This window comes from Muntiacus reevesi, chromosome 3 (assembly GCF_963930625.1).
Source record: "Muntiacus reevesi chromosome 3, mMunRee1.1, whole genome shotgun sequence".
NCBI classification, from domain to species: domain Eukaryota; kingdom Metazoa; phylum Chordata; class Mammalia; order Artiodactyla; family Cervidae; genus Muntiacus; species Muntiacus reevesi.
The window spans coordinates 68,099,893-68,171,981 of NC_089251.1; the positions used below are offsets into that span (position 1 = coordinate 68,099,893).

The 72,089-nt window shown below is 37.0% G+C and overlaps 1 long non-coding RNA gene across 1 annotated transcript; it reads right to left on the reverse strand.

Moving 5' to 3' along the window:
• Nucleotides 1–13,099: 13,099 nt before the first annotated feature.
• LOC136162920 (uncharacterized) lies at nt 13,100–46,003 on the reverse strand. The gene is made up of 5 exons (XR_010662175.1): nt 45,857–46,003; nt 44,053–44,155; nt 40,796–40,883; nt 39,124–39,206; nt 13,100–13,227 (listed from the first exon to the last, which is right to left on the reverse strand). It is a non-coding gene; the product is annotated as an uncharacterized lncRNA (long non-coding RNA).
• Between the last annotated feature and the right edge of the window lie 26,086 nt (nt 46,004–72,089).

Sequence of the window (72,089 nt, forward strand, 5' to 3'; positions counted from 1 at the left end):
CGGTGACATTACTTTGTCAACAAAGGTCCATCTGGTCAAGGCTATGGTTTTTCCAGTGGGCATGTATGGATGTGAGAGTTGGACTATAAAGAAAGCTGAGTGCCGAAGAATTGATGCTCTTGAACTGTGGTGTTGGAGAAGACTCTTGAGAGTCCCTTGGACTGCAAGGAGATCCAACCAGTCCATCCTAAAGGAAATCAGTCCTGAATATTCATTGGAAGGACTGGCCATGTTGAAGCTGAAATGCCAATAATTTGGCCACCTGATGAGAAGAGCTGACTCATTTGAAAAGACCCTGATGCTGGGAAAGATTGAAGGCAGGAGGAGAAGGGGATGACAGAGGATGAGATGGTTGGATGGCATCACCGACTCAATAGATATGGGTTTGGGTGAACTCCAGGAGTTGGTGATGGACAGGGAGGCCTGGCATGCTGTGGTTCATAGGGTTGCAAAGAATTAGACATGACTGAGCAACTAAACTGAACTGAACTACATGTGAACGAGTTCCATTCCAAGAGCATGTTTCTTAAGTCCAACTTATTCATAAGTCCAACAAAGTTAGCTTAAGTACCCAACTTATACAATCAGATTTATAGTACTGTACTGTGATAGGTTTATAAAACTTACCAAACAAACAATACATAAACAAACACACAAAAAATAAAGGAAACATTTAAAACCTTACAGTATAGTACCATGAAAATTATAGTAGTAAAGTACACCAGCTGGCACACAGGGACTGGCATCTAGTGAACAGGCAAGAAGAGTTACTGGAGCGGGGGAGGAGGTGGGAGATGGTAGAGTGGAAGAACTGTCAGCAATGGGAGACAGAGGGCAAGCTGCAATTTCACTCATGTCTGATGTTGATGGTATAAATTCTGGTTACTTGCTGGATTCAATTCTATCTAACCTCTTGAGAAAATGCTCCAGAGATGTCTGGAGAGCAGTTCCTTTTTTTCCATCACAGATGAAACGGTAGCACTGGATTGCATTCTGAATGATTGCTGCAAACTTCATGTTATATTGTTGCTGTTTAGTCACTAAATTGTGTCTGACTCTTTGCAGCTCCCTGGGCTACAGCACGCTTCCCTGTATGCCAACATCTCCTGGAGTTTGTCAAATTCGTGTCCACTGAGTTGGTGATGCTGTATAACTATCTGATCCTCTGTGTCTCAAAAACTAAGAGTGCCTGACCAAGTAAGGAAAATTCCCTTATCATTTCCTGTGTTATGAATCTCTTTGGTTCTTCAGTTATTTCTTCCTTTTGTCTCTCTTCATCCTTTCTCTGGGCCTCTAATTCCATCAGGTCTTCACTAGTAAGCTTCTCATGTGGCACACAGCAAGGAGTTCAATGAAGTTGTCCTCTTGCAGATGTAGCTTTAACTTCGCACTGAGGGTCACTAAGTTGCTGAAAACCTCTTTGGATTCCTCAACCACCTTCTCAAATTCACAAAAATTGTGAACAAACTGCAGGCAAAAGTTCTGGCTTTTTTACGGTGATGGCCCAACCTCATACAGTGCAAAGACACTGGTTTGATCTCTGGGTCAGGAAGATCCCCTGGAAGAGGGCATGTCAACCCACTCCAGTATTCTTGCCTGGAGAATCCCATGAACAGAGGTGCCTGGTGGGGTACAGACCATAGGGTCACAAACCGTCAGACACTACTGAAATGACTTAGCAGAGCACAGCGCAGGTGTTACAGTCCTTCCAAAATTCTTACAACGTTGTTTCTGATTTGTCACTCATCTTTACTGGCCTGACAAAAAATGTGATGTAAATAATATTTCTTGAAAGCCTCTATAACTCCCTGATCTCTAAGTTGGATGAGAAATTTAGTATTCAGTGCAGATGCTCTGCTTTGACATTGGGAGGTTTCAGGTTCATATAACTAGAAGCACTGCCACCAAACAACAGAGTTAGTCTATTCTTTGCTGCTTTATAGCCTGGCACCAACTTGTCCTCCTTTTTGATGTAACTTCGCCCTGGCATCCTCTTCCAGTTCAATCCTGTCTCACCCACATTAAAAACCTGCTTGTGTAAATATGCTCCTTCATCAATAATTTTTCAATTGTTTCAGGAAATTCTCAGGCAGCTATTGTATCTATACTTTCTCCCTTGTCATTTACTTTACACTGTGAAGGTTGACCCTAGTCTTGAACAGATGAACCCAGACATGGCTGGTATTAAAAGATGTGCCCTCTGATTCTTTGCTGTGTTTCTTCCTCAAGTCATCATAAAGGCTTTTAATTTTTTTCTTGAGTCAGTCTTAAACTGAATGGGTCTCAACACAGATGTTGTTGCTGCATCCACACTCTGAAGTTTCTCCATCCTCTCCATCACTCTTCCATGCTTCTTTGACAATATTGTCAATATCACTGGCACAACTGAGTTCACGTGTTCCATAATCTTATCCTTGTTCTTTAGAATTGTGCTAAGGGTTAAACAATTCACATTATAAGAATGAGAGATATCTACCATCTTTTTCTCTGCTCCATGCTCTCAATTTTGATTTTTCTTCTCTTGTTATCCCTTGATGCTTCATAGCAGTACCAACTACATTGCTACTGCTTTTACACTTGCTTCTGGACAGCCTGGGCTTAAAATAAAGGTATTATACTATTGTAATCTACATAGCATCACACAGAAAAGCACGACCACTTGTAGAAGATGCACCCATGTAACAATATACACCAGACATGTGAACTAACTTAATGTGACTGCAAACATGAATGCATGTTCATATCTTTAAAAGTTCATAACTTAAAGGTGAGTATGTAGGGGACTTACTGTAAATTGATTCATGTAACATGTGTTCTTTTTGTAAGTGAATCCTTTTACTTAGCAAAGTGTTTTGAAAATTCATCTACGTTATAGTACATATCTGTACTTTATACTTTTGTATGGATGAATAAAGAAACTAGTCCCTGAGAAGACTTTAAAATATAAACCATAGATTTGTGGATCCCAATTAATTCTCCACATTTCTTCATACCATCAAAACCATCTAAACATATTGAATTAAAGAAAGCAATCTATTAAAAAGCATTTGACTCAAAACATCAATAAAAACCACTTATATTTCTAATAACAAGCTCTTAATATTAAAAATTCTGGTTATTTTTGGAATTTTTTAAAAAGATAAAAAATAAGTTACTGGTAATCATTGGAAGGACTGATGCTGAAACTGAAACTCCAATACTTTGGCCACCTCATTCGAAAAGTTGACTCATTGGAAAAGACCCTGATGCTGGGAGGGATTGGGGGCAGGAGGAGAAGGTGGTAACACAGGATGAGATGGCTGGATGGCATAACTGATTCGACGGGCATGAGTTTGAGTAAACTCTGGGAGTTGGTGATGGACAGGGAGGCCTGGCATGCTGCGATTCATGGGGTCACAAAGAGTCGGACACGACTGAGCGACTGAACTGAACTGAACTGAATCGTGCTTGTTAGAATGACTATGATCAAATAACAGATAATGATTGTTGGCAAGGATGTGAAGAAATTGGAACTTTATATTCTAAAGTCTTCTCAGGGACTAATTTCTTCATCTGAGAGGCATCTTTCCTCTCTGGCTTAGTGGTATATTTGAGTAAAGTTAGCAGTGTTTCTTTTTCCAGGACAAAGTCAGAGTATAAGTACATGGGCTGAGGCGCCGAGAAGAACCTTTACAGAGCACACTTCTCGGCCTCGTGTACTTAGTCGCTCGGTCGTGTCTGACTCTGTGACCCCATGGACTGTAGTCCGCCAGGCTCCTCAGTCCATGGGATTCTCCAGGCAAGAATACTGGAGTGGGTTGCCAGGCCTTCCTTCAGGGAATCTTCCCAACCCAGGGATCAAACCCAGGTCTCTCACATTGCAGGCAGATTCTTTAACATCTGAGCCACCAGGGAAGCCCTTAGTTCGCCCTTAGCTCTTAATCTAAATGCTATATGAAAATATATGCTGTGATCCTGAGATACTGATACTCTTTGACTGACCTAAACTGGTTGATTGGTTACTTGGTTGCACAGTTCTTCTTACCTCCTAAAGGAAATCAGTCCTGAATATTCATTGGAAGGACTGACACTGAAGCTGAAGCTGCAATACTTTGGCCACCCGGTGTGAAGAACTGACTCATTGGAAAAGATCCTGATGCTAGGAAAGAATGAGGGCAGGAAGAGAAGGGGACAACAGAGGATGAGATGATTATATGGCATCACCGACTCAATGGACATGAGTATGAGCAAGTTCTGGGAGTTGGTGATGAACAGGGAAGCCTGACTTGTTGCAGTCCATGGGGTCAGAGAGTTGGGCATGACTCAGAGACTGAACTAAACTGAACTCACATCTATAGAATACACATTTCTAACAGAGTTGTTAATTGATTTATATTTTTACATGTGAATGGTGTCGGATTCATGATCTCCAATGAAGATTTAGCTTCAGGGCCAGAGACCAGGTTTGATCACTCAAGAGCATTTGTGTAGTAAAATTTTATTAAAGTATGAAAAGGGACATAGAAAGCTTCTGACATAGACCTCAGAAGCTGGATGGACAGTACCCCACTCACTAGTCTTAGCAAGGCCTAAATACTTTTACCAGACCCACTCCCACAACATATATCTTAAATTAACAAGATTAGAACTGACAACAGAAAGGTCTTACCAGACCCACTCCCATAATACATATTTTAAGATGACAGGATTAGTCAGAAGGTTCTCAAGAAGGAGAAACATGTCATCAAGTAGGATACACTGTTGTTATATAATCCTTAGTACACAGTTTAAACTGAGTTGTTTGTTGTGCAATCGTCAGTTCTGGGCTTCAGGGGAAAAAAAAAGTTTTATGTGACTAAGACTAAGGAATGTAGAGAAAAAAAAAATGTTCGTCCTTTCCTCCTCCTTGAGAATTCCAGACCCCTATCTCCACCTTGAGAACCCCAGATCCCTCTCTCTCCTTCTCAGGGACCCCTGACTTCTTAACAACTGCCTAGGAATTGACTCTCTCAATATTATCAATGTCATTAGTTTTAATTTGATTAATGCCCATGAATATGCATTAATTTGATAGCCTAGCTTTGTAATCTTGCTTCTCTTTTAATTACATGTGGATTTAACAATATTTATCAGGTATAGGTCTGGAGAAGGTAATAGCAACCCACTCCAGTATTCTTGCCTGGAAAATCCCATGGACTGAGGATTCTGGTGGGCTACAGTCCATGGGGTCGCAAAGAGTCGGACACGACTGAGTGACTTCACTTTCACTATCAGGTATAGGTAAGTCATGGGAAAGATATTAAAGTAACAACTAGGCATGGGAGCAAGAAAGCAAGAATTAATTACTGTTTAAAATAACTTTTTCTTAGTTTCTATAAACATTCTAAATAGTCCAATGGAAAGCAGATTCCATCCATTAAAAGCAATCAGTTTAAGGTACAATGAATCAATAGTATTATTTAAAAACTTGTCCCATGATCCATTTTAGGGCCACAACTTTTCAAGATCAGACAGAAGTGGGCATGAAATATTGCATTGTTTTATTCATCCTATTGGAATGTCATGGCAAAATAAGATAAAATTATGGAACTTTCCAGTTTTGACCTAAGAATAATATGCTTTCACAAAATCTGTTTTTCATTTTTGTCCTGTAACTGTTACACACCTTGCAGGAGAAACTGACATATTATCCTTGACAACAGAAAGCTGTCTGTAGTTATAGACCAAGCTCAGTTTTAGCATCACCTTTACATGCAAAGCAGGTATAGTGAAAGAGTGAAACTTTTATAAATAGGGCCAGAGCAGGGACTGAAAGCATCACCAACATTTATCAGCAGGAGACACCTCTCTTTGGTAATGACTTTTAAATCAAGTTCCCGGGCCCTAGAATCAGTCAGTTGTTTTTGAAGCCCAATATGAGAATGAACAATGCGTGAAGATCAAGGCTTCCCATTCCTGCTCAGATTATTTTGGGTTTCCATATAAGAAAAAGGCACATGGTTTAATATTATCAGAATATTCTTAAATAATATTTCTGTGATATACATTTAGGTTCATCAAAATAAGCCAAAGTCTTTCTCTTGCATTTAACTATGTCATAGTCAAGACAATCCACATCATGCAATCAAGAAGAAAGATTCAACTGGACACAACATTGAGATATAAACATGTAACATGTATATATTTATATAAGGAAAATACCAGAGCAATATAAACCAAAAATATTGTTTGCACCTGAAAGTGGTGATTATCACCAACTTGTTTTATTTCTCAAAATAATTTTAAATCTCTAGGTCAGAAATAAGTGGGTGAGTGCTAAGTAACTTCAGTCATGTCCAACTCTTTGTGACCCCATGGCCTGTAATCTGAGAGGCTCCTCTATCTGTGAGATTCTTCTGGCAAGAATACTGGAGTGGGTTACCATGCCCTCTTCCAGGGGATCTTCCCGGACCAGGGATCGAACCCATGTCTGTTACATCTTCTGCAGGGTGCTTTACCACTATTGTCACCTGGGAAGTCCAAGTTGAATATTGGGCTAGATATAAATATTGGGTCAGATATAATATTTCTCTGATATTATAACTTACTATGAGAGAAATATTATTATTGGAAGACAAACTTCTATGTTAGCCATAAAGATTAAGAAGGTTGAGGTACTAATTCTGGACCTTAACTAACAATTTGCAATCTTGATCAAGTCAAGTCACTAAATATCTGATTTTTAGATTCTTCATATTAAAAAAATAGAAGACTGAGCTAACAAGAGTAAGCAATTTGAAAGGTGCCCTCTGAATCTAAAATTCTGGAAACTATCATATTAGGAAAAGCATCTGAATATTTTTAGTTTCTTAGAGATGAGAAAGCCTCCCTCAGTGATCAATGCAAAGAAATAGAGGAAACCAATACAATGGGAAAGACTGGAGATCTCCTCAAGAAACGTAGAGATATCAAGGGAACATTTCATGCAAACATGGGCACAATAAAGAACATAAATAGTCCTAACAGAAGCAGACGATATTAAGAGGTGGCAAGAATACACAAGAGCTATACAAAGAAGATCTTCATGATCCAGATAATCATGATGGTGTGATCACTCACCTAGAGATAGACATCCTGGAATGCAAAGTCAAGTGGGCCTTAAGAAGCATTACTATGAACAAAGTGGAGGTGATGGAATTCCGGTAGAGCCATTTCAAATCCTAAAACATGATACTGTGAAAGTGCTGTACTCAATATGCCAGCAAATTTGGAAAAACTCAGCAGTGGCCACTGACATGGAAAATGTCAGCTTTCATTCCAATCCCAAAGAAAGGCAATGCCAAAGAATGCTCCAACTACTACATGACTGTACTCATCTCACACGCTCGCAAAGTAATGCTCAAAATTCTCCAAGCCAGGCTTCAATGGGACGTGAACCATGAAATTTCAGATGTTCAAGATAGATTTAGAAAAGGCAAGGAAACCAGAGATCAAATTACCAACATCTGTTGGATTATAGAAAAAATAAGAGTTCCAGAAAAACATCTACTTCTGCTTTATTGATTATACCAAAGCTGTTACTGTGTAGAACACAACAAACTGTGGAAAATTCTTAGAGATGAGAATGTCAGATGACCTGACTTGCCTCCTGAGAAATCTGAATGCAGGTCAGGAAGTGACAGGTAGAACTGGACATGAAACAACAGACTGATTCCAAATTGAGAAAGGAGTATGGCAAGGCTATATATTGTCTCCATGCTTATTTAACTTATAAGAAGAGTACATCATGCGAAATGCCAGATTGGATGAACCTCAAGCTGGAATCTAGATTGCTGGGAGAAATATCGATAATCTCCGATATGTAGATGACACCACCTTTATGGCAGAAAGCAAAGAGGAACTGAAGAGCCTCTTGAAAAAGGTAAAGAGGAGAGTGAAAAAGATAAGCTAAAGCTCAACCTTCAAAAACCTAAGATTATGGCATTTGGTTCCATCATTTCATGGCAAATGGATGAAGAAACAATGGAAACAGTGACAGACTTTATTTTCTTGGGTGCCAAAATCACAGCAGATGGTGACTGCAGCCATGAAATTAAAAGAGGCTTGCTCCTTGGAAGAAAAGCTATGACCAACCTAGACAGCATATTAAAAAGCAGAGACATTACTTTGCTGAAAAGGCCCTTCTAGTCTAAGCTATGGTTTTTCCAGTAGTCATGTATGGATGTGTGAGTTGGACTACAAATAAAGCTGAGTGCCAAAGAATTGATGCTTTTAAAATGTGGTGTTGGAGAAGACTCTAGAGAGTCCCTTGGACAGCAAGGAGATCCAATCAGTCAATCCTAAAGGAAATCAGTCCTGAATACTCATAGGAAGGACTGATGCTGAAGCTGAAACTCCAATACTTTGGGCACCTGATGCGAAGAACTAACTCGTTTGAAAAGACCCTGATGTTGGGAAAGATTGACGGCAGGTGGAGAAGGGAATGACAGAGGATGAGGTGGTTGGATGGCATCAGTGACTTGATGGACATGAATTTGAGTAAACTCTGGGAGTTGGTGATGGACAGGGAAGCGTGGCATGCTGCACTCCATGGGGTCACAAAGAGCTTGACGTGACTGAGTGACTGAACTGAACTGAAGATTTTTCATATTTAAAAAAGAGAAGACTGAGCTATCAACAGTAAGCAATTTTTAAAGTGCCCTCTGGAACTAAAATCCTGAAAACTGTCATATTAGGAAAAGCATCTGTATATTTTTAGTTTCAATTGCATTCAATATTTTGTTCTTCACATTCAGTTCAGTTCAGTCGCTCAGTCATGTCCAACTCTTTGCGACGCCGTGAAAACAGCACGCCAGGCCTCCCTGACCATCACCAAATCCCGAGTTCATCCAAACTCATGTTCACTGAGTCAGTGATGCCATCCAATCATCTCATCCTCTGTCGTCCCCTTCTCCTGCCCTCAACCTTTCCCAGCATCAGGGTCTTCTCAGATGAGTCAGCACTTCGCATCAGGTGGCCAAAATATTGGAGTTTCAGCCTCAACACCCGTCCTTCCAATGAACACCCAGGGCTGTTCTCCTTTAGGATGACGGACTGGTTGGCTCACATTAGAATGAGAGAAATATCAGCTCACTGAAAAGCAGACAAGTTGTGGATCGCTTACTTTCAGGGTTTTGAACACTTATCACGTAATCAACCTATGCCTTTTTTAATAGACCTTTTATGGGCTCAGTTAATAAATGCCCTGTATATGTGCTGGTACAACAGAATTGTAAACTGAATTCATGGTAAAGAGTCAGTAATAAATTTGGATAGAAGTCATACCATCCCATCAATGAGGAACTATTCATGAAATAATAGAATTTAAAACGGCATTTTGTGTTATGAGAGAGATGAGGGAATAGGATAAACATTCAAGATTATTACAATCAGTAGATGGAACAGGGAGCTAGAAACATATGCTGGTATGCTCAAGAGCAGATGCCCACTGAGCCTTAGTAGTAAATTATGAAGATGAGGACAAATGTTGATGTTTGTTTTGCCTATTATAAATCTTGGAGGGCTGAGGGCTATAGAACTAGAGCTTCCAAGAATCTACCAGAGATCTGCCTTCTTTTAAGAAAGTTGAGAGTAGAGAATTCTGTCAGAGAAGGGAAAACACATAGAACAACAACAACAACAAAAAAAAAACACCTCAAAGTTAATATTTTCTTTAAATATTTCTCTTTCTCTTATGGCTTCTTTTTTGGCCTTATTAAGTTTTCCCTTGCTTGCTTTCCTCATAAACATGGCTTAGTCTTTCAAAACTCTGCAGAATGATTTGGCTTGCCTGCTGTATTTCCTCAAGTTTGAACCACAATTGAAGCAGGAATGTCAATCTCACCTTATTCATTGAGGTTTTTCGGTGTTATCCTTGTAGAAAACTGTATTAAAAGAATATACAAGCTGAAATTAAGAATGCATCAAGGATATTTCATATACTGTATGCCCTGCCACATTGTTTATAATGATGAGGGATGAATTCAGAAAGTGTCTATTGGAGTCTACTGTAGCAATTCAGTAGTCTGTGTTTGGCTAGAGTAATAAACTGGCTTATGCTTCATTACGTGACTGACTTCATTATAGCAAAAGCATGCAGACAGTTTCTGTCAATTAAATCCTCATTTACTTTCTCAGGCACTAATTAAGAAGTCCTTATCATTCAGGTAAGGATAAATAATAGAAACAATTACTGTCAGAAACAGACATATTTAATAAGCTTGGACAAGCCACCTGTCTAATTTTGGTGACAACCTTTTACTTTCAGCTTCAGAGTTAGAGGCTCAAGCCTTCATGTGAGTGAAGACTGGCATTAGGAGTTAGGAGAACTGCTGCTTTCTGTCAAACTCTTCCTTACCTAAGCAACTTTGTTCTCCCCATTCTTCTGTGTCTTGGAGAGGACTGTGTGGAAACTATCAGACATGTCATAGGGTAAGTGAAATTTCTCACATGTACAGGTATGTAAACTGGCAAAACAAAAACAAAAAACCACTGGATCTAAACATTTTGATTGCAATTCATGTGTAATTTGTTAAGGTTTCCTCAGAGATGTGTCAAGCAACTAGATCAGACAGCTTGGCTGCTGGTGAATTAGCTCTACTTTTTAAATTGAGTTGACCATATTGTCTACACATGGTTCCCTGTGGTCCTTCAGATTCATCTTCACATTCAGGTAGACCTATGTTTTCTTTTGACCTCACCTAGATTCTTTTTCTGACTGCTAAATGACAAAATTGCTGCCTTTCTTTCAACCTTCAAGAATTCTCTTTCTTGGCTCTATAGTTCAGTAGTTTGAAAGAAAGTAAATTAGACCAATCCATTCATTGTGAATTAGGACTGGACACAGTGAGTGTGTAGTAGGAGAATTATCTCTGTGGTAAGACTATTTTCTATAATCCTATGCCATTTCCCTTCATTTAAAACTATTTTTGGCCTTAGGACATACCATTAAACTAGAAACAATGTTCCACCAAAAAGTAAGGCTGAATAGAAAAATATACTGATTTCTAAGAAATTTGACCCAAATGAGAGCTTAGAATATACAGAGAAAATTCAGTAAATAAACTTACCAAGACTTATATTAAATTGCTTGGCAGATTGTTGTTTCTGTTGTTTTAAAAAAATAGCAATGCCACACCTGCACTTTCCCAGCCATAAATAATGCTTTTTGAACATACCTGAGATTCTTCTCAAATTGGTGGAAGATGGGAGGGCTAAGGATTTTTGTTTTAAGAATGGAAACTTTTTGCAAGTGTCTGAATATCAGTTTAGATATAAGTTTAACAACAGTCTTAAAATGAGAAATTCTTAAAACGTGTTTGTGAATATTTGATTATATACAGATACTAAGAAAGGATTTTTTTTTCCAGAAAGGACAAAATGTTTATTAAATATTATGCAAAGAAGATTTCTACAATGTAAACCAGTAGGCATTCATGGAACATTTTATGAAAAAAATAAGATAAAGGCAGGGATCTTATTTTTCTCTTCCCCTTTCTTTCGATTTGTAGAGTTCTATCTTAGTAAATACCCCTTCTGGGAACAAAAAGGAAGGTTGGAACCAAAGCACAACAGTTAGCTAGATCGGGCCTCAAATCCCATGTCTTCCATTTGCCAACTGTGAGCACTTCCTGAGAAACATATTTAACTTTTCTGAGTCTCAGTTCCTGCATCTATAACATCAACACAAATTCAATATCTACCTTACTGGGTTGTAGTAAAGAATGCTAGTTAATTATCATTAGGCATGCATTATGTGCTGGACTGTTTTCTAATCTTGTAACATGTAATCCATTGAATTTTCACAATAATCCTATGAAGTGAGAGTTGGTTTAACTCCTACATTTTAGATGAGAAAAGTGAGGATCAAAGAGGTTATATAATATTTCCAAATTATTGAACATGTGATATATGAGATTTGAACCCAGCTTTTCTGTTCCTAGAGTCTGAGTGCTTAGCCATTAAGCTGAATATTGAGTATTCAGTTTGGTATCCAGAACATAGTGAATGGCCTATGAATATTATTTGTGGATGCTGTCACTGATAAGTTTATCAATGCCTGTAAATAATATCCTTGTTCCTTTACTTAGGCCAGAATCAATTAAAAGGTAAGCACAGGATCAGAAGGTAAAGGATCTGCTTGCAATGTGGGGGGCCTGGGTTCGATCCCTGGGTTGGAAAGATCTGCTGGAGGAGGGCAGGGCATCTCCAATATTCTTGCCTGGAGAATCCCCACAGACAGAGAAGCCTGGTGAGATATAGTCCATTGGATTGCAAAGAGTCGGACAAGACTGAGTGATTAAGCACACAAACAGGCTCAGATGGATATCTAAATATTACTGATAAACTGATTGGAAAACGTGCCTTTAGAGCCACAGCTAAGAAAGTATGATGATATTTTGTTTCTGAATTATTTGTATTCCCTTTTGGAATTCTGAACAACCAACCAAAGGCTCCCCAAAAAGGGCAGTCTCCTCCCACACAGCAGGGGGGGAACCAGACTGTATTCATTTCCTGACTAGGTTGGCTGTAGCCCAGGTTGGATGCATGAGACAAGTGCTCAGGGCTGGGGCACTGGGAAGACCCAGATGGATGGGATGGGGAGGGAGGTGGGAAGGGGGATCAGGATGGGGAACACATGTAAATCCATGGCTGATTCATGTCAATGTATGGCAAAAACCATTACAATATTGTAAAGTAATTAGCCTCCAACTAATAAAAATAAATGAAAAAACAAAACAAAACAAAACAGAGGTAGAGCCCACATGTTTTCCAGTCATATCTACTCAGCTCCTTTTTCTGAATTCTCCATTCAGACAAGACTATCTTGTTTTCCTAGGAAGTGAATGTGAGTTGGGAAGAAAGACCTGCAGTACCATCTAATGTTCCGTGGAAATGGAAGGCCAGCATTGCTCCTGTCCCAAACCCACGATTGATATTTCTGCTACTATCACTGTTATTATTGCTACTATCACTGTAATTGCTTCCCAACAAATGACAGACATAGTGACTTAAGAGTATCTCCTGCTCCTCAGAGTGGACCAAGAACTGCCAAAAAGGAGACAACATTGGTCTTGTCTCAAGTCTGGACTCACTCTGGATTTGCTGAGATGCTTGTCCAGCTGAAGGAAAGACTATGCTCCATAGCATGGATGACCTCGGTTGCCTCTGGCAAGGTAGGAGCCCTCCCTTTACAGGTCTGCAGATGTCACTGTGGAAGTCTTGCCCCACCTGGAGAGAAAGGAGGAAGAACAGCACTGATTATCTTTCTAGATGCCATCGTTAGACTTATATATTTTAACTCAAGTAAAGATATATCTATCAAAATGCGTTCTGAGAAGTCATCCTCTTCATTTAACAGAAGAATTGCTCTGTTGGTGATGTTAGCACAACTGTCATTGGAAATGCCATAAGCACAGAGTGAGATGTCTTTTCCTCAGAGATGATTCTTATGTGTTTCCTTAAAAGCCACTTATACAAGAATCTCGAGATGAATATATTCATAACTGCTGCACTACCAAAAGAAATGCAATTTTTAACAGAAATTCCTACAGTGAAAACAGAGAGAGAAAAACCCAGGAAATTAGCCATGGTGGGGCTAGATGATTCCATTGTAAAGAGGGTATAAACCAACAGGTGATCTGATCCCTGTGTTTACAGTTGTTGAAATAATAAGCCACTTAGAAAGAGAGCATATCAGTGGAAGACCTGAATACTACATGCACTTTCAAAGCCTAACTGATAGCTTTACAAACCCCACATTTAATGATGTTCTATCTATTGAAAGCCTTGCCCTATAGTTGTCAAAACAATTGGTCATCCTTTAAAACAATTATTTGCAGATGCATTTAGTTACAGGCATCTGAGATGGAACTAATAGTGCATTAAACCCTTGGAAAAAATCATTGCAATGTCACTAATGTGTTGCTTCAGACTCATGAAAGCAAAAGAATTTAGGCTGGTGAGTCCTCAAGGAAAGAACACAGTGTGGACTGTGGACTCTTAAAAGCCAGAGGCTAAAAGTCTAGCCAACTCACCCCTACCTCTCAACCCCATCCTTAGAGGAAGTCTCAAAGCAGCAAACTTGCTTGATTCCATTCCAGAGAAGTACAACAGCCCCTGAAAGGATGCAGTTACTTGTTTGAAACGATAAACTCTTTCAGGGTGCTAGAGGCTTGAGCTTCCCATTTAGTCTGAGGGCCCGAAATGTTTTCCCAATAAGTAACATCTTTAAATTAGGCAAAAAGAAAATAACAAAAGCACTGGGAGCTGTAGTATTTTTTTTCTCTCTGTCCTTTTCATGAATGGCAGAACAATATTCATCTTCCTTATTTCCTCTGACAGGACTTCGGGAAGTCCCTGTGTCCTTCTGTGGAATGGGAAGAATGTGAGGCAGGAGGACGACCAGCCCTTCCTCATTCCAACTGAGGTCACCCCAGAGCCACATGGCTATCTTAAGCAACGAGACACTTCAAATACACAGGAAGTCCTTTACATGGGGGTATGCTTCTTGAGAAAAAAGAAAAATAATAATTTATATATCTTACCAAGTAATTTTTACTCTTCCTCTTTCACCCATCATCAACTAAAAGGCCTGCACACTTTCTGAAATCCAGTTGGGCAAACCTGTGGATACAGTAAAAGGCTCAGTGGTTTTGGAGGGGTATCCATAGGTTTGCCTTTTCCAAAATGTTACTATTGTTAGAATAATACTGTTATAATAATAATATATTGTTCTATATAATTATTCTGTATATTATATAATAATATAATATTCTAATAATATTGTTAGAATAATAATAGTGCTCAATTTTCATTACATTTCTGTTTTGCCTGTGGGCTTTTTAACTCATCACCTCTCTTCACGTGCTATTTCCAACGAACTTCTCCGCTGACAACACTCAAGTGAAAGCATACCCTGTCCATGTACGTAGGTCTGTCTTGTCTACTCCTGTCTCCCCTGAACACTCCCTGCTTGTAATTCCTTCTGGTTTTATGTTACACATCAGAGTTTATTTGCCATCATTTAGTACACTTCAATAACTTTATAATACCATTTTTGACTCCCCAGCTAAACTATTAGGCTACTCAAAGGTGGCAGCTGGTATCTCACAATTCTCTCTCTCATTTTTTAAACTTTTTATTTTATATTGGGGTATAGCCAATTGACAATGTTGTGATAGCTTCAGGAGAACAGTGAAGGGACTCAGCAAAGCATATACATATATCCATTCTCTCCCAAACACCCTCCCATCCAGGCTGACACGTAACACTGAGCTGAGTCCCCTGAGCTGAGTTCCACACTTTAGGCCCTTGTTGGTTACCCATTTTAAATATAGCAGTGTGTACATGTCCATCCCCAACTCCCTGACGATCCCTTTGCCCCATTTTTCCCCTGGCCACCATAAGTCCATTCTCTTAAGTCTTCTCATAGTTCTCTCTTGCTTTTAGCATTATCTGTCTCAGCAGTAGGTACATAAACAATATTCTAGAAATAATTATTGGTTGACTGGACCTCTCCCTGAATAATATAGAAGAGCTTACCAATGAGAACTGAAATTATTTATGCTATCTGAAAAACATGCTGTAGATAAAAGAAGATGAAAATACTCATACTCTAAGCACCAAGAACTTGCTTTCTCTTTAATTATTATAAATGACAGTCTGAATATTTAAACTATTCAAGATTTCATTTTTTCCCCTAACTTCCTCCAGCATGAAATCCAATCAAGCATTTGCTTGCTGCTGCTTTCTATATACACCTCCAAGCATCTATTGTAGCATATGTGCTAATTGTGATTATTTTTAACCAATTCTTCTCGTTGTTTTTAATACAAAGTTGTATTAAAAACTATACAACTTGCTTCAGTACAAGTTATCTTTAATACAAAGCTCTAGATCAGCATGGCATATCCCATTATTTATAATTGCATTCATTATTCTGCTACCAGCTTCCAAAAATTTAAACACATTTTTCTTGATAGGTAGTCAAGACAGCATTAACTTATTCCAGCAATCAACAGAGAATAGGGGCTTCCCTGCTAGGTCAGTGGTAAAGAAACTGCCTGCCTCTGTAGGAGATGCAGGTTCGACTTCTGGTTCGGGAAGATCCTCTGGAGAAGGAAATGGTAACCTACTCTAGTATCTGTGCCTGCAAAATCACATGGACAGAGGAACTTGGAGGGCTACTGTCCATGGGGTCACAAAAGGATTGGTCACAAAGACTAAACCACAATAACAACAGAGAATGGTTGGTTCTCTCTAACCTTGCTCTGAATTCAGCTGGCCCCTTCCTTAACAAGTGGGAAACACAAAACTCTTTGTGATGTTTTAACCTCTTGTCTTCTACTGAAATGTGTGCTCCATGCTCCCCTTTCTTCACAGCTCTCTCATCTCAGCATTAGGCAGTGAGATCACATACAGGTATGTGTCAGGGGTGTGAAACCTGACTATAGGATTAATTCATTTCATCTGGTGTGACATCTTAATTCTGGTGCTGTCTGGGCCACCTATTTTCAATTTCTTTCCCAAACTAATCAATTTCCAGTTTATCAAGCGTTCCCTCAAAATACATATTTTTAATGGCGTTAGCCTTTGAGTCTAGGATGAGCTTTACATTTCCTCTGATACATTGTCCCTCTAGCTACGAATTTCTTGTCTGAAAGGCTTTCTGAAGGGTTGAAATCATCTGCCATTAACTCAGACACTTTGCCTATGACCTCTATTTTTTCTCAGTTAACCTCATATGCTGAACAATATCACTTGCTCCTGGCTATTGCTTATTTCCCAGGTCAATCCACATTTTTATTAAAACTCAGGATTTGAGAATTCTTTTTTGGACTGTAATTATTTCTACACAATTGTTTCTCTATTCCCAGTGTAGGTCACTTTTTGCCCTGTACTGGAGTTATCCAAATAAAATATATTTTGCTATTTAGGCCTTTGAATGGAAGTTGCCTTTCCTTACCAATTTCTAAATGTAGCATTATTATTAAGAAGGAAATTCAAAGTTACTTAATGTAGAGGTTAGATTTCTGGCAACTTAAAACTTCTGAACAGAGCTATGAGCCAAAATGTTGGGCAAAATAACCTACAGAATTCAGCTATCATAGTGACAATTCTCTTAGAATGTGCAATAGACATGCTCTCGAGTGACCAAGAAAATTGTTTTATTCAGTATATTTGGCTTAATAAGACAATAAAGTTTTTAATATATTTTAAAATGTTTCCATTGTAAATTATCACAAAATCTTAAAGTTTGTATTGCCACATCAATTATAAAATTACCCTACTTGAGTCCCTACTATAAGACAGGTACTTAATAACATACATTGGGGGCTTCCATGGTGGCTCAGACAGTAAGGAATTTGCCTGCAATGTGGAAGGCACAGATTCGATCCCTGGGTCAGGAAGGTCCCCTGGAGAGGGCAATAGCTACCTACTCCAGTATTCTTGTCTGGAGAATTTAATGAACAGAGGATCCTGGCAGGCTATATAGCCCATGAAGTCACAAAGTCAGACACCACTGAGTGACTAACACTTTCACTACTTTTAACATATGTGGTCTCATTGAATGCACCCAGTAAAGTATATATTCTTTTCCTGATTTTACAAATTAGGATATAATGGCTCAGAGAAGGCTAAGTATTTGCCTTGCATATTATGTCTTTAGAAACAGTCAAAGTCTTAGATTAAGCTTTCAAGCATGTTTGGAAAAGATCGCTCAGATAATATTTAATGTGCTCTGATAGTCTTCTCTTTAAATTTCTAGGCTTATTAAATTTCTTTTCAGAATTCTTTAGTAGTTAGACCATAACTACATTTTGCATAATCCCTGTAAGACAGCGAGCACTGTCCTCTAAATGGGGATAAAAGGCCCTCGTCAGTGGTGCTGCTAGCTCTTCTTGGAAAGATATGGCGCAGGAGGATCAGCTTCCTCTTAGTCTGGCTCCTCTTTTGAGAACTTTCTAACGTCATTTTGGATCGTTGAGCTTTATCTCGTTTCTTGATGATACTGGGTAAATAAAGTGACAGGAGTATTTCCATAATTAATCAAACTGTGCTTATTGCGGTGAAGAAATACAGTGTGTGTGTATAAAAGAAGAATAGATCAAGGGGCTAGGGAGACCTACTCCTGACTTTGATAACTAATGCACTGCCTGTTAAAATCAATACCTTGACAGAGTATTTCTCCTATAGAATCTGATTTTCTGGAAAATAATTCTGACATATGAATTCACAAATTGGGATAAATACATAGTTGCAATTGCTGTTAGGCATCCAGGTTCTTGAAATAGTGACGTCTCTCTAGAGAAGAAAATTCTAACTTTAGTTTGAATGTCATGCACTGATTTTAATTTCTTGCCAACATAAATAAGAGAATTTATGTTTAAGCATACTCTGAATTTAGAATAAAATCAAGAAAACAGAGTGTGGAGGTAAGGAAAAGACTAAGACAAAGCTTTTGAATATCAATGTTTTGGAATAGTGGAGAAGGAAGCCAGAAAAGCTAGAAAAATGACCAACTGAATTCATTGATTATATGAGGCTTAATTTTAAAAAAATCTGCTTTTGGCTGCTTTGTGCAGGTGATTTTTGTAGGACTTTACCACCTAAGTTTCTTGAATAAAAGCAGAGAGTCAGGTAGATCCCTCAAGCTATTCATACATCTGTCATCTAGTGTTTTAAAGGTCTTACTTCTTAGTCTAATCAGCAAAAAGCAAGGAGAGGAAGGTGTCCTTTTTTCCTGCTCAGTTGTCAGTGGCAAAGAAGGAAGAAGAAATGAGGAAGAAAAGGGAAATAAGAATGTGGATTAACTGGTAAAGATATCCTTCTTCCTCTGCCATTTAATATTGGTTGGATTTCCATGAGGAATAAGAGATATAAGTTGTTATTAATAGAAGCTGTATACAGAGAGCCAAAATATAAACAAAGCCTTGAAGTCAGTTAAAAAAAGTCAATATAAATCCCACGCCATATCCTAACAGGGCACATAAATGATCAGCTTCTTAAACTTTGAAAAGACATATTGGGCTAGTTCAGTCCAACTGGCATTAGAAGTTCCTCCAAAAATAGATTCAAAAGAAAGCTTCTGAGTTGACATAATGATTCTAACAATGGAGTAGGGAATTCCATACTAGTGAAGGGGAAAAAGGGGGTCTTAGTATTGATATATTTATAAATATTGATCAATTTTGGATTCAGCAAGGTGATTTCATGACCAGTCAACTAAGATGATTAGATAGTAGGTCCCCCAGTTGCTAATTATTTGGAGATAAATATATAACCTAGAAAGACAGTGAGGATATCCAGAAGGGAAATATAGGTTGCAGCACAACCAGGACTCTTGTATCATATCTCTATCCTTTTTTGTACTGAAGCTCTCCTTGACTTTATTGCAACTTTTTGCATGATGAGAACAGGGTGGGATTGATCTTACTGTTATGAATCATTTACTGGCAGCTCATCCATTACCATTAAGTCACTAGATAAAACTCAGAACACATTCATGATTTGATTTTGTCTCTGTATGTTGAAATTGATCTATTTCTGGCAGGTTCTATCCAGGCATAAATGTAATGGATCAACTAAGTTCAGTCTCTGATACAATAGACAGAAGAGAATACCTCATAATTCTGCATGCCTGTGATATTTGCTTCTACCAAAACAGATACACAGCTATTATAAGTAGAATAATTGTTTTTCCTGAAGTATCTCTTTATATTCATATCTATTTCATTAATACAAATACATATTTTCCCAATTGTATGTTTATGTCAAATAAAGCTACAGGTTGGACATTTTTTAGGATATGAAAATTTAGTTCTGCATGTTAAAATAGGTACAATTCACTACTAAATATAATAAAGTAATCTGTCATTTTTCTGGGTTTTCTATAGAGTTTGAAGTTTGCATGGCTGGGAAGACATTGTAGGCATTATGTAAAAATGTTTAAGATATTTTTTATCATTCTGAATAACACTTTCCAGCTCTTATGTCTACAGATCAAAATGTGATTTTATAATAGTTATTAAAAATCTTATAAAAATATCAAGAATAATAGCAGTGAAGCTTTTAACAGCTAACACATTGAGAACTGGGTATTTTGTAAAGTATTATACCTAACAACTTCTGAAATAGGTGCTACTTTAATAGGAAGGCAACAGTTAGAAAGGTTTCACGGCCAGCACAAAATAAAAATCAAGATAATGACTGAAGCCACTAAGTGCACATTCATAATATGGTTCTGGGGCTTCCCTGGTGGCCCTGCAGTGAAGAATCCATCTGCAATGCAGGAGTATCATGTTAGACACTTGGTCATATAGGATTCTTTGTGACCCCATGGACTGTGGCCAGCCAGGCTTTTCTGTCCAAGGAATTCTCTAGGTAAGAATACTGGAGTGGGTAGCCATTCTTTTCTCCAGAGATCTTCCTGACCCAGGGATCGAACCCAGGTCTCCTACATTTTGGGCAGATTCTTCACCATCTAAGCAACCAGGGAAGTGATGCAGGAGACACGGATTTAATCCCTGGGTTGGGAAGATCCCCTTGAGAAGGAAATGGCAACCCCCTCTAGTATTCTTTCTTGGGTTGTCCCATGGACAGTGGAGCTTGGCTGGCTACAGTCCACTGGGTCACAAAAGAGTTGGACACAACCTAATGACTAAACAACAACAACAGTATGATTCTAGAGACCCTGAAGTTACCTGCTATGCTCTAGTGCATGAATTTTTCTCAATTCTCTGAAGCTCTTTGTACTTAGAAGTTTTGGCCCAGCAAGAATGTATATTGCTGTGTAACCAGGGACTATGTTCCTATATCCTTTTGCAGATGAAGGGGGCTATGTTTGAATAAAGCCCACTCAATGAAGTGCAAAAATATAGAAAAACAAAACTGAGACAATTCAAGAAGCCTCATCTCTTTAAAACTTCAAAGCAATGAGCAGTTCATTAATGCCATTGACATTGGTCCCATGAAACTCCACAAGTAAATAACTTATTTGGATGTCCTCCTGTGACAGTACCAAAATCACAACCAGCTGCTGAAAAACTATCTACAGAAGGATGCTAGAACACACACACACACAAAAATGATACCCCATGTCCAAAAACAAAGAAGCTACAACAAGATTGTAAGAGGGACACAATCACAATAAAATCGAATTCCTTGCTTGCTGAGTAGGCAACCCACAAACTGGAGAACAATAATACTAAAGACGTATTAAAAAACAGAGACATCACTTTGCTGACAAAGGTACGTATAGTCAAAGCTTTGGTTTTTCCAGTAGTCATGTATGGATGTGAGAGCTGGACCATAAAGAAGGCTGAGTGCCAAAAACTGATGATTTCAAATTGTGGTGTTAGAGAAGACTCTGGAAAGTCCCTTGGAAAGCAAGGAGATTAAACCAGTCAATCATAAAGGAAATCAACCCTGAATATTAATTGGAAAGACTGATGCTGAATTTGAAGCTCCAACACTTTGACCATGTGATACAAAGAGTTGAGTCATTGGAAAAGACCCTGATGCTGGCAAAGATTGAGGAAAAGAGGAGAAGGGGATGACAGTGGATAAGATGGTTGGATGGCTTCACTGCCTCAATGGACATGAGTTGGAGCAAACTCCAGTAGATAGTGAAGAACAGGGAAGCCTGGCGAACTACAGTCCATGGGATTGCAAAGAGTTGGATATGACTGAGTTACTGAACAACAACAACAATATCAGTAAAACCACTATTTAATAGAAAAACCCGTAATCATTTTTTAAAATCCAGATGCATATCAGGATCATCATGGAATTTTTTGAAGAATACAAATGCCCTGGTGTTTTTTTTTTCTCCAGAGCTCCAGATATGTACTAATGGGAAGCCATGTTTAAAAACAACTGGGCTCCAGTTCCATTCTTCTTTCTCAAGATTACTTTGGCTATTCGAGGTTTTTTGTATTTCCATACAAATTGTGAAATTATTTGTTCTAATTCTGTGAAAAATACCGTTGGTAGCTTGATAGGGATTGCATTGAATCTATAGATTGCTTTGGGTAGAATAGCCATTTTGACAATATTGATTCTTCCAATCCATGAACACGGTATGTTTCTCCATCTGTTTGTGTCCTCTTTGATTTCTTTCATCAGTGTTTTATAGTTTTCTATGTATAGGTCTTTTGTTTCTTTAGGTAGATATACTCCTAAGTATTTTATTCTTTTTGTTGCAATGGTGAATGGTATTGTTTCCTTAATTTCTCTTTCTGTTTTTTCATTGTTAGTGTATAGGAATGCAAGGGATTTCTGTGTGTTAATTTTATATCCTGCAACTTTACTATATTCATTAATTAGCTCTAGTAATTTTCTGGTAGAGTCTTTAGGGTTTTCTATGTAGAGGATCATGTCATCTGCAAACAGCGACAGTTTCACTTCTTCTTTTCCTATCTGGATTCCTTTTATGTCTTTTTCTGCTCTGATTGCTGTGGCCAAAACTTCCAACACTATGTTGAATAGTAGTGGTGAGAGTGGGCATCCTTGTCTTGTTCCTGATTTCAGAGGAAATGCTTTCAATTTTTCACCATTGAGGGTGATGCTTGCTGTGGGTTTGTCATATATAGCTTTTATTATGTTGAGGTATGTTCCTTCTATTCCTGCTTTCTGGAGAGTTTTAATCATAAATGAGTGTTGAATTTTGTCAAAGGCTTTCTCTGCATCTATTGAGATAATCATATGTTTTTTACTGGAGGAATCAACCTGCCTGACTTCAGACTCTACTACAAAGCCACAGTCATCAAGACAGTATGGTACTGGCACAAAGACAGAAATATAGATCAATGGAACAGAATAGAAAGCCCAGAGATAAATCCACGAACCTATGGACAGCTTATCTTTGACAAAGGAGGCAAGGATATACAATGGAAAAAAGACAATCTCTTTAACAAGTGGTGCTGGGAAAACTGGTTAACCACTTGTAAAAGAATGAAACTAGAACACTTCCTAACACCATACACAAAAATAAACTCAAAATGGATTAAAGATCTAAATGTAAGACCAGAAACTATAAAACTCCTAGAGGAGAACATAGGCAAAACACTCTCCGACATAAATCACAGCAAGATCTTCTATGACCCACCTCCCAGAATATTGGAAATAAAAGCAAAAATAAACAAATGGGACTTAATGAAAATTAAAAGCTTTTGCACAACAAAGGAAACTATAAGTAAGGTGAAAAGACAGCCCTCAGATTGGGAGAAAATAATAACAAATGAGGAAACAGACAAAGGATTAATCTCAAAAATATACAAGCAACTCCTGAAGCTCAATTCCAGAAAAATAAACGACCCAATCAAAAAATGGGCCAAAGAACTAAACAGACATTTCTCCAAAGAAGACATACAGATGGCTAACAAACACATGAAAAGATGCTCAACATCACTCATCATCAGAGAAATGCAAAGCAAAACCACAATGAGGTACCATTACACGCCAGTCAGGATGGCTGCTATCCAAAAGTCTACAAGCAATAAATGCTGGAGAGGGTGTGGAGAAAAGGGAACCCTCTTACACTGTTGGTGGGAATGCAAACTAGTACAGCCACTATGGAAAACAGTGTGGAGATTTCTTAAAAAACTGGAAATAGAACTGCCATATGACCCAGCAATACCACTTCTGGGCATACACACTGAGGAATCCAGATCTGAAAGAGACACGTGCACCCCAATGTTCATCGCAGCACTGTTTATAATAGCCAGGACATGGAAGCAACCTAGATGCCCATCAGCAGATGAATGGATAAGGAAGCTGTGGTACATATACACCATGGAATATTACTCAGCCGTTAAAAAGAATTCATTTGAATCAGTTCTAATGAGATGGATGAAACTGGAGCCCATTATACAGAGTGAAGTAAGTCAGAAAGATAAAGAACATTACAGTATACTAACACATATATACGGAATTTAGATAGATGGTGGCGATAACCCTATATGCAAAACAGAAAAAGAGACACAGAAATACAGAACAGACTTTTGAACTCTGGGGGAGAACGTGAGGGTGGGATGTTTTGAAAGAACAGCATGTATATTATCTATGGTGAAACGGACCACCAGCCCAGGTGGGATACATGAGTCAGGTGCTCGGGCCTGGTGCACTGGGAGGACCCTGAGGAGTCGGGTGGGGAGGGAGGTGGGAGGGGGGATCGGGATGGGGAATACATGTAACTATATGGCTGATTCATGTCAATGTATGACAAAACCCACTGAAATGTTGTAAAGTGATTGGCCTCCAACTAATAAAATAATATTAAAAAAAAAAAAAAAAATAAAGGGGAAATGTATCATGTAATAATAATCCCTACTTTGTGTAAAAAGGGAAGAAAAAGATTTAAATAAATATATATGTGAAGTGAAAAAAAAAAAAAAAAAAAAAACAACTGGGCTATATGATGTTCTTCACTTTTATCTAGTTTGTTTCACTTTTTCTATTTCACAATTAGTGTTCCCATTTCATTTAATTTATGTTTTCCACTTTCTCCATCTCTTCTTTTCTTCTTTTCTGTTTTTGATGTTCTATCTTAAGCCTTTATCAAATGTATATAAAGACTTTTATGTACACACATATATGTATATATGTACAATATAATATATATATTTTAGAAAACTTGGGAATTTCTACCTAGCTAAAAAACTGACATTTTGATTCCACTTGTCTGACTTAGTATGAATAGAATGTTAGATTTCTAATTTATATTCACTCAAAACTTTGATATATTTCCATGTATTTTAGCATCTAGTATTACTGCTAAAAGTCTAGAAATTTCATTATCTTAGTGATCTTTAAAAGTTTTTTTGAATGAGGCTTGAAACTTCTAATCCAATTCTGAGACCATAAAGCAATACTATGTTGTAAAAAACAGAAAATAGGAAATTAAATGTGATACAGTGTTATTAACTCAAGTACAGATTTTATTCAAATTTCACCAAATTTTATGTTAGTGTCCATTATTTGCTTTCATACCTTATTCAGGACTCCACATTGTATTTCATTGCATTGAGAAGCATCAGCTGCATGCAAATATTCTGCTAAATTCTCTTTTCATTTTTATGTTATTGCAAATATTTTCTATTTCCTTGTTATGGTTTCTTAGATGCACCCATCATTTAAAAGTGGACATTTAATTTCTAAATACATGGGATTTTTAAAGTATCTTTGATATTAATTTCTCATTTAAATGCTTTCTTCTCTTCAATCACCCTCTGTGCTACTTCAGTCTTCTAACTTTATTGAAGCTTTCAATGGCATGGCTAATTCAAAGGTCTCTCTTGCTAAATGTCACATTGCATTTGAATATTTGTGGATTGTTTTCAAATATCCTTTGATACTGATCTGTAAAATAATTCCACAGTGGTAAGAAAACAGACTCTTTATTATTTTAACACCTTTAAACCATCAAATTTTTGTACCTTGTCTTATGTCCTTGATATGTTCAAAGGCCTCCTAGTTTATAGTCTGTGGGAACTTGAATAGATTTTGTATCCTCTGTGTGAAAACTAAAAATCTTTCATGTTGAAATGGTTCATAGTGCTTTTCAGATCTACAATATCCTTCTACTTCCCTGCATATTTGTTTATTAACTTTTGAGAGTTTGATATTGAAACTCCAGCTAAAAATCTTAATTTACTTACTTAAAAAAATTATTGAAATATATAGTGGAACTATATGTAAACTTGTTCCATGTTTTCTAAATCTCCTGTAAATGTGTTATCATATTTTAATAATATGAAAAATGAAAAAGAGGCCACCAAAATCATAAATTATAAAAATGACTTATTTGAACCTCAGTGGACACTCACATCTCTTTCCCCATTCTAGACCAATTTGATCAGAGGCAGTCAATCTTGCCTAAACAGAAGGAGGAATGCTCTTATCACATGCTAGCCAAGCCACAAAGTAACCCCAGTCTTGGCATATGCTGAAATTTTTATGATTGTTAAGTGTAGTCTACATAAATCCTGTTACCCAGCAAATCTTCCAAACACATGTTGAATCATTACTTCTATTCTTTGATATAGAACTTTTAAAAATACATGAATTCCCTTCTCCCTTGATGTATTCCTTCAACTCTTCCTTCAATTCAATTGATTCTTTTATGGAGCTAATTCAGAGTTCAAATCCCTTACTATTTATTCTGTAGTTTGGGTACTTGTGTTTTTCATGCCTTCCCCCCCACCCCATGAACTCATATGCACCTTTGTATTCCTGAAGACTGTTATAATTTTATAATTCCTAGAAGATAAAGCACGCATTAAAAAAATAAACAAGACAGTTGATAGTTGACCAAGAAACTTTCCTTTCCTGAATACTTGAATCAGATCTTCTGTTTATATTTCATTTTTCAAATAAATGATTTTTATTTTCTACAGTATAAAGGGTGGTAATTCCCTTGACTATTACAGGCATTTTTGAAGTGTTTCTGCATAATTCATACTGAATGTATTCCTCAGAAGCTGGCATTATTGGAGTATGCATATTAATTATTCATATGCAAATTAAGAGCCATGAGACCCAGCATCACTGGAATATATAACTCCCACTACCTTTTTTAAAGTAGTACATTTTCTGTACCCATGTGTGATCATTTCTTTATACAAAATTTTCCAGCTCACCCAAACAAATGTCTAAACATATTAATATCTTAACTTTTATATTAGCTAAAGCAATTATGAATGTGAGAATATGGAAATTATTAATATAAAGTGATTATACTTTATGGCTCATCTTTTTCAGACCCTAGAAGCAGAATTATGTGCCTTTTGGATGTTTTTCTTTATTAACTGTATTTTTCAAGTACAAATACTTCAAATTTTTTCAAAGTATTTTTCAAAACTCAAATACTTTACCTCAAAGTCTATTTTTATCATACTTGAGCACTATCTGTTAATACCCATTGAATATTTCCCTATGGCAATATTTAGAGAAATATAATTTCAGACTAAGGAGGTAATTAGGTTTCACTTGATTATGACCTCCTGCCCAACAATCCTTATCCCACAGTGTGACTCCCTCATTGGTGGAGATAAAGGGAATAGAGATAAAGACAGAGGGGTAACAATAAAAGAAGCCATCCAGGGATACATTATATTCCAAATATCAAAACGTTTTCTGAAATAGATTTAAAGGTAAAGCTCTTTACTTGAATTCTTGAATTGACACACTCACTGCCTCATTATAAACTAATGAGTCAACCATGAATACCTAAGGGAGGGACCAATATCAGGAGGTGCTTTATCCCTACAGTCCCTGGAAGTATTATATGACAATTATCTAATTGAAGTCAAGGGTAATAGGAAAGGAAACAAAGGATGAACCTTCAATTTGCAGATCTTTGTTTTCAAGATGACATGCTTGGAAAATGCTACCATTATAGCCACGACATGGAAGCAACGTAGATGCCCATCAGCAGATGAATGGATAAGGAAGCTGTGATACATATACACATGGAATATTACTCAGCCGTTAAAAAGAATTCATTTGAATCAGTTCTAATGAGATGAATGAAACTGGAGCCTATCATACAGAGTGAAGTAAGCCAGAAAGATAAAGAACATTACAGCCTACTAACACATATATATGGAATTTAGAAAGATGGTAACGATGGCCCTATATGCAAAACAGAAAAAGAGACACAGAAGTACAGAACAGACTTTTGAACTCTGTGGGAGAAGGTGAGGGTGGGATGTTTCAAAAGAACAGCATGTATATTATCTATGGTGAAACAGATCACCAGCCCAGGTGAGATGCATGAGACAAATGCTCGGGCCTGGTGCACTGGGAGGACGCAGAGGAATCGGGTGGAGAGGGAGGTGGGAGGGGGGATTGGGATGGGGAATACGCGTAACTCTATGGCTGATTCATATCAAAGTATGACAAAACCCACTGAAATGTTGTGAAGTAATTAGCCTCCAACTAATAAAAAAAATTTTACAAAAGAAAAGAAAATGCTACCATCATTCTGGATTAATATCTGCGTTCATAATTCACCTCTGACTGGACCTACATGGAATATTAAATGGAAGAAGGTTGGTCTTTGGCAGTAATGCCTGTGTCAGTCCACTTTGTGTACTGATTTTCTCTCTTCTTAGGGTGCCTTTGCCAATTCCTCAAGCCTCCAGTCACTTTTATTTTCTTTTTTTCACTACCATTCTCTCATCAAAACCTGTATTCCAAAAAGACCTACCCTTAGAAAATGGAAGTAAAAGTCAGATTAAAACCTATCACTCATGAGAACAATATGGGGGAGGAGTAGGTGGACATGGAGTACATCTCTCTCCACGGATGCATCAGGAACACACCTTCAGACACAGAAGTGCATGCAGAACAGCATCTGGAAGTGGACAGGAGTACCTGACCAGCGGAAAAGAACACACAGAACCATGCAAAACTCGGTAGGATGAAGGGACCAGGGGGAAAACAGGAGTGTTAGTACGACTGGACCTACTCTTGGTGAGGGAACTGAAGCAGGGGTCCAATCTCCACTTCAGGGCACTTGTCTGAGTCAGAGGAGGAACATTTAAGGCTGAGAGTGAAACAGCTGATCTGTGGCGGCCTACATGGAATGAGAATCAGACAGTCCTTGCCACAGCCATACATACCCTGGACAGGGACACAAGTCCCCTGGAAGGCACAGCGGCTGGGAGCTGGAATTTAGGGATTGTGGAGCAATCCCAGGGTGAGGGATGCTGATGACTGCAGAGAGACGGATGGAGAGGATGTGAGGGAGGAGATTGTGGTGGGAAATGCGTGGAGGAAACCCAGGCAGCCATGGAACATGGCAATGCTGCTGAGTCATGCATAGCGGGTGGAGCCATCAACATAGCCTCTCTCTCCCCACACCCAGCATCGGCAGCTGAACAAGAGAGAGGCTGGCCCATCAAATGCCTGAAACACTGATACAGGGAGTAGGATCCCAGCCAGAGTGGCCCATCTGTATGTCTGACACATGCAACAACAGAGAAGGGCCCCAGGCAAGGGAGCCCTCTAAGTGCCTGAACAGGTGGAGCTACGGAGAAAGACAGGCCAAAGAAGCCTTCTGATCGCCAGCTACAAGAAGCTCAAAAAAAAAAAAAAAAAAAAAAAAGACTCTGATATGGCCATGACTCCTGCAGTGGAGGCAATCCGTGTCCTTGCACACTTGGCATTGCCAGGGTCCCCACAAGCCAAGCAGTTGTGCCCCCTTCATGCTCAGCTCTCACTGGGGTAGAGCTGCCAGAGGCAAAAAAACATCTTGCATCTGTGCGCTCAGGGTCCCTTCTGTACTGTCTTACTCTTTGTGACCCTGTAGACTGTGGCCTGCCAGGCTTCTCTGTCAGGAAAGGAGTTCTCCAGGCAAGAATACTGGAGTGTATTGGCCAATACTGGTTGCCAGACTCTTCTGGAGAGCTACATTTCCTGCTGCTCTAGCCGCCAACTCCTTTGAGTACCTGGTGCTGCCAGAACCCCTGCGACCCCAGCAGCTTCACCACATCCACCCCTGGCCCTCACAGGGGCACAGGGGCAGTGTGGCTAAGGAAGAAGACCCACCAGCTATACAAGCTGCAGATTAAATCCACACGATCAACTAGGCAGCCTCTGTGTCTATGGAGTATGTAAACGGTCATTGAGAGCTCTCATAAAAGAAAATGCACTACCTCTGATAGCTGAGGACAATTGGAGGCCAGAACACACAGGAGTAGGACCAGATTAGAATCTGAGATGCCCCCACAACAGGTCCAGAGATCAGCAGTGTTGGAGGACATCCTAGGGAGGTGAGGTGGACTGTGACTCCCAGTGAGGGAAAGGACTCTGACAGCAGTGACTCAAGAAAAACATTTATGGTACTTATGTTTTGATTTGTTCTGTAGATTCTTTTGAATTTTTTTCTCTTTTGTTTCCTTTATTTTCCCTCTCTGTTGTAGTTGTCAATTTTATTGGCACTATGAAATATAGCTAAGCTTTTGCTTTTTTTCTTTTTTGCTTTTTGTTTTTCTCTTTTTTTAATTTTAACTTTTAATTTTTAAACCAGTTATTATTTTTTCTACATTTATTCCTTTGTTTGCCGTTCCTACTGTTCTTTACCCCTTGCAGTTAATCTTTAATGTATATACATCTTCTTTATCTATCTCTTTTTAACTTTGTGTATCTTTTCTTCATTTCTTTTCTTTTCTCTTAACATATTTGTTAGTTTTATTTTCATTGCTTTATTCCCCACTTGGCACCTTGACTTGGTTTAGTTTTCCAGTTTGTGCTTTAGTTAGTGTTGTTCTGGCAAATATAATTTTTGGTTCTTTTGTTTGCTGGGTCAATCTATTGTACTTTATTTTGGTTGGACTGTTTTGATTTTGTTGATGGGTGTATATGTATATGTGTATATTCAGTTACACTTTTTATTTTTTATATAAACCTCTGCCTCTACATTGGGCTTTTGCAGTTCTGTGGAGTTTTCCTTTTTCTTTTTTCTCTTTTTAACAGTCTTCTTCCATTTTCTTCTTTCTTCTTCTCTTTTTCATAATTTTAAATGTTAATTTTTTAAAACCTACTATATTTTTTCTACATTATTCCTTTGTTTGCCTTTCCTACTGTCTTTTTCTCCTTGCAGTTAATCTTTAATATATATAAATATTCTTCATCTACTTTAACTTTGCATATCTATACTTTCTTTCCTTTCCTCTCAACATATTTGTTAGTTTTATTTTCATTGCTTTATTTCCCACTTGTCACCTTGCTTTAATTTTGTTTTCCAGTTTGTGCTTTAGTTAGTTTTGTTCTTAACTGGTAAATATAATTTTTTATTTCCTTTGGTCACTGGGTCAATCTACCATATTTTATTTTTGTTGGACTGTTTTGACTGCTCAGGGGTGTATATGTATATGTGTATATTCCGTTCTTTTAATTATTATTTGCCTGATTTTGTAAGTGACATTTGTCTGGGATTCATCTTCAGTTTCTCATTTTCAGATATTTGTTTTAATCTCACTTAGTGCCATAATAAACCACTTGTGGAATGTTCATTCCTGACAAGAGATCAAGCCCTGAGCCTTTGGAGTGGTAGCACTGACTCCAAGACCTAGACTCCCAGAGAACTAACCTTGTGAGTGAAGTCACTCAATCGTATCTGACTCTGCGACCCTGTGGACTGTAGCCTACCAGGCTCCTCCATCCATAGGATTCTCCAGGCAAGAATACTGGAGTGGGTTGCCATTTCCTTCTCCAGGGGATCTTCCCGACCCAGGGATCGAACCTGGGTCTCCCGCATTGCGGGCAGATGCTTTAACCTCTGAGCCACCAGGGAAGTCCAGGGAGTATCAAATAGTGAGAACTCACACAAAGGAAACCACTTGAATATAAGACCCAGCATCACCCAACCACCATTAGCACCCTGTGCAGCAACAAACAAAACAAAAATACAAACCTAATCATCAGCAAACAAGATTACCACCTCACTCAGCCTTGCCTATCAGAGGAAAAACAAACAAGCAAACAAAAACTCAGCACAAATCTCACCCTAGACAAAGCTTACACCAACCATTGGACCAACCTTAGCAGGGCAGAAACCAAAAGAAAGAAAGACTTCAACCTTCTTCAGGGAAAGAATTCAACTGTCTTTGAAGCCTGGGAAAAGGAGACCTCAAACACAGTAAGTTAAAAAAAGATAATGAAAAAGCAGAGAAATAATACATTAATGAAGGAACAAATCAGAAACACAGAAGTCCAAATAAATGAAGAGGAAATAGGTAAAATACCTGAAAAATAATTGAGAATAATGATAAGAAAGATGATCAAAAACTTTGAAAACAAAATGGATAAAATGCAAGAATCAATTAACAAATGCCTAGAAGAATTAAAGAATAAACACACAGAGACAAACAGCACAGTTACTGAAATTAAAAACACTCTAGAGGGAATCAATAGTAAAATATCTGAAGCAGAAGAATGAATCAGTGAGTTGGAAGACAAAATGGTAGAAATAACTTCTGAAGAGCAGAATAAAATAAAAAGAATGAAAAGAACTGAGGATAGTCTCAGAGACCTCTGGAACGATATCAAATGCATCAACATTCGGATTATAGGGGTCCCAGAAGAAGAAGAGTAAAAGGAAAGGGTATGAGAACATTTTTGAAGAGATTATAGTTGAAAATTTCCCCAACATGGAAAAGGAAATAGTCAATCAAGTCCAAGAGGCACAGAGTTCCATACAGGATAAACCCAAGGAGAAACACTCCAAGACACATACTAATCAAACTAACAATCTAAACACAAAGAAAAAATATTAAAAGCAGCAAGGGAGAAGCAGCAAGTAACATACAAGGGAAACCCCATATGCTTAACAGCTGATCTTTCAGCAGAAACTCTGCAGACCAGAAGGGAAATATATTCCATGCAAATGGGAAGTAAAAGAAAGCCGGAGTAGCAATCTTCATATCAGACAAAATAGATCTTAAAGAAGATTGCAAGAGATAAGCAAGGACACTACATAAGGATCAAGGGATCAACCCAAGAGGAAGACATAACAATCATAAATATCTATGCATCCAACAAAGGAGCACCTCAATACATAACACAAACACTAACAGACATGAAAGGAGAAAAAGACAGTAACACAATAATAATAGGAGACTTTAACACCCCACTCACACCAATGGACAGATCATCAATACAGAATATTAATAAGGAAACACAAGTCTCAAATGATACATTAGATGAGATGGATCTCATTGATATCTTCAGGACATTCCATCCAAATGCAGAAGAATACACCTTCATCTCAAGTGAACATGGAACATGTTCTATTCTATTCTATCTATCCTGGATCTATCTCCAGGGTAGATCATATCTTGGGTCACAAAGCAAATCTCAGTAAATTTAGGAAAATTGAAATTGTACCAAGCATCTTATCTGACCACAATGTTATGAGATTAGATATCAATTAGAAGAAAAAAAAAAAAACTGTAAGAAAAACAAACATATGGAGATTAAACAACACGTGTCTAAACAACCAAGTTACTGAAGAAATCAAAAGGGAAACCAAAAAATTTCTAGAAACAAATGAAAATGAAAACATGACAACTCAAAACTTATGGGATGCAGCAAAAGCAGTTCTAAGAAGGAAGTTTATAGCAATACAATCTTACCTCAAGAAACAAGAAAAAAAATCAAATAGACAACCTAACTTTACACCTAAAATAACTGGAAAAATAACAATAAGAAGAAGAACAGCAACAAAACCTAAAATTAGTAGAAGGAAAGAAATCATAAAAATCTGAGCATAAATAAATGAAAAAGAAATGAAGGAAACAATAGTAAAGATTAAAAAGCTGGTTCTTTGAAAAGATAAACAAAATTGACAAGTCTATAGCCAGACTCATCAAGAAAAAAAAAGAGAAGAATTAAATCAACACAATTAGAAATTAAAAAGGAGAAGTTACAAGAGATGATGCAGAAATATGAAGGAATATAAGAGACTATTATGTACAACTATATGGCAATAAAATGAACAACCTGGAAGAAATGGACAATCTTCCAAGTTCAATCTTCCAAGACTGAACCAAGAAGAAATAGAAGTTATGAACAACCCAATTACCCAAGCACTGAATTTGAAGCTGTGATCAAAAATCTCCCCAGAATCAAAAGCCCCAGACCAGATGGCTTCACAGGGGAATTGTATCAACATTTAGAGAAGAGCTAATGCCTATCATTCTACAACTCTTTCAAAAAGCTTCAGAGGAAGGAACAATTCCAAACTCATTCTATGAGGCCACCATCACCCTGATACCAAAACCAGACAACGACAACACAAAAAAAGAAAACTACAGGTCAATATCACTTATGAACATAGATGCAAAAATCCTCAACAAAATTTTAACAAGCAGAATTTAGCAACACATCAAAAAGCTCATACACCATGATCAAGTTGGGCTTATTCCATGAATACAAGGATTCTTCAATATATGCAAGTCAATCAATGTGATACACCATATTAACAAATTGAAAGATTAAAAACCATACTATCATCTCAATAGATGCAGAAAAAGACTGACAAAATTCAACATCCATTTATGATTAAAACTCCAAAAAATGGGCATAGAAGGAACCTATCTCAACATAGTAAAAGCTATATATGATAAGCCAACAGCAAACATTATCCTTAATGGTGAAAAACTGAAAGCATTTCCCGTAAGATCAGGAATAAGACAAGGGTTTCCACTTTCAACACTATTATCCAACATAGTTCTGGAAGTCCTAGCTTCAGCAATCAGAGAACAAAAAGAAATAAATGGAATTCAGTTCAGAAAAGAAGTAAAGATCTCACTGTTTGCAGATGACATGATACTGTACATAGAAAACCCCAAATATAGTATCAGAAAAATGATAGAGCTAATCAGTGAATTTAGCAAAGTTGCAGGAAACAAAAGCAATACACAGAAATCACTTGCATTTCTATATAAGAATGAAAACTCAGAAAGAGAAATTAAGGAATCAATCCCATTCACATCTGAAACAAAAAGAATTAAATATCTAGGAATAAACTTACCTAAGGAGACAAAAGAACTGTACACAGAAAAGTATAAGATCCGCTGGATCATCAAAAAAGCAAGAGAGTTCCACAAAAACATCTATTTCTGCTTTATTGACTACACTAAAGCCTTCGACTGTGTGGATCACAATAAACTGTGGAAAATTTTGAAGGAGATGGGAATACCAGACCACCTGACCTGCCTCTTGAGAAACCTGTATGCAGGTCAGGAAGCAACAGTAAGAACTGGACATGGAACAACAGACTGGTTCCAAATAGGAAAAGGAGTACGTCAAGGCTGTATATTGTCACCCTGCTTATTTCACTTATATGCAGAGTACATCATGAGAAACGCTGGGATGGAAGAAGCACATGCTGGAATCATGATTGCTGGGAGGAATATCAATAACCTCAGATATGCAGATGACACCACCTTTATGGCAGAAAGTGAAGAGGATCTAAAAGCCTCTTGATGAAAGTGAAAGAGGAGAGTGAAAAAGTTGGCTTAAGGCTCAACATTCAGAAAACTAAGACCATGGCATATGGTCCCATCATATCATGAAAAATAAATGGGGAGACAGTGGAAACAGTGTCGGACTTTATTTTTTTGGGCTCCAAAATCACTGCAGATGGTGATTGCAGCCATGAAATTAAAAGACGCTTACTCCTTGGAAGGAAAGTTATGACCAACCTAGATAGCATATTAAAAAGCAGAGACATTACTTTGCCAACAAAGGTCCATCTGGTCAAGGCTATGGTTTTTCCAGTGGTCATGTATGGATGTGAGAGTTGGACTGTGAAGAAAACTGAGCGCTGAAAAATTGATGCTTTTGAACTGTAGTGTTGGAGAAGACTCTTGAGAGTCCCTTGGACTGCAAGATCAAACCAGTCCATCCTAAACGAAAACAGTCCTGAATATTCATTGGAAGGACTGATGCTGAAGCTAAAACTCCAATATTTTGGCTACCTGATGCAAAGAACTGCTTCATTTGTAAAGACTCTGATATTGGGAAAGATTGAAGCCAGGAGGAGAAGGGGACGACTGAGGATCAGATGGTTGGATGGCATCACTGACTCAATGGACATGAGTTTGAGTAAATTCTGGGAGTTGGTGATGGACAGGGAGGCCTGGCTTGCTGCAGACCATGGCATCACAGAGTCTGACATGACTGAGTGACTGAACTGAACTGAACTGAACTCTCCTTAAACAGGACGCTTTGAGCCTATCCTATAGAACTTCATCAGAACCTCAGCAAGAAACTCCAGAGTATGGCTCTGTTACAGGAAAAACAAAACAACTAATTGAAATGAGCAAATGAAAATAGCTAGAGATATAGTGAACTTTGACCAGTACAATGTATCTCTCATTCATGCCCTTGATTGCCCCACCAATACTGTAAGATTCCTTGATTTGGAATTCCTGAGCTGATTCTGATTCCCAGTGACTTTCTCCTTACATAGCCATTCTTCAGGAGGCTTGCCATGCATTTTCTAAAGGGTCATTTTCATCATCTCATTCCTCTGATTAATGGTCCCATGTTTCCTCATTTTATGAATGCCTCTTTTTTCAAGCTAGTGATAGTGCAAATATCCTTAGATGATTGACTTCTCCACAGCTCCTGAAAACTGATCTACTCTTGCTCCATTCAGAACATTCTCCTTATGAAATCTTGCAGTTTCTCTGAGATTGCAAAAAATTTGTTTTTTCACTTTAAATTTTCACTTTTTTTTTTTTTTGGCATTCTTTGGAGTTTTTATTCATTCTTCAGGAATTATACCCATGCAATTTTCTTCCTTTATTGGAGCCCTCACAGAAACTACAATCAGTTTTTTATTCTATACTGCTTTGAATTTTATATTGTTTCATACTTTGGGGTAAGTTTCCTTAACTGCATTATAAGCTAAATAAAGCAGTTTAAAAACGTTACACTAATAATGTGGCTCTCTCTTAACTCCAAAAAGCATACCACGCACAAGATAAGCATGTTCACATAATACCTAATTTAATTTCATTTAATGGTAAGTGCCCAATAAATATCCACCTGATTTTATTAAAAACAGAAATTGAGATGTGGTTCTGAATGTTAATACTGAATACTTAATACTTAAGCTTTGGGATCCTAGAAGGATGTAAAAAGAGAAACAAAAGTAAACCAGAATAGATACTATATATTATAAAGTTTTAGAGTTCTGCTTATTTTAATTCAACAAACATGCATTTAAATAATATTTATAGACATTTTATTATAGATAAGTATACAGAGATGACTGAGATGAACATGATTTTATTTTCGAGACAGAATAATATTGCTTTTATAGTAGAAATACAATTGGAGGAACATAAAAGAAAGAAATTAATTCAAGATGTGAAGATGAATGATTTCACAAAAATGCTAGATAGGCTGGGCTTTGAAGTGTGGACAAAATATTGACTATATGGAAAGAGAAAGCACTTCAAAGTGGTGATGATAAAGTGAGGTTCCTTGGGATCACACTTGAGTGTGTGCTAAGTTGCTTCAGTCGTGTCTGACTTTTTTTGACCCTTTGGACAGTAGCCGACCAGGCTCCTCCATCCATGGGATTCTCTAGGCAAGAACACTGGAGTGGGTTACCATGCCTTCCTCCAGGGGATCTTCCCAATCTAGGGATTGAATCCATGTCTCTGACATTTCCTATATTGGCAGGTGGGTTCTTTACCACTAGCACCACCAAGGAAACCCTAAGCTATAACAGCCAATCAAATAATTTTCTTGTTTTGCTTCCATGTCTTTTCTAGAAATGTCTTACCTCTTAACCATTTTCAGTTTGATACTTTCTGATTTTAATTGATTTCTGCTCAAATAAACTCAAAAAATTTTAATGCACCTCAGCTTATCTTTTAAAAGAGGGGGAAAGGTCTTTTAGTTGAGAATGAACAAAAATGAAGAAATGGGAAAATGGTTTGAGTGTAGTGAGTTTGGGAAAATGATTAAAGAATGACAGTCATGACTGAGGAGCCAGAAGGTAAGAATGGGAGGGTAACCTGGTGATTTCTAGCTGTAATGTGATTAATGATAAGAAATATATGTTTGGTCTACATCTTCCTTTCTGGTACAGAACCCCTAAAACTTTTGGAATTTTCTAGGTGGTAAGAGTGATAAAGAGGTCATGATATTCATAACAAATTCTTTCCAATCACATCTGAGTTTATGTTAATAAGATGAATTTTGGAAAGTACTTAAGTGTTTGTTTGCCAGGGGAACAAACCCCTGTGATTAGAGGGTTGGAACTTTTAGTCCCACCTCCTGACCTCTAGAGAGGGGAAAGGGGCTGGAGGTTAAATCAATTGCCAATGGCCAATGAATTATGTCTCTATAATGAAGCCTTCATACAAACCCAAAAGTACTAGGTTTGGAGAGTTTCCACATTGGTGGATATCTAGAGGTCTTGGGATTGTGGCATGATCTGAGAGAACAAGGAAGCTCTGCATGCCTTTCTTCATAATTTGTCCTATGTATCTCCTCCTTGTAGCTATTCCTGTTTTTTATCTTTTTATAATAAATGAATAATCTAGTAAGTAAACTGTCTTCCTGAGTTTTATGAAATATTCTCACCAGTTAATCAAATCCAAGGGGTCATAGTAACTTCCAATTTATAGCTGGTCAAAAGTGGAGGTGACAACCTGGACTTGATGGTTGGCATCTAGTCAGGAGGCAGTCATGTGGGACTGAACTCTTAACCTGTGGGAGCCCTTAACCTCATGTAGATCATGCCAGAAATTAAGTTAATTGGTTTGAGGTGTAGAAAAAAATTGCACATTGGGCTAGTTACTAAACTTGTTGGAAAATTGAGCACATCTTACCTCTACTCTCTCAAAACCCACTAAATTGAAATTAGATGAATTAACAAAGATACATACTTATATGGATAAAGAGACTGGAAGAAGAGAGAATTTTGGAAGATAGATAAATAAAATCTGAATTGACAGAGTAGATAAAATTAAAATCTGAGTACTTAACCTAGAGGAAAAGAAAAAAGGAAACAAGCCGACACACAGTATAGAGAGTGTTGGAGGTACAAGTTATCTTGAGGGAAGGAATTCAAAATTGGAGCATTAGATTCAATTCTGTATGAGGAGTAGTAAGGTACCCCCGTTTAGTTCAGTTCAGTCACTCAGTCATGTCCGACTCTTTGCAACCCCATGGACTGTAGCATGCCAGGCCTCCCTGTTCATCACCAACTTCCGGAGCTTGCTCAAACTTATGTCCATCGAGTTGGTGATGCCATCCGACCATCTCATCTTCTGTCATACAAGATATCCTCCCAAAGCCTATGTCACCAGGCTACTGCTCACTCCTCAACCTCCATTCTGGAAGAAGGGGAGCCTGGAGGTTTACCCATGAGAACAATTGAACTGGAGATACTTATGCTCATGAACTCCAGAGAGCTGAAGATGATGGGAATAATTAATTAAAAGCCAAATTGAACTGAAACCTCTGTCTCCTCCAATTTAGCCCCCAAATTGCACCTGGAGGGGAATGATTTCTCTTTAAATTAACTTGCAATCCCCCAAAATAAATACAAGGTCATTTAGCAATACAATTAAATAGCAAGTTACTCACTCAGTGATCCTCAGTGAAGGCCTCCAGATAAAAGTTTCCAATAATTTAATTTGTTAAAAATGAATTTGAAAGCCAAGCAGAACCTGAAATGTTAAGGAAACCTTCATGATGAAAGACAGACACCAATAAATAAGTTGGAAACAAAACAAAAATAAAAGAAATCACTGCAGCAGAAACAATGTAGAAAAAACAGAATAAAACATCTAAATAAAATTATAATTCATGAACTCATTTGTACAGAGAATATTATAATAAAAAGTTAAGAAATAGAGTAATCCATTGGTCTCCTTTAACCATAATTGTCTCAACTGCTATGGAAGCAATACTCAAATAATATCTTACTTTGTTTACTTATCAAATAAAATGAGAGGTAAATTATTTCTCTTTCATTTTTATTGAATTAAGTTTGTTATGTACTTCCTTGTATATCTAGACATCAAATAATTACTAAGGGTCTATTTAATTCTACTAAGAGCTTCCTTATAAAACTCCAGTATTTTTCTAAACAATGCTCTGAGCCCTATGAAGCAGCTCCTCTTCTGTTTTCTTATTCTTGTTAAACCACACTTACTTCCTAGATGTCCTCTCTGTTTTCCACAGTGACATTATCACCTCAGACCCCTCTAATTTCACTTCCTCAATCTTTGTTCAGTAATTACTAGCAACCTAAGTTTTGATAGAATATTTTAGAACAAATATTAAATACTGTTACGTTATATATTTCTTCACAATGACACCCAGCTGTTTCATTAGTAACTTTATAGATGACATACATCATAAAGAACATATTCTCTGGTTCTTCCTTAGGTTTTTGGATAATTTAGAAAGCAGCCTCAATTAACTAGCCTAAATGATTTTTCTGATCATAATTATTTAAGCCTTATATAAAATTTTACCATTGTCAGCTCATTGTCAGTGAATTCATTTTAATAGACACTCAGTTGAATTATCTCTAATTAAACCATATTACTGGCATGCTGCGATTCATGGGGTCGCAAAGAGTCAGACACGACTGAGCGACTGAACTGAACTGAACTGAAACCATATTACATTAGTGATTTGGGTTAATCAAAGAATAAATGAAAGTTTAACTTCATGTCGAGATTTCTTCCATGAAAATGGTTATGCTGTTCAAGTTAAGTCAGCGAGCTACTACCATGGCTTCTAGGTTTTCATGGAAATATATATTTACTGAAGAGTTTGAACTTCTTTTTCTGATAACACTTATATAGCTCTTAAATATCCTTTTAGTAAATGGATATTGCTAACTACCCATTTAGTAATCAGAATTTGGTGCTTATAGTCAAAACATGAGCAGCTAGCTTATCAGAAAAATGAAAATTCTTTACCTCAAATTTAACATAAAATCAGTAATTGCAAAGAAAATATCTTTTAAAAATGGAGGTAAGGAAAATTATCTTTTTGGCCTTTTATAGAGTTCATGAGGTTCTCAGGACAAGTATACTAGGGTGGTTTGCCATTCCCTCCTCTGGTGGATCACGTTTTGTCAAAACTCTCTGCTACGACCCGTCCATCTTGGGTGGCCCTGCACGGAATGACTCAAAGATTCACTAAGTTATGAAAGCCATGACAAGGCAGTGATCCTTGAAAGAGAAGAGGGTGTCAGAGGATGAGATGGCTGGAGGGCATCACTGGTTCAATGAACACGAACCTGGGCAAATTCCAAGGATGGTGAGGGACAGGGAGGCCTGGCTTGCTGCCATCCATGGGGTCACAGAGAGTCAGACACAACCGGGCAACTGAACAACAACAAGGAAACATATATTATTCTTATTACATTTAACATCTGAAGTCATTATCTGATTCTCACAAGGAGGTGCTTCCCTGGTGGCTTATCAGTAAAAAATCTGCCTGCCATTGCAGGAGAAGCAGGAGATGCGGGTTCAGTCCCTGGGTTGGGAAGATGCCCTGGAGGAGGAAATGGCAAATCTGAGTATGTTTGCCTAGGAAATCTCATGGACAGAGGAGCCTGGCAGTTCATGGGATCACAAAGAGTCAAACATGTCTTAGCAACTGAACAATAGCAACTCATAAACAGATCAGCTTTGACTTTTTTTTTTAACTGAAGTTTTTAAGTTTAAACTCAATTTTAACTAACAAAATTGTGTGCCCAAAACATCCAAAGCATAAGGTGCTCTGAGATGATTTTTGTTGTGTGTAGTTTCTATTTTGGTACCTAGCATTTCTCCTGACATGTTGTGGGTTTTGTATTATTTGACTGTATTTTTTTCCAGGAAGCAACACTTAAAAAAACAAACAAAAAAAAGCACTGCTGATATCAAAATCCCAACTGAGCTTTATTCATTTTGATTTATCCCATAACTAGACTCAATGTCTACAAGCAATGTAAACTGGAGAGTTGAACAATTAGCTACTGAACACTGTCCCCGAAGCTACTTTTCTCCCAGTTGTTTCTTGGTGTCATGATTATCAGAATAATTACTTCCTCTTTTTTAGTGTAATTGTAGCCATATCTCAGTGCCTGTGGCACAAATATTTAATAAAATGATATTGGGGGTCTTACAATTTGATTGCTGGGAAAACACAGCATCTGATCAAGCTTCTATAATAAAAGCATTAATTTTACGTATATAATATCTTGCCTGAAAGTTACAACAGAGAGAGCTTATAATTTCTGACAGGATTTTTCAAGTTGTATCTCTGAATACATTTTCAATGAAGGGATAAAAAGGTTTAAATTTGTGTTTTAGTCACTGTGTAAAAATGGGATAGAATCCTATCATACAAAGTTAGGTTCAGATGTCAATGCTGATGATGCCCCCCACACATAAGAATGTATGAAAAGGTTTAATACTCACTGAATAAGCTTTCTGGGCAGAACAGTGTGGCTATTGAGCAGATCCAAAATGACTTGAAAGAGCAGAGGAAAGAGACTGGCTTGGGCTTTTCACGGTGGTTAAGGATGGTGGCTTGGGGTGAGGGGTTGGGACACGGGGCTAGTGTGGCTTAAACTTCTTGCCAGAGGGAGCACTAAGCTTTCTTATCCACTTGCCCAGAGGAAGAGCAGAAGGTGAAGAGAGAGGAGCATAGCAAAAAGTCTTTATCAAGCAAACATAAAAAATGGAATGAGACTGTTGAAATCTACATATAGCATTCTATTCCTAATGAATATTTTAGGTTAACTTACTGATCATAATTTGCAAGTTTCCTAGTTGTTAACTAAAACTGATAATTTTTAAAAGATGAGATATTCATTAATATGGTTTATCAAATAGAAATAAATGATATGCAAGTTGTTATCTATAATGATGATTTGCCTATTTAATTTGTTTTGAGTGTTTGTTTATGGCCTCTGCTATACAGAGCAGAGGTTTTGACATTATAATCTGGCTAAAAGTCACCTGAGAATCTTGTAAAAACACATTGCTGGATATCATCCCCAGAGTTTCTGATTTAGTATGTCTGAGGTGGGGCCCAATAATTTGCATTTCTAGCAAATTCCCTGATGATGCCAATGCTCTTGGTCCAGGGACCACACTTTGAGAATGACCAATCTTGAGTTCTTGAATTTTAATAATTTGTTTCCCAGTATCTTGTTCTTTTGAGAAATTTTAGCTTTTTGAATGTGATTAGATGATAAGCTTGGGGTGTTCATATTAAGTCATACAGATGGCCAACAGACACATGAAAAGATACTCACCTTCACTTATTGTTAGACAAATGCAAATCAAAACTACAATGAGATATCACCTCACACAAGTCAGAATGGCCATCATCAAAAAAATCTATAAACAATAAATGCTAGAGAGGATGTGGAGAAAAGGGAACCCTCATATACTGTTGGTGGGAGTGTAAATTGATACAGTCATTATGGAAAGCAGTATGGAACAGGCACTTTGGAAAACAGTTTTTTAACGGTTCCTTAAAAAACTAAAAATAGAACTAGCATATGACCCAGCAATCCTACTCCTGGGCACATACCCATGGAAAACCATCATTCAAGAAAGATACATGCACCCTGATGTCCATAACAGCACTGTTTACAACAACCAGGATATGGAAGCAACCTAAGTGGCCATCAGTAGAGGAATGAAGAAAGAAGACAAGGTACACATATGGGCTTCCCAGGTGGTGCTAGTGGTAAAGAATCTGCCTGTCATTGAAGGAGATGTAAGAGATGTAAGTTCAGTCCCTGGGTCAGGAAGATCCCCTGGAGGAGGACATGACAACTCACTCCAATATTCTTTCCTGGAGAATCCCATGGACAGAGGAGCCTGGCAGGCTACATACAGTTCTTAGTGTCGCAGAGTTGAATATGACTGAAAAGACTTAGCATGCACACATTCCCACATATACAATGGAGCCATAAAAAGGAACTAAATAGGGTCATATGTAGAAATGTAGATAGACCTAGAGAGTGTCATACAAAGTAAAGTAAGAAAGAGAAAAACAAATACCATATATTAACACATATATGTGGAATCTAGAAAAAGTGTATAGATGATCTTATTTTCATAGCAGAAATAAAGGCACAAAGAGAAAAAAACGTATGAATACAAAGGCAAAAAGAGGGAGTGCATGGAAGTGGGATATTGGGATTACCATATATACACTTTGATACTATGTATAAAGTAAACAACTAATGAGAACATACTGTACAGCACAGGAAACTCTGGTTAATGCCCTGTGGTGACCTAAACGGAAAAGAAGTCCTAAAGGCTGCCTCATTTTGCCAAACAGGAGAAACTAATACAATATTGGAAAGCAATTATATGCCAATAAAAATTAATTTAAATTTTTTTTTAAAAAAAGCAAAAATATTTCAATGTTAAGAATTATTTGGTTACTTTGTAATGTAGGAAACTGATTTAAACATATTGTGACTTGGTAAGCCTTGCTCATTGCTTACTGATTCTCTTCTCACCCAACAGACAGAAGCATTTACACATCAGACACACTCTTTGCATGAATTACATCATCCAATTGGAAGGGAAGATTTAATTATTGTCACCAACAGACATGTTGTCACATGTTTCAACTCCATCTAGACCTGTGGACAATAGTAAAATATAAAAGATTTAATTAATAGAAATTGTTATAAGCAGATAGAATGTAATACATCAGAATATATTTATCATTTACTGATTATTAGCAGCAATTCACAATTTTTATCATCATAACAAAAAGTTACATGACAATTGGTTCATAGAAATCAGGACTAGGTTTGTAATATCAGATCCTTTTTTAAAATAAGTTTACTATTATTAAACAGCAACGTTTAGAGTCTGAGAAAGAAATATACAATTGGCATTTGAGCAAGGAGCATAAACAACAGAATCGGAATCTATGCTTTGGACCTAGTGTGTATATTTTAGGTCACTACACTCAACATTCAGATGTGTAGATTAGTCAAGAGGGGGCACATCATGTTGTTTTACCTAGAGATGGATTCGTAAAAAGCACTGGAACCAAACTTGGAAAGAATTGGAACAACTTCTCAGGTGAATCATTGTTGGGGAGTGGGGATTGAATGAGGAACAGGGTTATAAACGGGTTTCCTACAGGAGCGGCCTTCTGTCTCACCACTCTGGCTTCAAGCATCCTTCATCATATGGCACGGAAGGGTTAATGTATGCTTGAATTGCTAAGGAAATGAGCCAGACAGACTGGGTCCTGTGAGTTTCAAAGAGCAGGCACGCTGTCCTTCAGGTGTCATGGGGAGTTACCACAGTTTTAATAACACCGTGTTGATTCCCTCTCAGATTTCTTTCTCTACTCTTGTCAAATTAGGCTTTTTATTTTCTGTCCACTCCTCTGTTACCAGAGGAAAATATCTGTCTCTCCTCTGAATTAATAAAGGCATTTACTACTTGGGTTCTTACCTGTGTGTGTTGCAATAAAGGCCAGTAATATCCCTTAAAAGTTTTTCTTTTTTTAAATGTATATTTCCTGATTATTAGCATCTAACATAAAACCCAATAGCTAATAAATGATGAACACCTTGGTCAAATTAACATTATCTTAAAAATCTAGTGATTTAAAAATAAATTGAAAGATACATCTTCCCTTCTTTGTTTAATGTTCTCTGGATTTTTCACTCTGGTTTTGGTATGAACCTCAGGTTAGTATTGTCATCTGTTAAGGAAAAAATAAAGCAAGTAGTCCAACTTGTTATTTTCTGGGGAATCTTCCTTTACCCACAAGGTTTAGATATCTGTTGCAATAGTTTTACCGTCTGAACCACCAGGGAAAAGTATAGAACATGTACTGAAAAGAAAGGCTTTTAATCTGATGTTTTAATTAAATTTAAGATAGGAACATGTTTTTTCATGTTGTATAGGAGAATTCGCATTTGATTTTTCAAATATATTTTCTTACAGTGCAGATCAGATTTGTGTTAGAGTACAAAAATCTCAAGTCTTTTATGCAAATCTATTTCTACTAAAATATTAAATAATTACATATAATTTGTCTTTCAATAATAAGTTTCTAATTCTCAATCCTGACACAATCTACAATATGATAGGAAGAACTGTGTTCCCACTGAAAGCAGACTTAGTGATAAGAATGTTTGTTATTTTCCTAAATATAATCTGGGTAAGCAATAATATCAAGTTTGACTTGATAATAAAAACAAATCAATAATGTCAATGTCATAGATTTAAGCATCATGGGTCAAAAGATGAATTCATTTCCAGTTTTGCTGCTTCTAGCCTGATTTCTTCACCAATTTTTGCCAGAAAATTCTTACCTGAGAACACAGTTCTTTTTCCTTGATCAGCATTTTCAGTATTTAAACATTGCCAAAAAGATAACATCAAAAATTTCTTTCATGTCATATAAAGTTCTTCACAATATGGCTTCTACCTCTCTGTCAGTCTCATCTCTCACCCTTTTCTGTCTCCTTGTACTTATAACTGAAAAATACTGAACTGCTTCTCTTTCAACAAAGAGCATGCTCTTCCCAAATTCCTTTCCAAGGAGCATCTTACCACTTCCATTTGAAATCTTTCTACATGAACCAACTTAGATATTTCTTACTCACTTTTTCTGTTTCAGTCTAAAATTTTCTGTTTTGTTTTGCCTTCTGAGGAACATTCTCGGACTTTCACTAACAGAGTAGTGCTTCTTTGTTTCCACGGTCTTAGTACAAATAAGTATCTCAAATTTTGGTAAATTTAATATGAAATGCAGAAATCTGATTATCTGTTTTTCTATAGGTTATGCTGTGAGAAAATTCTCTATGATTTTATCATATTCCTGCATGATCCAGATCTAAACAAATAGCATTGTGAGAATGGTCACATATCAGTCAGCCATGGAAACTAGATATTTTGCCTTTCCAAAGATAAAATCTCCCTCTTTAGAGATGCCTTCTCTCTCTCTCCTTCCATGGGAATTCGTTTAATGTGAATCTCTTTCTCTGGGGGAGAGGATGGGAAGGGTGCCAGCAGTCTATAAAATATGAAAGTCTCCTAATTTGGAAATCCTTACCCTATAATGCAGACCCACTCCATGCACAGATTAAACACTGACCTTCATCCTCTTGCTCTATGGGGATAGTGGCTTTGACAACCAGAGCTAGAGTATTGCTCTTATCACTGATTTTTACTGTGACTAATAAGACACCTGTGTTTCTGACCCAGGGTCTGGTGTTCCTCAGCATACACACATGAAACACTGGCAGGTTAACTTGTCAGCTTGCAAGCGGGGTAAAATCTCAGATCCTCCTCAGTTTCTTACTTTATAAGCTCAATACCTGAGTAGCACCTTGCATGTAGTGAATTCTTAATAAATGTATATTAAATGAATGATTGGGCTGGTCAGTGAAGGGTAGAGGAACACTTTCAATGATATGGCCAATATCAGTAAAAATTGTGAATGATATTGAAATTGACTATAAAGATTTTGATGTATGTATCTAGCACACCCTTCTGGGATATCTGCATATTTCATTGTCGACAAACTATTTTATTAATCTGTACTGAAAACTGATAGTAATGCAAATGAAAACTCTTTATCCATAGAAAAGCAAACTAAATTTGTCTGGTGAATACGCACCAGTTTTACATCCATTTGTAGATTCATGTCAGCATTGTAGGCTGCCGAAATTGCCTATAGTGTATACTGCCTACATTCATACTTATGTTTGTTCAGATTTTCCTTTGAATTGATTTTAACATCTTAATAAAAAAATCTTGGATGTGTGTTCACTTTATAGTTAAAGTTGCATCAATTAAGTTATGATAAAGTTATACTAAAGTTAAATTTTGAAAAGTATCCCTAATACCAGTGATACAGGCTTTTCTGTGTGTGTGTCAGTGTATGTGTATGAAAGAGCTATTCTATTTCTCTGTTTTAGACTGTCTCCATTTTTTTCCTTTGGCATTTTCCAAACCTACAGATCACAGAGTGTCTATAATCACTGCAATACTTAGACTACCTTGTGGTTTTCATATGTGCTGTAGATTTTGTAATATTTAAATTGTTTTGGGAAAAATACATGGTAAAGTAAACAAAGTGACCTACAAATCTGACCAACCCATTGCATTATAAATCAGAATAATATAGATTTTAGGTTTGTAAAATAAATAAATGAACATTCATGATACTTTTTAAAACGGAGTCTAAGTATAGCCAGCAAAGGAATAGAAAATATCTAGGTAGAATGAATCATAGCCATGCCTTGACATGACTGAGCACCCAGAAGGCATGAATGTTTGAACGGCTGCTGAGAAGATTCACACTGCTGGCTGCAAATCTTGCCAAAAGCAAACTTATTTCCAGGAAATTATGAAGTTCTTTATCCCAATTCCCCTTAAATAAAACAGTGGAAAGAATGTTTTCCAGAAAAATTGGTACTCAGAACATGAAATTAAGATAGAAAGCCCTTAATCACTATCGCTATACAGACAGATCCTTCTATTTATAAGAAGTAAATCCAATAGAAATAGAAATTCAAGTATACAGAAAAATATTATATTGCAAAGCAAGAGAAACAAACAATAACTACTTTAAAAAAAATAACTAGTAAATTTATTCAAATTTCATGGTTTTTCTTTTTTTTTCCTTAACTAATGTCCTTGAGTTCAGGATCCAATTCAAGATTTCAGACTGCATTTAGGTTTGTTTCTCCTTAGTCTCCTTTCAACTGGGAAAGTTTCTCATTCTGCCATGTCCTTGGCACATTTAAAAAGTTCTAGTCTGGAATTTTATAGAATGTCCCTCAATCTGGGAGTGTGTGATGTTTTTTCATGGTTAGATTGCTAACTATGAATAGTAATGTTTTATTGGAATGAATACCAGAGGGGTGACGTCACTTCGGTTCATTACATCAGCTGTTGCATCATGATGATGTATTTTCTTACTGGTGATGTTTACCTTGACTGCTTGTCTACGGTGATGTTTCCCAGGTTCCTTCACCATGTAGTTAGTACTGCTCTCTTTGTAATTGGGAAGGTAAATATTTTAAGAGAGGTAACTTGAGTCTATGCAAACATCCTATTTTCTCATAAAACTTTGATTCTATTTTTTAGCACCTATCGCTAAATCTTGCCTGTAAGCCAATGCTGCTGAGGACATCTACTTGGCCATTTTCTATTTTCCTCAGTCTTTCTATGTGTATTGATTGGAAGTATTCTCTTAAGAGTTGCCCCTTCTCACTCATTTGTTTATGTAATCAATTATTTAGGAATATTTTAATCTTTGAGTTATGATTCAATACTGTCAAAAATTATTTTTTGCTCAAATGATTCCAGCTATGGCCATTTGGAGCTCTTCTGGATTGGCTTCTGTGCCTTCCAGTTTATCTTTGCATTTTAAAAAAATTTTTGGTAGGCAGGTGGGGGTGGTGTTTCAGCACAATGATATACTCCAGTACTCCAACATTATTTTATATTTTTCCTTGCCTCAGCCTGAAATCAATCACTTTTCTAAAGAACCTTGGTCTGCTTCTTAGGATATGAAAAATATCTTTTTAAAACTTACTAATTTGGAGGCTAATTACGTTACAATATTGTAGTGGTTTTTGTCATACATTGACATGAATCAGCCTAGTAAAAATAAATGAAAAAAATAAAATAAAAAGATATTTAAGTGGAAAAAAAAACTTACTAATTTTATAAATGATCTTCAAGGCTTTATGCAGGAATTTCCTAGTATTTCATAATTGTTCATGATTTTATTGAGATATTCCTGTATGTTTTCATTAGAAAACAATATAAGTAGAGTAATACAAATGAGAAGATACCTGATTTTATGTGGTGGTCTTCTATAAAATAAGAAAACAAAAAAACTTTTGTTTTCTTAAAAACAACAGCAATGAAGAAAAATAAAGAAATTGCAAGTTTACAGAAGAGCAGTCAATATCTATTGAATTCTAACCTATAAAGAGTACTGTGGGAAGTGCTGTAATAAGCAAAACGGTGGCCCCTGCCCTTAAGAAGTTGTGTTGCCACAGTGAGACCAGGTAATCATTTAATAAACAAACAAGTGCTAGGATACTATGGGATCACATAAGTCACATGTTACATTGTTCTCAATGTATACAACATTTCAACATCATATTTTTCCTTCAATTACTTTTATTAGATCTCTTCTCCTATGGAAGAACACCTGCACTTTTTAAGCATCACCTAAAATCCAATTCTTTCAAGAATTTTTCCATTATGAGTTCATCTGTTCCCAAGATACATACCGAACATCTACCATTTGTAAAGCAAAGAGGACAAGATGGCAACTAAGATATCTTCCTTGACTTTAAGGAATGTTTAACTCATAGGGACCAATCCTTTTGACCTCTCAAGTCCATGTTGCTTCATTTTTTTTTAATTCTGAAAATACCTATCCAAAGTAATAAGCCTGTGAGAATAGGCATGACATTTTCTATTTGCATTATTTTCTACTTAGTCCATGTAGGTTTACTTCATCTCATCATCTTAGAGATTTAATTTGCTTGAGTGAAAGGTCAATATCATCTCTTTTATCCTCACAGCATTGACCAGTGGTAGTTAGCTAATAGATGGATAAAAATGCTAATTATCATTTTCAACATCAAAGGCATTAGTAAACAGAATGTAAATCTGCTGGATTCAAAGAGCTGTCCTAATTTTCTATTTGCTAAACTGTTGACAACACTTCATGGGGTTGCCATGAGGATGAAATGAGCTACATATCACGTAACATTCGGAAAAGAATTTAGAACATAGTAAACATTTGATGTTATTAATTTTTAACATGAATTTATGAGCAGCATTAATATTATATGTGATAAAGAGCACAGCCTGTTTATGAGTACGGAAGAGGAGAGTAATACGGTCAGGTGTGGAAAACGGAAGTACAATCATGGACCAATGCCAATGTCACACTACTTGACTGTTCTGTCTCTGTTCAACATTCTCACAGGTTTAATTTTTCTTGTTGCAACAGTGTTTGAAGAATGGACTTTTCAAGTAAAATTATTTTTATGAGCTCCATTAAGTTAGTGAGGTCAGTTTTGTTATGCTCACCCAGTGAAGGCAAATGCCTTCACTTTCTAGGATCCTCTCAGTATTAAGGGTTTGGACCTTTAGGAAACATCAATTTTCAAAGATGTACACAACGGCATTCAAAATTAAGCAACTTTAAATTATTATTATTTAATGCTAAGAGATACAAGTACTTATGACTGATACATAAAGTATGAAGAACATCTACTAACTACCTAATTTATAATAAGTAAGCAAGAAATTGGATTCATTTGTGTAATCTTCCTTCATTCCATCACTTGCCTCTTTTTTCAAAAAGGACTGACTCCCTGAATTGTGTGTTTATTACTTCATCGTTTTCCCTCAAATGTTTAAAATTAAATTTGTATGCCTTAATTTGTCCAACTTTGCACATTCTTTGTTATTGTATAAATGAACACATACTGTATATAACTCAGTTCCTCAGAATAATGTCAAAACTTATGCATTTGTTTATCTGCAACTATATTTTATGCATTTTACTGCTGTAAAAAAGTCTAATGTATGAATATACCACAGTTTTTTCACAACTAATGCTAGAAATTTTGGTTTTCAAGGTGTTTTCAGTATTTTTTTCAGCTTTATTGCATATGATTTTAGTATTCATAGATAAGAGTTTTATTGTAAATGTGTTGACTCCATATTGTAAGGTTAAATTATCCATACCTTAAACTTAACCATAGAATTTGTTGCTGTTGTCCAGTCACTAAGTCATGTTTGACTCTGCAATCCAATGGACCACAGCACACCAGGCTCCTCTGTCCTCCACCATCTCCCAGAGTTTGCTCAAATTCATGTACATTGAGTCGGTGATGATATCTAACCATCTCATCCTCTGTTGCCCCCTTCTTTTGCCTTCAATCTTTCCCAGCATCAGGGTCTTTTTCAATGTGTCAGTTCTTCATATCAGGTGGCCGAAATATACCATAGAATACCGAATTATTTAATTCAGGGTACCAATTTACAGTGCAAAAAATATTTCTGTTACTCCTCATTCTTGCCATCAGCTTTCAAGTTTTTTCAATACGTGAGGTGTGAAATTACACTTTGTACTGTTTGAAATTTACAGTTAACTATTATTTAGTAATGATATAATGTTTCTTATGTTTATTGGCCAGTTAGAATTCCTTTTCTCTGAAACGATGTTTTGCATTTTTGATTTATGCAGGAATTTGATATGTTGAGTCATCCTATCTATAAATAAACTATATTTCTTCACTTATTTTAATTTTTAAAAATGTTTTTCAATAACATTTCATAATTTCTTATATAAAGATTTTACACATCGTTTCGATTTATTTGCAGGTTTTCTGCTCAGGAATATACTTCATGGAAGGTATTTGACTACCGCCTCAAATTCTTTAAGTCTTTTCTGGTGGCTGAGCTGGTAAAGAATTAGCCTGCAATGTGGGAGACCTGGGTCCTATCCCTGGGTTAGGAAGATGCCCTGGAGAAGGGAATGGCTACCCACTCCGTTATTCTGGCCTGGAGAATTCCATGGGCTGTATAGTCCATGGGGTTGCAAAGAGTCCGACATGACTTAGCAACTTTCACTTTCAATTTCTTTAAGCTATTCCAGTCTTTTTCATCATAATGAGTAATTATAATTTTATCAAAATTTTCCATTTTTAACTTTTCACATTTATTTGCATAATCTTATCAAAACGTCACTTTTATATTTGTAGTACAATTTGTCCCTTTCTATTTGTCTGATTATCTGTTATTTGTTCCACTTCTTCCTAGAAATTAGTCTTGAAAGTTTGTCAACTTTATTGACCTTTTCAAAGGTCCTATACTTTGATTTTGTTGATCTTCTACTTCTTACTCTATTAATATATGATGTTCAATATTTCTTTCCTTCTAAATCTTTAGACTATTCCTCTCCTTTCCTCTAATTTCCTTACTTGTATGTTTCTCTTATTATTTCCATCCTTTTATCTTTTTCTAAAATTTATTAATAGATGGGATCAATGTTTTCATTTTTAAATCAATTTTGATGAATTCTAGAAATTCAACATGTATTATTTCCATTGTCATTCAGTTCAACATATTTTCCAGTACTCTATTATTAGTTTTCCTATCTTCTACAAGTTCCTGTGAAAAATGAGTTCACTTCTATACATTCTGATTTTATAGTTTATTCTGTTTTGTTTTATTTAAGTCTTCTATAACCTTTACTGATTTAATTTTTCTTCATTTATCAATTACAGGGAGAATTTGGTAATAATAATTTATTATGGCAGTGGATTCAACTTTTATTAATATCTGCCAAATTTTATGTATTTTTTCAATATTGTTTAATGCATCAAAGTATGTAACTATTATATACTTCTGATGTATTGAAACATGCATTGTCAGTTGGTGGGTCTATCTTCAAGTTTAAGGGGAAGCCACACTTCTAGAGGGCTGCTCCCAGCCAATACCTGTATAGCTGGGGTGCACTGGCTGTTGGCCAACTTCTGTGAAACACAAGGTTTTACTGATAGGCAACTCCTCGTTGGCCAAATCTTTTTATACCTGTTCTTCAGTCTGAGTCTCTTACTACTCAATTTTCTTTCTTTTTTCCTCTCCTTCAATAGAGTCATATAGGCTTTATGAAATTTTTTATACCTTTTCTTATTCCCTCTCTTTCACTTTTCACACTTTTTCCCAAAACATTCTCTTTCACATCTAATCCCATTTTTGACATCTGCTTTTCAGGGCAGCGATATGTGTATCATCTCTTTTTCATGTTTCTATTTCTCTTCTCTTTGCATCTCTCTGCTAGATTATTTCTCTCATTACATTCTCTTTCCCACTATTTCATTATAAGATACACAGCCTATGTCTTTATTTTCAATGATAACAGTAAAAATTGCAATGCATATTTAATTATAAAATATAAACTTGATTATTTTGAAGTCATATAATATATTGCTGTTGTTATCATATACTTGGAACAATGAATGAGATATATCTCACAATGATATATCAAACTGGATTTCTTTTTCTTTTTTTTTTTCCCCCCTACTTGGACTTTGTTTAGTTTTCTAAGTCTGTAGATCGATGGCTTTTCAGTTCAGCTCAGGTGAGTTCAGTCACTCAGCTGTGTCCGACTCTTTGCAACTCCATGAATCGCAGCATGCCAGGCCTCCCTGTCCATCACCAACTCCCGGAACTATCCAAACTCATGTCTATCAAGTCGGTGATGTCATCCAGCCATCTCATCCTCTGTCATCCCCTTCTCCTCCTGCATCAGGATCTTTCCAATGAGTCAACTCTTCGATGAGGTGGCCAAAGTATTGGAGTTTCAGCTTTAGCATCAGTCCTTCCAATGAACACCCAGGACTGATCTCCTTTAGGATGGACTGGCTGGATCTCCTTGCAGTCCAAGGAATGCTCAAGAGTCTTCTCCAACACCACAGTTCAAAAGCATCAATTCTTCGGCGCTCAGCTTTCTTCACAGTCCAACTCTCACACCCATCCATGACCACTGAAAAAAACAGCCTTGACTAGACAGACCTTTGTTGGCAAAGTAATGTCTCTGCTTTTTAATATGCTATCTAGGTTGGTCATAACTTTCCTTACAAGGAGTAAGCATCTTTTAACTTCATGGTTGCAATCACAATCTGCAGTGATTTTGGAGCCCCCCCAAAATAAAGTCTGACACTGTTTCCACTATTTCCGCATGTTTTTCCCATGAAGTGATGAGGATGCTTAGTTTTCTGAATGTTGAGCCTTAAGCCAACTTTTTCACTTTCCTCTTTCACTTTCATCAAGAAGGTTTTTAGTTCCTCTTCACTCTCTGCCATAAGGGTGATGTCATCTGCATATCTGAGGTTATTGATATTTCTCCTGGCAATATTGATTCCAGATTATGCTTCTTCCAGCCCAGTGTTTCTCATAATGTTCTCTGCATATAAGTTAAATAAGCAGGGTGACAATATTCAGCCTTGACATACTCCTTTTCCTATTTGGAACCAGTCTGTTTTTCCATGTCTGGTTCTAACTGTTGCTTCCTGACCTGCATACAGTTTTCTCAAGAGGCAGGTCAGGTGGTCTGGTATCCCCATCTCTTTCAGAATTTTCCACAGTTTATGGTGATCCACACAGTCAAAGGCATTGGCACAGTCAATAAAGCAGAAATAGATATTTTTCTGGAACTCTCTTGCTTTTTCGATGATCCAGCAGAGGTTGGCAATTTGATATCTGGTTCCTCTGCCTTTTCTAAAACCAGCTTGAACATCTGGAAGTTCACAGTTCATGTTTTGCTGAAACCTGGCTTGGAGAATTTTGAGCATCACTCTGCTAACGTGTGAGATGAGTGCAATGTTGTGGTAGTCTGAGCATTCTTTGGGATTGGAACGAAAACTGACCTTTTTCAGTCCTGTGGTTACTGCTGAGTTTTCCAAATTTGCTGGCATATTGAGTGTGGCACTTTCACAGCATCATTTTTCAGGATTTGGAATAGCTCAACTGGAATTCTATTACCTTCATTAGCTTTGTTCACAGTGATGCTTTCTAAGGCCCACTTGATTCTGCATTTCAGGATGTCTGGCTCTAGGTGAGTGAACACACCATCGTGATTATCTGGGTTGTGAAGATCTTTTTTGTACAGTTCTGTGTATTCTTGCCACCTCTTCTTAATATCTTCTACTTCTGTTAGGTCCATACCATTTCTATCCTTTATCAAACCTATCTTTGCATGAAATGCTCCCTTGGTATTTCTAATTTTCTTGAAGAGATCTCTAGTCTTTCCCATTCTGTTGCTTTCCTCTATTTCTTTGCATTGATCGCTGAGGAAGGCTTTCTTATTTCTCCTTGCTATTCTTTGGAACTCTGCATTCAAATGGGAATATCTTTCCTTTTCACCTCTTCTTTTCCCTTCTCTTCTTTTCACAGCTATTTGTAAGGCCTTCTCACAAAACCATTTTGCCTTTTTGCATTTCTTTTCCTTGGGGATGGTCTTGATCCCTGTCTCCTGTACCATGTCATGAACCTCCATCCATAGTTCATCAGGCACTCTGTCTATCAGATCTAGTCCCTCACTTCCACTGTATAATCATAAGGGATTTGATTTAAGTCATACTTGAACGGTCTAGTGGTTTTCCCTACTTTCTTCAATTTAAGTCTGAATTTGACAATAAGGTGTTCATGATCCAAGCCACAGTCAGCTCCCATTCTTATTTTTCACTGACTGTTTAGAGCTTCTCCATCTTTGGCTGCAAAGAGTATAATCAATTTGACTTCAGGTTGACCATCTGGTGATGTCCATGTGTAGAGTCTTCTCTTGTGTTGTTGGAAGAGGGTGTTTGCTATGACCAGAGCATTCTCTTGACAAAACTCTATTAGCCTTTGCCCTGCTTCATTCTGTACTCTAAGGCCAAATTTGCCTGTTACTCCAGGTATTTCTTGACTTCTTACTTTTGCATTCCAGTCCCCTATAATGAAAAGGACATCTTTTTTGGGGGGTTAGTTCTAAAAGGTCTTGTAGGGCTTCATAGAACCATTCAACTTCAGCTTCTTCGGTGTTACTGGTTGGGGCATAGGCTTGGATTACTGTGATATTGAATGGTTTGGCTTTTAGCAGTTTTGAAAAATTCATCACATCAAATACTATTTCCACTCAAATTCTGTCTTATCTTTCTGTAACTTTGTGTAGACATACTTTAGATTGTCTTGTTTTATACTCTATATCTTTTCATTTATCTCTTGTATGCCTCATCTCTTTATCTTTCTGGGCTGCATTCTAGGAAATAATTCAAATTTATATTCTGATTTATTGAATATTTAGCTAATTTTGTTAATGTCAAATCTATTGATCTTTAAATGTATATTGTTGCATTTTTTACTTCTACGAGCTCTATTTAGATCTATTTTTTATCAGTTAGGTCAATTTTTATGATTTTCTGCTGTTTACTTATATTTTTAATCCCCATTCTTTATCTAATAGTTCTAATATGTATAGTCTCCATGCATCTGATACTGCTGTTTATGGTTTCTCTCATTTATAGTGTCTTGTTCTTTGTGTTTTGTAACTTTTGCCATACTTTTGTGGTTTTTGAAAATTTGTGGGAGTTACCTGAGGTTTGCATTGAAGGCAGGCATGTAAGCTTCTGCTCTGGAGACCAGTAGGCAGTTCAGTTCAGCCGCTCAGTCATGTCTGACTCTGCAACCCCATGAACTGCAGCACGCCAGGCCTCCCTGTCCATCAGCAACTCCAGGAGTTTACTCAAACTCATGCCCATTGAGTCGGTGATGCCATCCAGCCATTTCATCTTCTGTCATTCCCTTCTCCTCCTGCCCCTGACCCCTCCCAGCATCAGTAGGCAGAGATGACCTCAAACTATAATAATTCATTTCATTGTCTCACATAGGAGACTGATCCAAAATACCTATTTTCGGGTTTGAGGAGCTTGAAAGGGACTGTTGAGATTCCTTTGCCGCCTGATTTGGTTGTGACAATAATGTCTTCTTTGTCATTTTGACTTGTCCCACTTGACATACTGTTTTACCTGCAGACATCCATTAGGCTGTCAGGAGGCTTTTATGTCCACAAATTGTCAAACCTATGTCAAAGTCTCTGCTTGAGACCCCTCAGGCCACCAAGGTAATATGAAAAAATGCTGCATAATTTTTGAATGTCAGATTATAGTTACAGTTGTTCAGGAGACACGGCTTTCTTCCCTCCACTAAGCACCAAGGCAGGGATTTCCTCATTTGGAAGAAACCATGGGTTTCACTCTAGTTCACCGTTTAGGTCTCTTCTACTTATGTACTTACTTAGGTAGCCTTTGGTTTTGACTTTTTTCTGCTACCCAAGAGGAAAAAAAAAAACAAGTTCAAGTTTCCCAGGTTTGGCAAATGCCAAGGTACCCTCTACAAAATCAGTTTCTACTCTAAGTTTCTCCTCTGACTCACTTTCCCCTCCTCTTATGACTCTGCTTTCCTCCTCCAGTGTCTGAGAAATACCTAACTCACATAAGGGTATTCGTGTATTCCAGGTGTGCAATATCTAATCCAATACTTAATTGTTATCAGTAGACAGGTCTTCCAGGCTCTTAGATAACACAGTGTGAGAAATGGAAGTCTCATCTATGTTCCAGTGGAGGGTGGGGTGCTGGGGGTTGCTGAAATGAGGTTGTTGTTGCCAATTTGACACTGAGAGAAAACACATTTCTAAACAGTCAGGACTGAGATATTAGATGACAAACTAGCCAGGCTCTTTCCACTGCTACCTGCTCCTACACAGTGTTTACTTAAAATCTTAGGCAACAATGTGAAATTTTTATTTTCAGAATCTGTCTTGTTATGAAATACATGTTTTCTTCTGCTCTGGACCACTTTGTGTGGGAGTAGCTTCTTTCCACTTCATTCCTCATGTGTGCTTTGGTTAAAAAAATAAAAATAAAAAACAGATTAGAGAGGAAGGCTTGTGAGTGGATGTTTTGTCTTTACTGAAATAGAGGGAAACCTGCTGAAATAATACCATGCAGAGAACACGACGTCTCCAAATACTTTCCAAATTGTTAATAGTAGAAGAGAAGTAGTCAAAAGGGTTTATATCATCTATTAAAGACCCTCATGATCTTTTAAATGCCTCATAGGCTTAAAGTAAGTATCTAAACAAAGTAACCCCAGTAAAGAACCAGGGGATCCCTATAAATAGTCATGGAAAAATATGTAGTTCTATCCATTAATAAAAAAAATACTTTTCCACTAGGCATTATTTTAAATGGACATTATGAAAGACACTGATATTATCTTTCCAATCTTCTTCACTGGATTATGATTTCCTTTTTTAAAAAGGACTATGTTGCATGTGCGTTTTAAGTCACTTCAGTCATGTCCAACTCTCTGCAACCCTATGGACTGCAGCCCACCAGCCTCCTCTACCCATGGGATTCTCCAGGCAAGAATACTGGAGTGGGTTGCCATGCCCTCCAGGAGATCTTCCAGACCCACGGATCAAACCGAGGTCTCCTGGGTCTCCTGCAGTGGCAGATGGATTCTTTACCACTAGCACCACCTGGGATGCTCTAGTATGAACATAGAAAGGCCTATTAAAATTGCTTAGGTTTAAATTACATTTAGTATATTTAAATTAAAACCAAAATCACCTAAGCTTTAACTTATTAATATTTTCCATTTACAGATGTAGTCAGTTTTATATAAAAAAGGCCATAATTTTCACTTCTCTGATAAATGCTTGGTTTATCAAGTTCAACTGATTAAAATTGCTTAAAAACTAGTCTCATTTATAAATGTATCTGTACTCTCTTGAACATACTAACACAGCATTTTAGATTAATACATTTGATTTTTAAAAAAAGCATTTTAAGTGACTAACAGGGCAGCCATAATAATCTAACAAACAAGTTCACCCTGGGTCTTAAGCAACTTTTATGAATCAGATAACTCAAACTGATAAAGGTACTAGATCATTTTCTCTTACATTGTTAAATGCTATTAACCAATGCTTCAAATTCTTACACTCTCCAAATTATAATCAAAAGTCTGAAACTGATTTTAAGAACATTAAAATAACAATACTGATGGATTATCCAAAAATATTAATGCTTTGGATTTTGATTAGTATATCATAGCTTATATTTACATCCTTTTTTGTGTGTGTGAAGTCATTTGTTCACTAAAAAGAAGTCAGTTTTACTAAGTTAGACAATCTGAAGTTGCAGGGTGATAACTGGGCCAGCCACAAGGTTACCTGGACTTCCCAGGTGGCACCATGTTAAAGAATTCGCCTGACAATGCAGGAGACGAGGGTTCAATCCTTGGTTGAGAAGATCCCCTGGAGTAGGCAATGGCAACCCACTCCAGTATTTCTGCCTGGAAAATTCCATGGACAGAGGAGCACGGCAGGCTCCAGGTCCACGGGTTCTCAAAGAGTCGACACGACTGGGAATTAGGCACATACACACAAGGTTACCTAGAAGTTGGGGACTCAAATTTAGAACCTGAAACTGGGCAGTACATACTCCCATATGGATATCCACAGCTCCTTTTGTAGAAGACTTACAATTGCTATGTCAAGTAGAAATTCCATGCCAAGATTTTAATATGGGGTGAGTCTTATATCCACCTTATTTGCCAATTTTCTTAACTATTTTGTTGGATTAAATTAATTTCTTTATTAACTAAATACATCAATCACTGTTCCATACTCAATTTACATCTAATTTGTATTCAGTGATGGTTTGAAAATCATTCCTTGATAGTGTTATCATATAAAATACTGAGTAGGCAATTAACTTTAACTTCCAGATTAACAGCAAATAATTTTAAGTACATTTTATGCTATACTTGGAATCTCGTTATACTAAAATATTATTTATTATCTCTCTGAAATTCAAATTTAATTGGGTATCCTGTATTTTTATCTGCTAAATTTGGCAGCCCTTATCCTCAACATAAGATTTCTGGAAGTTATTGTATAAGATTTACTTTTATTAATATTAAGTTATTCTCTTACCTTTTCTATAGACTCATGGAGGTTAAAACTCTGTTATTCCTCCCCCTCACCTTCTGGAAAAATACATGGCCTCAAATAGATGTTCAGTGAAAATTTGTTTATGAAGCCTTCTTCTGAGAATTTAATTTTACTGTCAGTTAGGATCAGTTAGGAAATTGTACAAGTGTCAGGATGGCTGATAATGAGTCTATAGGGAAAAAAGAAAATACATGAAGTTACTGAAAGGTATGATGTGCCTTCAGACCCACTCGTGCGGTAGCATAATGTCACATGGAGGACAGGTACATACATTTGTATGTTCAGTCAGTTCAGTCACTCAGTCATGTCTGACTCTTTGCAACCCCATGGACTGCAGCATGCCAGGCTTCCCTGTCCATCACCAACTCCCAGATCTTTCTAAAACTCATGTGCATCAAGACAGTGATAGCATCCAACCATCTCATCCTCTATCATCCCCTTCTCCTCCAACCTTTGAAAATCTTTCCCAGCATCAGGGTCTTTTCCAGTGAGTCATTTTTTTACCTCAGGTGGCCAAAGTATTGGAGTTTCAGCTTCAGCATCAGTTTGTCCAATGAACATTCAGGATTGATTTCCTTTAGGATAGACTGATTGGATCTCCTTGCAGTTGAAGGGACTCTCAAGAGTCTTCTCCAACACCACAATTTGGCTAATACAGTATTGCTACTAAGTGAGCACTGAAGACCTATTTTGAGCAAGTTTGCTGCTGAGCTATTCAAGGAGCTGCTGATGCTCCTCTCTAGGCAGATCATGGTCTGCTGGATGTGGTCTGCAGAGCCCCTCATCAGGGCTAAAAGCCATGCTTCATTAGCAGGTGCTTCCTACCAGGACTGCTCACCAGGGCTCTCCCCACTGTAAAATGCATACAAACTACCTAGTAGCTCTGATTCCTGAGTGGCATGTATATGCTTGATTTAAGAGATTAATGACAAGGAGAGTGGTCTTTAGAATACATTACAGAAAAAATGCAGGACACTGAAGGAGACTGTCCAGAATACCCAAAGTTTGTTCTCAGGACCAGAGCAGTTTTAGAATTAAAATCTCGGATTTGAGAACCTTAATTATTTTTCCCCTGTGCAGTTTGAAAAATTCTTCAGTGATCCTAGACTTACTGGTATTTCAGATAAGGGTTCAGGGGATGAATGGGGAATCAATATTCTTTATAGAAACAACCCCAAATCACCTTCAAATGACTCTGTGAATATGTCAAACTATCACTAAGATTGTAGGAATGAAGAGTGCATTTTTGAAGAAATAAAATCCTCACAATTATGGAATATATAGCTAGAGAGATCAAAAATGCAATTTACAAAGAACACCTAACTATAAAAATGCTTTTTTTCTTTCATTATCTGAATAGAACATAATCAACATGGAATAATATAAAATTTTAGGGCCAAAAGGAACTGAGCTTATTCAAACTTCATTCATGAAATTACAGGCACTGTTAGCAAATTTGATGTACTTATCTTCACAGTTTTATACACATATATGGCAAAATGGGGTTCCAGCATATATTGTTTTATTAAATAATTAATGTACTGTTTTATAGATGCAATTAACTTGCATACTTAACATTTTCTTTATAAATGAATATAAATATATGTTATCACATGAACTATTGAATAGTATACGTTTTTTTACTTTCCAAAACCAATTTAATCAATCTCATGTGTCAGGATATTAGGATTTTTTTTTTCTTTTTCTCTTAATTAACAATTAATATTTCAATGAATATCCTTGTGCAACACCTTTGGATATATTTCATTTATTTTCTTAATACATATTCCTGGTATATTGTTTTTCAGTTTTATATTGCTTAAGTTTTTTAAAGATGTATTTTCACATTGCCTTGTCAAAAGTTTGCCTTGGGTAATGCCACCACCAGAGCCTCTCTCCACAAAGTAAGATTGTAAAGCAGAAAAGGGAGGAAATCCGATGTCTGCAAGTGGGGATGGAAAGTTTTAGAGAATTTAGAACTTAATCTGGGCTTAAAGAATAAGAATTTCAAGGGGGAAAAGACACATCTTCTGTAATGTTTTGATATTTGTGTTATTCTTCTTTTAAATCACATTTGAGTTAGAAGAATTTCAATTTGCAAACTGGAAAGAAGCCTCCCACTTATTGCTACAGGGTCCCTCCTCCTTCAGTGTTCTAGGGCATCATGGTAGGACCCTTTCTTCTGCACACAGCTGGAGGGAGGGTATGCTCTCCACTCACGTTTCAAGTAATCACTTAACCAAAACAAAATTTTATGACAAAAGCAAGGACTTTCCAACATTAAGGTGAAACAAAGTGATCAACTCGAATGTGCCCATGCTCGTTCACTCAGAGTAGACACTCGTGTCCACATTCTGCTGCTTGTCCCACGGTCCCCCCTCAACTCGCCTGTCAGCCATTTAGCGTTCCCTGGTTTCTCATATACAGAAACGGCCCAAAGGAAAATGAGAAGGGTCACAAAGGTAATAACAGTTCCTTCTCAGTTATAAATTTGTTCTTTTGCCAGTACAGGTTCTCCACAATTGAGAGCCAAAGAATTTTTTCCAAGCGGGGCTTGACTAGGAGGAGGAACATGAATAATTTTTAAGCCTAAATAATTTTTCCTTTCAAGTCCACCTTCTGTATGAAAAAAATGCTATTACTGCTGTGCTGGTAAACAGCCTCCTCCTTCTACTGGGAGTATATTCAGAAAAAGTAGAACAACAGACAGCCTTTGCTGCTCTTTTGCAATTTTAACAAATTGCCATTTGTGTGTGTGTATAAGCAAATGCAAAACTCCTCCTTTTGTAGTGATCAAAACCTAACAACAAAGGCTTGTTGATTGACTAAGTTTTTCAATTTCTAATTAGCGAATTTTGTTTTCACCTTTGCAAACACCATAAATAAACCCTTTTACTTGGAAGCTAAAAGGCAAAGATCCTTTGAATCTCTACGTTATGACACATACTAAACAAAGCAAGTCTAGGTTTTGATGTTTTCTTTGGTTTAAACTTACACTGCAAACAAAAAGAAGTTAACATCTCAGCCATCAATTCTTAAATCTTACAAAAGGAAATTAACCCCTTTGGGAAAGGACTGCCTTCTTCTTCCAAATAAAGATTTTTTTTGGTAAAGAAAGAATGTTTTATTAAAAGCCTGTTAACAAGCAACAACAAACAAAAAGGAAACAAAAAGACCTTCCGTTTACCAAGGACTTGCCATGTTCAAGGCATTGCGGTATAGCAGGCATATAAAGAATTGTTTCCCACAAAACTTTTACCACAGTTTAATAAATTGACTTTTATTAGCCCCCAGAACAAGCTGAACGTTAAGAGACTTAGAAACTTTCTCATGGTCACATGGTAAGACATAAAGCAAACATTTGAGCCCAGATACATTTCATTCCAATACCCTGTCCTTTCTATTCACATTATAATATTACAGACTAGGACATAATATATAGAACAGGCTTCAAATAACTAAATGAACTTATTTGTCTTTGGGCAATTTTCAAGGGAAGTGAGTAAACATGAATAGAAGCTGAGATACTATTAAACTTTCTCTATGTAGTTAACAATAGTTTACTGGTATTTACTGGGTATTGACTGTTTTGGGGGGCTTCCCAGGTGGTGCTAGCGGTAAAGAATCTGTCTGCCAATGCAGGAGACATAGAGTGGCAAGTCTGATCCCTGGGTTGGGAAAATCTCCCGAGGAAGGGCATGTCAAATCTCCCGAGGAAGGGCATGTCAACCCACTCCAGCATTCTTGCCTGAGGAATCCCATTGACAGAGGAGCCTGGCCACAAAGAGTTGAGCAGGACTGAAATTAGCATGCATGCATGCAATTGTTTTATCAATGCAATAGAAAAATGATCTTTTCTTTGAAAAGGGAAGTATGCTAAAACTTGCATTTTAAAATGTTGATCCTATCCTATGCAAGATGAATATAGTGTGTCCAAAAATGAGGTAAGGATGTTCTGAACATAGTTTTGGTAACAGGAAGCAACTAAAGAATCTAGGAGATATTTCCCAGGAGGATATAATGGGATTTGATGTTAGAGTAATCCTGGGGAGTATAGAGAATGACATAATCAAATGTGAGTTTTCTATGTTAAAAATCTAAAAGAGTGTGCATGTCCTTATTAGAAATCAGCGGTTGATAGGCTAGAGAATGCACATCCCCATTCAGGGCAGTCCCTGACAGGGGATGGCTTAGTGCTTGATTCCTCAAGGGATTAGAGAAATATTATTTAGCATCTAAACTTGAAATTTGGATAGAAGTTGTGAGATTACTGTTAAGGATCTGAAGTTTATTCATCATAGAATGGAAAATGAAAATTACAGTGCTTGGATTCATAAAAATCCTGGCCTCAAGGATTGCATCTATGGGTCCTAGAAACATGTGAAAGTGAAGCTTGCCTGGAAGAAACAATCTCTTTATCGTCAAAAATCCAAGACTTCACAATCTGCTGTAACTTAATGAGGTAAATATTTTTAATTAAATCAATAAAAGAAACTACCTTTCATCAGTCAGTCTCCTTACTCCTTTTTCTCAATTAGCAATTTTTACTTGCCCTCATTTATATAGATATATTTCCAGGTCAAGGGCTTCCCTGATAGCTCAGTGATAAAGAATCCAGTCCATAGGGTCGCAAAGAGTCAGACACAGCTGAGTGACTTAGCACATATGCACATACCCAGGTCAACTGCTTGACTCAGGTCACGTTCAGTAAACCAAAAACCTCTCTGTCTTTTTTACCCCTTCATAATCCACATTAAGTTGTATTAAGTTAGGAAGTTGACTCTAAGATAGTGGTTTCAGTCACATTTGAATCATATGGGATGGAATAAAGGAAAAAGAAAACAAAAAAATTCTGATGCTCAGACCATTCAGATGCATTAAATCAGAATCTCTGCTGATGGCAGTAGGATACTGAAATTTTAAAAATACTTCCCAGGTGATAATGATCTATAAACAGAGTTGAAAACCAGAGCTTTAAGGAAGCTCTAGAAAATACACTTCTTTCTAGAATACCATTCTAGAAAATACACTTCTTTCCCAGTCTTTATTCTCCTCTCCTAATAGTCAGCCACCGATGCTTCTCATCATGGTGAGTGATACACATTTACTCTTTGTCTCCTCAAATAAGATTTCTACCCATTTTTAAGCACTTGTGACTGCTTAGTTAATTTATTTTCATTTACACATCAACATTGAGACACCACATTATGTTTTAGAAAACATTTATCATGGAGTTTTATGTTTTGCAGAATTGAATCTTCAGTGTGGATCCATCATCAGGTTTCCCCCACTTCCTGGGGTTTGACTGGCAGGAACATGTTTTCTCATGGAGTCCTGACAATAACATTTATGTACAACAAACAAGACCAGGTCTCAGGAAGGGTTTGAGTTGGTGGACATGACAGACATTTTGGCAGAAGCTTTCATTATTTAGCATGCCATTTTGAATTATTAATAAAATGGTATTGTGAGGCCCTAGAAAAGTTGAAATGGTCTTGTGAATCGCAAATGTTAGGGTTCAATATATTATTAATTAGATCATTAAATAATAGAATATGCAAATATTATATAGAAAATAGTTGGCCATGGCCAATAATGGCAAACTTTACTTGATAATTTGCTTGTTGTACACTAAGTATAGAAAGTAATAGATCTGGAGTGGTTGACCTCACTACATGAGAGAGGATTTCAGGAACATAAACTCTAAGAAAAGAGTAGGTGTTACTCCCAGAGCTTCAAAATTACTTCATAGGAAACATTTCTCAAAAGATCTCATAGTAGGCTGATATAATAAGGGCTTTTAATTTACTTACTGTGTTTTCTAAATTTTCTTATTTCTCCCTTTTAAAACAAGAAAGAAAATCTGTTTCAAGTCAAAGTCTCTATCCCTTCTATGACAATATTTTATTGAGTTCTCTGTTCCAACATTACCTTAGACCATTAAAAAAAAACTGTTGAACAAAATATCTAGAGACCTAGAGGTTTTGCCACTGACACATTGTCTAACAGCTTGAACCTCCTTTTTTTCATGTGACTAAATAGATATATTACCTTATTTCCCCTGTTATACAAAATAGGTGTAAGTATAAAAGGAGTCAAAATGTACAAACATGCTACACTTAGAGAGCATATGAACTTATTTTGGGGTTACCTATATTGCCACTGGGGAGGAGCCCAATATGTGAATACAAAATATGCTATTTTGACATGTGGATTGTTGTGAGCTGAAAGCAATCAAGACCCAGAGATTCAAGAAAAATTTCTACTTCTGTTTTAACTACCTAGAAGAAGTTTAGATAGCGAGCTTGGCTGAGAAATAGCACTATTACCAGAAATAAAGTTTTTATCTGAATGATCTATCTGTATTGCAGGAAAGACATCTGCTATTCTTATTGTCCTGTCAATAACTTTCCCTCCTCTGAAGCCTCGGGCTCCTAACCCTTGGTTCAGGATGGCATATAAGCCTCAATTGCCTGACTTACAATGTTGGATCTAACATCTTGGGGCTCCCATGCATACAAAATTAAATTTATTTTTCTCCTGTTAATCTGTCTTACATCAATTTAATTACCAGACCAGCAAAAAAACCTAAAAGGGAAGAATGAAACTGTTTTTAGCACCTGTATCACTTTTATAACACTTGTCTCCTATATGTTTACCTGAATTCTCTTATTGGCACTCAAATATACGTTATCTTTCTCATCTGAACACACACACATATAGACAAACCAACACTTCTTCAGTATTTATATCCTCCTTTATTTATGAGGTAGGCCTTACTCTCTCATCCCCATTCAATTTTTTTAGAAGTTGACCATATGTATTGAATCTTTATTTCCTACTTCAGTCTGGCTTCTACTTGCATAATTTAGCTGACACAACTAGTGATCTTTTATGTCATTAAATCTAAGTAATGTTTTATCGTCTTTATCTTAATTTTTAAGAGGTTTTAACACTGTTACCTATGCTTTGTATATTCTCTACTTCTCTGGATTTACTTTCTGATTTCCTCTTATCTGTCTGAAAGATCATTTTCATTCATATTTAAAAGACCATCTTCTTTTACATGGCTATTGGCATACAAACAAATTTGGAACTCTTCTGCTTTCTTCTCCATACTACATTATTTTCTCAATAGATATTGCTAATCTTCCCACCCTTGTTATCTGACTTTTAGATATATATTCCCAGCTAGGATATACCCTCTCAGGTCCACATTCACATAGATAACAAAAATGATCCTCAAAACCATCAAGTCCAGTTTTAACTCACACTATTCCCTCTATTATGTTCAAACTACTGCACAATTGTACTCATCTCACATACTAGCAAAGTAATACTCAAAATTCTCCAAGCCAGCCTTCAACAGTAAGTGAACCTTGAACATCCAGATGTTCAAAATGGATTTAGCAAAGGCAGAGGAACCGTAGATAAAATTGCCAACATCTCTTGGATCATCAAAAAAGCAAGAGAGTTCCAACAAAAGATCTACTTCTGCTTTATCAACTAAGCCAAAGCCTTTGCCTGTGTAGATCAGAGCAAACCATGGAAAATTCTTAAAGAGATGGGAATACCAGACCACGTGACCTGCCTCCTGAGAAATCTGTATGCAGGTCAAGAAGCAACAGTTAGAACTATACATGGACCAACAGACCAGTTCCAATTTGGGAGAGGAGTACATTAAGGCTGTATATTGTCACTTACTTATTTAATGTATTGCAGAGTACATCATGCAAAATACGGGCTAGATGAAGCACAAGCTGGAATCAAGATTGCTGGGAGAAATATCAATAATCTCAGATACTCAGATGACACCACCCTTATGGCAGAAAGCAAAGAACTAAAGAGTCTCTTGATGAAAGTGAATGAGGAGAGTGGAAAAGTTGGTTTAAAACTCAACCTTCAGAAAACAAAGATCATGGCATCCAGTCCCATCACTTCATGGCAAATAGATGGGGAAACAATGGAAACAGTGAGACTTTATTTTGGGGGGCTTGAAAATCACTGCAGATAGTGACTGTAGCCATCAAATTAAAAGACTCTTGCTCCTTGGAAGAAAAGCTATGACCAACCTAGATAGCATACTAAAGAGGAGAGACGTTAAAGGTCCGCCTAGTCCAGGTTATGGTTTTTCCAGTATTCATGTATGGATGTGAGAGTTGGACTAAAGAAAGTCGAGTGCTGAAGAATTGATGCTTTTGAACTCTGGTGTTGGAGAAGACACTTGAAAGTCCCTTGGACTGTGAGGAGATCAAACTAGTCCATCCTAAAGGAAATCAGCCCTGAATAGTCATTGGAAGGACTGATGCTGAAGCTGAAACTCTAATACTTTGGCCACCTGATGTGAAGAACTGACTCATTGGAAAACACCCTGATGTTGGGAAAGATGGAAGGCAGGAGGAGAAGGGGACGACAGAGGAGAACATTGTTGGATGGCATCAGCAACTCGATGGACGAGTTTGAGCAAGCTCCAGGAGTTGATGGACAGGGATGCCTGGCATGCTGCAGTCCCATATGGTCACAAAGAGTCAGACACAACTGAGTGACTGAACTGACTGACTGATTTCCTCAAAGTCTTTTCATAGTCTCCTGTCTCAATAAATGGAAACATACATTTAGTTCTATGGATCAGAAATTATAGTCACAGACGGTATCACTGTTTCCTTTATACTTTACATTTAACTTATTATATATTTTTTTAACTTTTTAAATTTCTAGATCTCATCTATTCTCATATTTTCACTGCCTTAACTTTAGTCCAAGATACTGTCTTCTCTTTCCTGTACTAGGAAAAGCAGTCTCCAAAATATTCCCCCCACATCCACTCTGTCTACTTGTCATTGGTTCAACATACTGTGGCATGACTGGTCTTAACAAGATGGGACTCAGTTCATTTTACTTTCCTCTTTGTTTAAAATATCTCAATGGTTTCACATTGTGTTAAAGATAAAGATGAACATTATTAAGGTGAACTAAGATGCCTGTATAATCTGATCAATCCCTGTCTCTTTGGTGTCATGTAATGACACTCTAGTCTTCTTTTACTGCCCATTATGCCAGCTTCATTCAGTTTTTTCATTGATACTTTTTTAGAGAATTTCTGGGGTTCACAGCAAAATTAAGCAGAAGGTACAGAGATTTCCCATGTACCCTTGCCCCTCCCCAACAGTCATAACCTCCTCCATTATGAATATTACCCAACAGAATGATACAATTGTTACAGTTATGAAATTAAATATTTTCTGACAAATCAGGGGACACAAAATATCACAGCCATCAGCAATTTCTGGCCGCCTAATGTGAATGAAGGCTCTCAAAAAGGAACGTGATGCCTGCAATCCAGCAGATGCCACTCTCTCATTGCTATTGCTGAGAACCTCGGGGGGTGGGGGGAAATGTAAGAAGCAGCCATCTGCCATACCTGCCAACCCTTATAGTGGTAGGTAACAGGATTTGGCCCCAGATAGCTGAGGTTCATATGAAAGCAATGAATTCAATAAGTCAAGAGGCTTGCATCTTCCCATACATAGAACTCTAAATTCCTCAGCTTGATATCTGGGTTTCTTTACTACTTAACAATAATCTTTGATGTTCAGATTGCCTGCTCCCTTTGTTGCAAATTTGTATATGGCCTGTCTCCCTCTGCTGCCTCCTCAGAGTAGTTTTCTCAGGGCTACTGAGATGCTGGCTCCCTGACTTGGAGTCCTTAACATTCTCACCAAATAAAATAACTTTCTACTTTCAGGTTGTGACTATATTTTTAGTTGACACAATTGATTAGCTTATATTTACCCATTATAATCACCCAAAGGCAGTAGCTGACCTAAGGGTCCACTCTTGGTACTGCTCATTCAAAGGGTTTGGACAAATTTATGACATGCATCCACAATTATAATACAGAATAGTTTCACTGTCCCAAAATATCTTCTGTGCCCTGCCTATTCATCCCTCCTTCCTCCTTTAACTCCTAGAAATAATCAACCTTACAGTCTCAATAGTTTGTCTTTTCTGGAATGTTATTTAGTTGGAAGCATACAATATGTGGTATTTTTTGGCTTGGCTCGTTACATTTTGTTGTCATTTAGTTTCTAAGATGTGTCCAATTCTTTTGTGATCCATGGACTGTAGCCCACCAGACTCTTCTGTCCATGGGATTTCAGACAAGCCTACTGAAGTGGATTGCTATTTCCTTCTCCAGGTATCTTCCTGACTCAAGAATCAAACCCGAGTCTCCTGGGTTCCAGGCAGATTCTTTACCACTGAGCCATGAGAGAAAGTTGTTACATTTATTAATACATATTTAAGGTTTTTCCATGTCTTTTCATGGTTTGACAACTCTTTTCTTTTGAGCACTGAATAAGGGTTCCATTGTTTGGGTGTACTGCAGTGTATATATCCATTCAACTATTGAAGGATATCATAGTCACTTCCAAGTTTTGACAATTATGAACAAAACTGGTAAAAATATCTGTGTGCAGGTTTTCGTGTGGACATAACATTTCAGTGCATTTAGGTAGATACTAAGGAGTGTAATTGCTGGGCTGAATGGTAAGAATATGCTTAGTTTTGTGTGAAAATAGCCATACTATCTTCCAAACTGGCTGTACTATTTCATATTCCCAACAGTACTAAACAAGAGGTTCAACTGTTCCACATTCTTGCCAGCATTCAGTGATGTGAGGTTATGATTCTATGGTGGTTTGGGAAAACTGCCTGGATCTAATCCTTAAAGAAATACGGTAAACTTCTATATTTAAAATGGATAAGCAACAAGGACCTATTGTATGGTACATGGAACTCTGTGCAATGTTATGTGGCAGCCTGGATAGGAGGGGAGTTTGGGGGAAAATGGATGTATGTATATGTGTATGTACGGCTTAGTCCCTTCACTGTTCACCTGAATCTATGATAGCATTGTTATAGCCTGGTGCTATTCTAGAGTTTTTACATTTATTATTAATTCACTCTCAAAATAATTTGAGGTACTGCTATTTTTTAAACTTTATAGGTAAGGAAATAGGAACAAAGAAGTAGAATGACTTACTAGAGTCAAACATAAAGGAAGAATTGTAAACACTCTTGGAACCTAGGTTGTCTGCTCTCGGAGCTGCTGTTCTTAACCACTGTTTCAGATTCCTTCTATATTATAACTTTTGTTTAATATTTGAACACTCAGAACAGTGTCTGCTACCAACTGAGTATGTGATAAATAATTCTGAAACTGATCAGAGTCTTAAAAGAATAAGATAAATCACCAATAATATTTTTCAAACAGGAATATGTAATCCATTTGAATTCTAAGCATCCAAAATGGATATAAACTGGGCCATAGGAAGCTAAGGTAATTTGCCACAGTTGTAAAGCTAGTAACTGTCAGAATTCTGATTTTGACACCCCAGAGACTGGAGTCCAGAAGCTCGACTTAGGACTAACCTGTGTTATTCCCTCAAACATGCAAGCAAATGTGAAAACATGTTAATATATCTGCTGTAAACACTCTTTTCTCAGCCAACAGTTGAGTAATTTAGGGTATCTTTGCACGTGGTCTTTTTCCTTTTGAAGTTCCTCTTTCCTCCTATTCCTGCTTCTTAAAATACTGACCTCCCCTAGGAAGCCCCTGCAAGGTAATTTATGCTCACTTCACTATAAATTCTCTTATTTTTCTCCTGCCACTAGCATCATAAAATCATAGAATCTTTAACCTCAGAGATCTTAAACACCATAGATCCTGAGGTACATTGGAAATCACGTCTGAGATGAAAATGAAGGTCATAGTTCAGTGTTTTGCTCACACAGCTATTTAAGGATAAAAGTTGAACTGAGATATACTCCTTATAATTCCCTTACCTGGACTATTTCCCACATAGTTTTCTACCTAAATATATCTAGTTCTTTTTCCCCCTGGTTTACATATTTCTTTTTACTCTACAAACCAATTGTAATTATATCATTTTTTCTATTCCTCAACTTTGTATTCTCCCCAAAGCAAATAG